Raw genomic sequence first — 72,089 nt, 5'->3', positions numbered from 1 at the left:
TTTGCACCTGTGTAAGGCCAGAAATAGAGGTAAAAAAAACAGTGTTTTTACTTGCAAATTGATTTGTTTTGCATTTTGTTTCTGCTTTTTGGTTTTATGGTACTGATTTTTTGTGCAGCACCTTGGAATTACGCATGGCAAAGACAAGGATGAAACTATTAACAAATTTTTTGTAGATTCGATAGTCAAAGATCACACATATCAAACTTCTAACTTGGTGGTTTTGCAGGTTGCCTTGGATTACAACTAAACTTTGTGTTTGTAATTCATATTTAGGCACCTAGTATGATTTCTAAATAGGATGGAATGAACGTATGTTTGCTTTGATTGTTGAGTTTGACATTGGAGTAGGAGAGTATGCTCTCATCCTTCTTAGGGTGATCAGAAATCCAGATCTTCGATATCATTCTCATATTTTGATTGTGTGTTACCTTTAGAGGGCCTGCCTTCCCAACCATTTGCTTTCTTTTGCAAGCAAGTGACAATCATGAGAAGGGAATGACCCAAAGTGAGCATAGCCAGAGTACCTTGGCATTCTAACTCACTATAAATAAATACCTGATGGGTGAAAGCTTTGAAGGAAGGGTTACGTGGGAATTGCAGTTACTTGGGAAGTGATGACCCTTGAACACTTTCTCATATCAACATCTAAGTAGGACCTCATAGTCTAAATCATGCTTGTGTGACTACATTTTTTTGGTATCTTGGTGGGCTTAATGTCTCAATCATGCTTGCGTGACACCAAGGAGTAACGCTTAACAGAAATCCTTACTAAACACCTTGTATTTAGCGGCCAAAAATCCTTCTAGTTGCTTGAGAAGGACAAGTTCGGATACTTGGAAGAGATACTAAGTTTTCCATGGGGAGATTTCCATGGGGACTGATGCTTGGCTGCCCTAAGAAGTGAGTGCTATGGAGGGGAGCCCATGGGGTCAAGCATCTATGTATTCTCCTTGAATCTCATAATGAGTCTACCTCTCAAGTACCTACTGCCCTTGCCATCCATAAGAAATGTGTGAATGAGCATGATTGTTTTGAGTCTAAGTTGAAATATCTTGTCTTCTTTACTTTTCAAAAGTTGAGTTGTGTCTCATTTCAAAAACAAGACAAATTGATTCAAAACAAGGTTAAACACAAGATTATTTCATTCAACAAAGTTCAAAACACCTTCAAACATGGTTGTCAAACATTTTTCAAAATCTTGTCTCAACATTCATGTCACTTAGATTTAGGTTCATCCTAGGTTTGCATTATGCAAATTCATTGTCAATTACCAAAGTTAAGTTTCACCTAGGCCATACTCCTTTGCATATCAATAAGGGTCATCCATTTGCATGTGTCCTCTTGCATTAGAGTAATACCATTTCATAATTCAACCTTAGGTTTTATCTTAGGTTGACATTGTCATACATTTGCATTTGCATCCTTGTCCTCATAACATTAGGTCACATTTGCATACCTTAGGTCTTTTCATTAAGCTTAGGTCATTATCATATAGTATTAGGGTCATTTGCATAGTAATTGTCCCTTTGCATATAGTGTCAAAACTAGGTTTTGTCATACTTGAGTAATCCAAATCTTTGATAAACCCTAGGTCATTGTTAGGAAGTCTAGACCTTATCAAACTTTTGTCTTTTTGTCATCAATGTCATTTGGTCAAACCTAGCTTAGTATCCAAGCATATAGGGGAGATATTTTCATTTTGTCCTTTTGTCACTTGGTCCTTTTGTCCTTTGAGGTCTAGACACCATTTCAATTTCCTAAGGGTCTCCTTTTTAGAATTGCATTCATGAGTTTGTCAAAATCTTGAAAAAACAACAAAAACATTAAGTTGCATTGTCATCCTTTTAGGTTGCATTTGTCAATCCCATTAGTTGCATTTCATAGTGACATGTTTGTTGAAATGAGGTCTCAACCTTCTTACGAAGCCATGTCATCACAATTCAGAAATCAATCATGTCAATCCAATCTCTACATGTCTCAAAACTTGGATCAAATTTTTTATGATGAAACAAGTCTCCAAATACAAAAACTAGAGGAGAAACTAGCTCAAGAAAAGGAGATATTGGAACAAAAAGTGAAAAATAGTGAGAAGAATAGATCACAAATGTCCAAAATGTTTCAAAAATTTCCAACTCGAAATCCAAATATTGAGCCAATTGATGTAAGATCTCTTATTGAACGATCAGACATACCAACTCTCCTCTCACAAATAGATATGATGAAACAATTTCAAGAAAAGAGACAACAACATTATGTGCCTTCACATCAAGAATAAGAAGGTGTTTACTATCAATCAGATTTTCAACCATTACAACCAATTGTTCAATAGCTCCAACATTTCCAACAGACACAACCAATGGTCCAACATTTCCAACCAACACAACCAATGGTCCAATTTCAACAATATGTCCAACCAACTATACAATGTCCACAAATAGTTCAACCAATGGTGGAGTATCAATAAGTTCAATCAACATATCTGTAGCGTCCTAAAATTGCGACACTTGCAATTTCAACTGCATTTGGGTCTTCATGATGGTGACGCAACACTAAACCTGAATGGAGACCCCGAAACTTGCTCATGACATCAAAAACTGCATTTTTCCAGCACCCTGCCTGATCCCTCCTTGCACCCTGCTGTCCCGGGAGGTGGGACCAGAGCGCCCAGCACCCTGGTCCTTCAGGACCAGGGCGCCCAGCGCCCTTGTCCCCCAGGACCATGGTGCCCAGCGCCCTGGTCCCTGGCCCTATTTTTAGGCCTGGTCTCCTATGGGACTTCGGGTCTTTTTGTTTGCAATTTGGAAAATAACATTTCCTGGTCGGCCTAAGGTCGGGAAAATCAGTCTATCAACCCTAATTGACAAGTATATAAACTACATTTCCTCTCCCATTTTAGGAGGGAGGACATATGTGTACAAGACGCGAAAATGATATTCAAACATTCAAGCATTCAAGCATTCAAGCATTCCTTCAAGCAATTGATCATTCTAAGTCTCCATTCAAGGCTAGGTGTTGCATTCAAGACAAGGATTCAACCATTGAAGAGGAGATCACATACTACAACATACAACATACAACAAACAACAACATCTATACCTTCGCATATAAGGATACAAACATCCTTACAACAAGGTACTAGTACTTGTTTTACATTACAGTCATTTACATTTACAACATTTCTCATTTCTTGGTTAATTCCAAAACCGGGGTTTGACCTAAGGGCAAACCCCTAATCCCTAACCCCCCAATCGTCTTCACTTTTCTGTGTGTAGGTTGCAGGTACGCGGCTGAAATTGAAGATCTGGAATCCTTGTGTAGAGACGAATAGATCCCCCTTCGTTTCGCGGATTTTTCGGAGGACCGTGTGCACGCTGGGCGCCATCATCCTATCAAATTTTGCTCAAATTTGCAGGACAGCGTCGTCTCGACATTTTACTGCTAATTCCAGGTCCGCAGCTTCATATCATATCCCTATCTCTATTTATAAGTGAATCTTTCTTGCTTCTACATGCATTCCTAGTTCAATCTTTCTATCTACATTCTTTACAAAAGAGGGTATCCTTGCTATCACAACCCTTGAAACTCATATAGAATCCAATCTTGCATTGCGTGGGATTGGATCTTGTGGGTTTCAACCCCTCTTTTGAATGTAAAGTCCCTCCTAAGTGAAAACCATCAGCCCTAGTGACTCTCCCTTCTCTCTCCTCGGAGTTGGGGAGGGGAGAACGACTAGGGTTTGATTTTTCTGCTTTACAATATCAATGTCAACAACCACAACCAAACATTCAAAAACAAAACTTGCAACATGCACCAAGCCAAATTTTGAACATGTCAAACCAATTTGATCAACATCTAGTTCGAAATCAAAACATGACATCAAACCAAAACCAAATTCTTTTCAAACAAGTTCAAATTCCAAATACAACTATGTCAAAACCTTGAAAGAAAGGTGGCTTTATTGCAAGGCTCTTAAGGAACCTACCAAGTGAGTTCTTTGAAGAAGATCAAGATAATACACTTATGTCTAGCAATGCCTCATCCCCCCACAAACAAATTAACTCCCCAGTGGCATCTATCCCTACACCTTTAGAAGTTTCACAAGAACCTTCCATATTGTCCTCATCAAACAATACACCCAAGGATGCAATTATCCAAGGGCTATCCATAATTGATTGCTAAGATAATCCAATTCATGATGCACATCCTTGTCATGTTTCAAAAATACAAGACCCAATGCCACCATGCACTTTATTGCCATTACCTGTTTTAGAGGACCCGATTCGAAGTCCCTCTTCCTCATGTTCAAGCATTGATTCCTTGCCAGAATCCATCACAAATGTTCAAAGTACAGTTCCTTCATGCCAAACCATTGATCCCTTGTCAGAATCCCCCATGCATATCCAAAGTCTAACCCCATGTCAAGAGGATAATTTAGAGGATAAAGAAATGCATGTTAAAACAGATCAAGATCAAGATCCTGAAACCTTATCATCCCATCTAATTGTTGACCAGGATCTCATCTTCCCAGAAACTCATGATGATTCCCCTATTCTTGTCCATCCTATCCAAAGTCCTATTGACACTCCATTCCCCGGGAAAGATCAAGATATCCTAGTTCATCCAATCCCAAACGATCCCCTTCTATTTCATGAACACAATGTCCTTTCAAATCCCATTGACATTCCACTTCTTGAGAAAGATCAAGATATCCTTTCCATCCTTTATGATGATCCCATTGAAAGTCAAGAGCAAAGCACCTTTAAAGAGGATTCCAATGATCTTCCTCCTTGTCAAGATCAAATTATTCCTTCAGATCCTCCATAAGATCCACTTGTTCCTCCATCTCCTTGCCCTAATGCTCCATATACACTCCAAGATCGCATTTCTTTTGATGATCCCATTATTTTTCCCATTCCATCTCTTGAAGAGCCTGTCATTGAGCCATGTCCACTACACAATCCTAGTCCCCCTCATGATCCTAATCCCCCTCATGATTCTAACGTGTCAGTGCAAGATGTTCATGAACCCTCGACATGCACAATGGGTTCTTCCACTTTGGTGAAATCCGATCCACTTCAAGATCTCATTATTTCTCTCATATCATATCCACCTCATAATGGACTCGCATCTTCTTCCCAAAGAAAAGAGTATCCTACAAGTCAAGATATTCATAAAGGCAAAGGAGTAGATCTTCATAAGCAAGAATCCCTTCATGTTAAAGAAAATATTAAGGGTCATGGCCTTAGTGAAATTCCTCAAGACGTGGGTACCCCTGCTAAATCCAACATCCCTTCAAAATCCAAGCATACACCTTCCCCATCATACTTTCCATCCATCTTAGGTCCTTATATTCCTTCATTCTCTATGCAAGGTCAGCAAAGGCATACATCCTTGAGTAAATTTCATCCATCCAAAAGAAGTCCATTTCATTCATATCCATCCATGCATTCCTTTCCTCCTCCAAGCAATTTGGATGCCCAGTGTAAACGTCATAAGTCTAGCAATCCACATGTATTCAAGGATCAACATGTCCAATGTAATCGACATGTCAAAACAAAGAACAAATTGATCTATAAAGAAAAAAATATATCCAAAAGGCCACAAAGGCCCACTGAGCAAAATAGAGCAAAGTCAAAATATATATGGGTTCCTAAATCCCTTGTGCAAGCAATGCACTCCAAGGAACCACAAAAGCATGAAAAATCAAAAACCATGTGGTTCCCTAAGCGGCTCCTTGAAGCACAAAAGCCTAAAGAAACATCAAAATTGGCATCCAAAGTTGTTATTCCTCCATCCAAACCTTCCAAGTCTATTCCTCCACCAACTTCTTCATCCGTTTTGGGCCCTTATGTCCCAAAATCCATAGCCTTTCCTTCGTCAAAATCTCAATATCCAAAATACATCTTTCCTCCATCAGTCCATCACCCCTCAAGGTGTGTGCCAATGTTGATCTTGCCTTCATTTCCATCCACTCAAGCCCAGTTCTTCCAATACCCTATCCATTATCCAATGCATATTTTCCATCCTTCAATCCCTTTGATCCCGTCCTTTGCATAAATCCTTGCCTTAATTTCATCTCTTTTTCCATGTCCTTATCCTACCAACATCTTTGAGCATACTTTTAAAGGTCATGGTCCTTTTTTTTCAAGGCTACTATCCAAAAAAAAAAAAGAGATGCTTGAGTCCTTCTTCCATCCCCTATCATGTGTCCATCTTCTATTGAAAAAGTCAAAATAAAAAAAAGAAAGTGAGAAAAAAAAGACAAAAGAAAAAAACGTAACGCAAAAATAATTCGTCCTCTAGTGAAAACCTGGTAAACAAGCACCTTGGGCAAGTGCCGTGATGAAAACCTAGCAAACAGGTGTCATGCATAATCTATGAACTTCTTGCATACCGTACTTGGGGGCAGGTTTCCTCCTTCATATCTTATTGCCCTTCACTATCCTATCGACCCCCTGTCATCACCCTTCATATCCTATTGTCCCTCATGTCCATTTCCTCTTTCCACCTTTGATCTTGACAAGGCTGAGGATCTTCATGAGCATCATGCATCTTGTTTGCAGCTTTTAGTCCATCATAGCTTTTGGTCATTTATCCATTTGCTTATTATAACTTTTCATCCATATTCCCTATCTTATTGCAACTTTCTGCCACTATCCCGTATCATATCCCGACCTTCAGTCCATGTCCCTTATCCATTCTTGGTCTTGCTTATCCTATCCATATCTTATCACTATCCATACACTCTTTTTCATTCCTTGATCTTGATCTGACATAAGGATGCAAAATTTAAACATGGTTTCAAAAACCTCTTGACATGTCCCTCATGCCATGTCACTGCTTTACATTGTCATATCCAGTCTCTTGTCCCATCATGCCATAGCCCTTGAAAATTGCATCTGCATTGTCTCCATGATAAAAGGCCTTTGTCTTCCCTTTATCCACCATCATTTCAGAAAGCCTATTTATTCACCTGTCATATTCCTTGCCTTGCTAGACACTGGAGGCAAAATCCCTAAAAATCAAATAATGTCCTGAAATAATCCAAAAAAGTTGAAAAACGTCCTGAAATAAATCCAAAAAAATTGAAAAATGTCCTGAAATAATCCAAAAAAATTGAAAAATGTCCTTAAAAAAATCCAAAAAGAATCAAATATGATCCTGAAAAAAATGAACAAAAAAAAAAAATTGTAAAAACTCGACAAGCAAAACAAAAAAAAAAAAAATCCCCTTTGTGCATAGACAGATCACTGAGCATACCTCCAACGACACACAATCACACATTGTGGTTTAATGAAATCATGCATTAACAAATGAACTTTTCAATCAAACTAGGCACTCAAACTAATCAAAATTGTCATGTCAATCACTCAACATCAATATCATTTGTCCTTGTCACTATTATAATGGGTCTTATACAGGGTGTGGTATACTCCAAACCAGACTGTGTCCTGTCTTAGACGGGGTACTGCATTCCTTGGAACCAGACAGCATGATCATTCTTGTTTTCCACTTTTGACAATGATGATCAGAATGTTTGTTTGACTTGTTTGAATTTGCGAGTCTTATCTTTTTATTGATTTATTTTTGGCTTCGACCATGTTCCTATGTTGCTCAATGATGTCACTAAGTGATTTAGAGTGGTCAGGATGGCTCATGGTCCTTTATTATTTTTTGTCTTCTATTTGTGGAGTGTTTCATAACATTCTGGGGCAAGTTTGTCTTAGGATTTTTGAACTATTCCTTGTCTATGAACATGTCTGTCTTACGCAAAGGGATTGCATTATCGCTCTGGCCTTCATTGCCATGTTGCACCGCATCCATTTTGCCATATCAAATAAAGGTTCTCACCTACTTATGTGCATATGTGAAAACAAGTTTTCCTTCATCTCTAACTATCCTCTATCTAATTTCTTCTTACTAACATTTCTTCCGTCAGTCTTGGCAGTCCGTTCGAACCTATCATCTTCTGTCATTCTTATCGATCACTTGGCCTCTTTTCTAGATTTTTCCGGCCAATTCCTCGAGGGGGCATGCATATGTCATTATTATTGTCTGGGGCATTTTCATTATCATTCTTTGAAACAATGCTTAAAATCGCATTGTCTCAAAGAGGGGCAAAATGTAGACACCTAAAAATGATCAATGCTTGCGGAGTCATACTTTAACATTGGCGCATTGCCTTATTTTAGGTTTTTGCGTCGCATTAACATTTCTTCTATGTTGTGTACTTGGTCTTTATCATTTGCGAGCATCGAGTCCCTCTTCTGCATTCCTCATTTTTATTGCTTTTGAATTAGGGTTTTGTCCTCTTATCAATCTTGTCGTTTTGACATCGATTTGTCATCGATCCTCGTCCTTGTCAATCTCGTCAATTTTGCGATCGATTTGTCATCGATCCTTGTCCTCTTCAATCATGTCAATTGGCACATATCAATTTGGTCTCTTTATCAATATTGGTCAATTTGTCAACCAATTTCAATTGTTTATCAATCAAATCATTTATCAAGTTAGAATCATGATTAAATCGAATCTACATCAATTATCTTTTGTCAAGACCTAATCTTCTAAGGTTTTATGATTTATTCATTTAATCTTGTTTGTCATTTTCCCTCTAGGTTAAATAATTTATTTATTTATCCTAAGTATTCTTGTCACAATTAAATATTTATTTAATTGACTAATTAATTCCCCCTCTTTTTGTGAATTAATTAATGAATGAAAAATTATTAATTAATTCACCTAATTTTCTAATTTCATCAATTTCTAATTGCCTAATTTCCACATCATTTCTAATTTTCTAATTTCCTAATTTTCTAATTTCTCCTAAATTCCTAAATATCTATTTCTATTTCAAATTCTTGTCATAAATCCTTGCATAGCAATTTCTCATAAATTGTCATAAATCCTTGCATAGCAATTTGTCATACACATGTCATAATTTTGCTATTCTTGATTTGAATTTCCATTCGAATCACTTTCATGCTAATCTAATCTTTTCTCCAATTTGTCTATAAATTGGATGAATTTCTTCAATCAAGGTCCCTGATCCCTGGTCGAATCAATCATGCTTCTAGTATTCTTGTGCTATCGTCTTGTCTACTTGCTTCACATCATGCTTATGCACTAGTAGATGAGATCCACAAACAAAGCTATTTGAAGGAGAAAGAAGGACAATGGAGCCACATGAAGGAGACATTCAAGTTTGGAATGGTTTGTGTTTGAATTGATGTCTTGTTTTCATGTCTTTATTGAGTGTTTTTAGGATTGTTATCACTGCATTTGAGTTTTTGTGATTGAGCTAGGCCAAATTCCCATATTGCTTTGATGATTTCCAGATTCCTATCTACAACACTATTCATTTAGATTGCCCTTTTTTCACAAACATTTACCACATAAGGTTGCACTTATATTTCATTACATGCATCATTTAACCATTTATAATAGATGGCATCAATTCATTCATGTACATTACTCATTCATTTAGATCAAATCATTTGCATACCATTTGTAACTTACATTGCAATAGACGACATTACTTTCATTCCTCATATAGATTGCACCTACGCTAATTACTCATTCATCATAAATCATTTACATCTACATATCTATCATACATTTGCATATGTAGCATATGTACGTAACAAAAAGCATGATCACTCATCCTACATCCATAAACATGTCAGCGACATATCATAGGCATACATATATAAGCATCTACACTACATCACAAATAGGTTAGCACAACATATCCATAATTACCATCCATAACACATCACAAGGAAATAAATAGAATCCACCATAATAAAATACACACATCATCCATCACCACAAAATCATATATATAGCTCAAAAGAGATGAATATGTCTGTAATGGTACAATGATCACCCCAAAGGGTCAAAATATGATACACAAGACAAAATGGAGCTAGCTCTCCCCTCCTATCTCTCCACCCCACTCCTTTGTACCTCCTCCACCTGATCCTCCTGCTCCCCCTCCTCCACCTGCTCCTCCTACTCCCCCTCCTCCGGGTGGCCTAAAACCCACCAATCCACCTATCTATTGGCTCTATGTGGGCCGCTGACTCTATGTCCTATGAGATCACACACTCTTAGTGTACAAGGCTGCTCACTGTACCATAGGTACTACTCCATGATATAACCCCCTGTAGTACCCTACCTCCCGAACTGTCCTCTCCGCCCTATCCCCATGCTGCATCATATCAAAGTACATCTGCCCAAGCCTTGCAAGAACTAACATCTAATGGGCTGCCTCCCTCTCCCCCCACAATCGTGTCACATTCGCCTCTACACTCTACACTCTGCACTCTGGCCTGTAGCCCCTCTAGCTCAACATCCTCCTAATGGATAACATCCTAAAAGGCCTTTGTAGTTGTCCCTATTTGTGCCTCCTCTATCATCCACTCAGACTCCTCCCTCTCCTACCTAAGGGCATCCACCTTTGTCCTTGTTGTATGGAGGCTCTCTGTCAAGTCAGCTCTCTCTATCTGTAGCTCATCCTCAAGGGAATGGACCCTCGCCCGGGTCATATCCCTCTCCTACTACACTCTGTCAAGGTCAGCCTGTGATACTCCTACCCTCTCCTCCACCTATGCCTCGGGTACATCCATAGGTATAACATCCTCTCCCCCTCCACCCATTGCCTCTACGACCCCTTCTACTGGTTCTCCCTCTCCCTCTCCCTCTCCCTCCTCTGGATCCCTCCTCCATACAACCCCGACTATCCTCTACTTTCCACCAGCACCACGCCTTGCACCAACTAAAACTCTCTCCCCTGGCCCATCATCCTCCCCATCGACTACCTGGTCTACGGCCGGCTGTAGCTCATCATCCTCCAAAACCCTAGAAATGGTAAGACGTACTGGCAAGTGTCCCTCCCACTAGCTCATGTATCCCCCTGTTTCCCTGGATCCTCACCTTCCCCTATCTGCTCATCCCAGACCAAATGAGACACTCTCTGAAAACTGGTCCTCCTCTCCAATGGACTCGGTGTCAGGCCCCAAAATCTCACCTCCCGTGTAATCCGAGGATATAATGGGATGTCCCCCACTATGTCCTGAACCTGTCCAAGCTATCTTGTCACTCTGTAGGGTGCATAATACTCCATAATATACACTAATCTGCCAAATATCCACATCTCCACCCCAACCCAGTGTAGTTGTCAGTCCCCCCTCCATCTCTCAGATTCAAAAAATGGCCACCATGTAAACTACATAAGCTCATCAAGAATCCGATGCCAAAACCATATGAACCATATCTGAGTATAGTGCAGCAACTCCTTGTACCTATCCACATATGGTTGACGATCATGCCTATCCCGTACACCTAGTGGTCAAGTAACCGCAATGTTCTCCTAAGTCTAGATGTGGAGAAGTGTCATTCTTGTGAAGAAACTAGCATACTCCCTATACACCACCAGATGCATATCATGATATAACTGAGCCAACATCGTGGCTCCCCATGCATACTGCAAGCCATCATGAACCATGAAATAAAGGCACCTGCTCCATCCAACTGGAAATCCATGCCTACCTAGATCAGGTATAATCCATCCACTCAAGAATCCACATATCACCAGTACCACACGAGGAATATGATGAATACCCATCAACCTACCGAAGTGCATCCTACTCCTATCAAGCATCGATGGGGTCTCATACTCACAAACCTCTTGAAGATAAAAATCTGTTGCATCCAAATGGTACTCTGGGATGACACCATGAATGGGGATCTTCAAGATCCTCCATACATCCAGAAGAGTCACTGTCGCCTTGCTAGTAGGAAGATGAAAGGTGTTATACCTGTTGTCCCACCTCTCAACTAATATCGTCATCATCGTAGTATGAGCTCGTATGCTTGGCCATCTGCCCACATAATGCAACCCTAGAGAAGCTAGCACCTCCAACTCTTCACACCCCAACTCTTGATATAAAGTCATAGTAGCGGGCCAATGCTCCCTCGAAGCCAACGGTGCCAACTCAGCCTGCATCCAGGAAAATCCAATTTATTATTTTCGTGTCTTAAAATCCTATTCTACCCACTGGGACTAGCCATACCCTCAACCCATCCCTAAAATTCTAAACCTACCCCTAACCTCCTCTCCCCCCAATACATGCATTGATTTACCCTGCGCTCGTGCCAAAACTGCAATGCACACACCATTCTGTAGGCGCACGCGTTAGCAGAGACCACCCCTCCCTCTGCCTGCAACCCCCTTCAACATAAGTACCTACGCAACAGTGCGAGTGCTCGCATAATACCTTGAAAGCCCATGCAGATGCGCGAGCACCCACGTTGATGCGCGAGCACCCACGCTAGACAACACCTCTCCCCCAAAAATCTTGTTCTACCCGCTTATTCCCTGCAAACGCTCACGCTGTTCATTAACGCTTGCACTATCCCATAGGTGCGCATGCTGAAAAGGTGATCAGCGCGTGCGCCTCGCCAATTATAGGCCCTAAACTAAGCCCTAATTCTACCCCTACCCTAAAAAATCAAAAGGGGGGATAGTCCTAGATACCAATGGTCCATAACTGGTGGGTCTGTTGTACCATCGGATCCTCTCGGCACGATGATTACGCATAGGAATGTGATCCATCTCTCCTTCGCTCCTTCTAGGCTCTGCTTGTCTCCAAGACTTGTGTGTAACAATGACTCCTCATTGGGCCCTTTGTGACTTATATAGGCCCCCTCGAGGGCCCATTCCTTTCACAGTCTCTCTTCTTCTACTTTCTCTTCTAGTTTCTCTATATCTGCTTCCTCTTTCTCCTTCACTTATCTCCTCCACTCAAATTCTTTCTCCTTCATTTCGAGAATATTTCATCAATTTTTTTTTCAAAAAAATTCTTGAGGGGGCAACACCTCCTATGCTTTACGCTGGGACATCTATTTCTCTTTTCTTCTATCTTTTACCCACCACCAAATTTGTCACTGCATAAAATAGGGGCAAAATGTAGACACTCAAAAATAATTATTTTAATTATTTTAAGTTCCTGACATAATTAATTTATTAATTATGCCATTTTCTAATTCTTCCTCAATATTAATTAATTATAATTAATATTGTCACTATAGTCTGTTAATTGATTTATTTAATAAATCAATCCCCTTTTATTCTTCTAAAAATCCTCAATATTAAATCTCCTCAAATTCCTCCTCTTAACTAATTAATTTCAGTTAATTAGTTAACCTAAGTGATTCATACAAATCACCTTTTTCCCAATCTTTCATTAACCTAATAAATTCTTCTAGAAACTCCCTAAGCTCACTTAGCATTATTCTTCTAATTTTTAATTCCCTCAACTCATTCTCTCTCCTAGTCAAATCTCATCTACCCTAATCCCACCTAATCTTTCCTTTAGTCCCTCTCCTAATGAGTTGTTAGTGGCTAATCATCATGATTAGCCACAAAGTCAACTTCTTGTCCCTTCCATCCAACCACTCCCCTTTAATGCTCTTTTCCTAGGTGAAAATCTCACATTCCTCTAAGCATCTCATCTTCCAAGGAATTTTTAATTCCTCCTTATTCCTCCAATCCCCATGAGCACCCCTTTTGGAGAATTTTAATTCTTCATTCCCTTTCTTCAAGGAATATCTTATCACTTGTTCTTCTCAAGGCACATTGGGAAGTCTTCCCAATGAACCTTGAGGAGTGTGGAGACAAGAAATGCCTTTAAGGCATATCTCTTGGTCTCCACACCTCCTCTTGGGCCTTGTGTGGGCTCAGAAGGAATCCTGACCCTCCATCTTGGGTCAATCCTAGCCTTCCATTCCTCCTCGTCTCTCCCTATAAATTGAGGACTTCATCCCCTCATATCCCATCTCCAAATCTTGTAAGTGCATGCTGCTAATTTTTTTAGTGAAATCCATCTAGATACCCAAACTCTAGCCAAATCATCCCCACTTGCATACTTAGCCACTTTGATCCTCATCCACAACTTCACTCTTCCATCCATCTATCCATCTCTATCCTCATTTATGCACACTTTGGAGAGCCAACCACATATCTACATTGGACCAATCCAATCCAACTAAGGAGAGGCGCATTCTTGGCTCCATCAAGAGTCCAAATAAGAGGAACAAGAGAACTCTCTTGTCAAGGTATCATAGATTGTTGTTTTATGTCTTGTTTCCATGTTTTGTGGTTTGATTTAAACTAACAATCTAACCTTGTGCATGAGATATTTTTCCCTTGGTTCAATAATTATTTGAAGCAGTGTACAAATATATACAGAGTATGTTGTAAGATAGATGCTCTTACATTTAATTTGGATAAGAAGATTAAGGAATTTCAGGAGAAAATTGCAAGTATAACTAATTATTTTGATGGATTGAATTCATTGACTACATCCATTGATGATCAAATTTTGGTTTTGGAAGCTCAAATTTCTGCTCTTGAGAAAGAAAACGATAAAATCATAAGAAGAGCTAGAAGTATGAGAGGTTTGGTGAGTCCCCGATTGGATTCACTCGGTGTACATAAGGAGTGTATAGATCTGGTTAGAAATCCCACACCGACAAAGCTAAAAGAGAAAGAGTTCTTTTCCCATATGCTAAATGGACTTACATATGTTTCAGACACTTTCAAATCTGGTTCGAATACTTACCTTGAGCTTTTGGAGAAGGCATACCCAGATATTTTTAAATATATTAAGCTTCAGTAAGATATTTTTGGGATACTCATTGTACAGTTTGGATCTTTGGCATTCTTTTCAGAAATTTTGATGGCATTGATGTCAAAGGGGGAGTGATATAGATGTGAAAAAGAAAAAGAGGGAGTTGTATACATTAGGGGGAGTATATAGATGGAAAACTATCATAGTATGAAATATTTTATAATGATGAATATTCTGCTCAAGGGGAGCAGGTTCAAGATGAAACCAACAGATGAAACCATGATTATTTTTCACATGAGTGTTGCCATCAATGCCAAATGGAGATATTGTTGGCAATTGACACTTAATTGGTTGGTTTCACTATGTTGTCATTGATGGCAACATGGTATCTTGTTCCTGCTTAATGTTTTGGTTTAGTTGTGTACTGACAAACACTTCACAGACACTACACCGACACCGATAGGATGAAAGAATTTCTTTGGTTACCGGTAATGCAGGCCAACATGGTTTAAAATAAGGTTATCCATATTGGAGGGCAACATCTATTGGATTCGACATTAGCAATTATCTTTGATATTCATGTATTTATGTTATCTAGCCGACATGTATATTGATATTATATTTATCTTAGTAAGCTAACATAAGACATGATAAGTTGTATAGGGTATATAGGTTAGTTGGATTAGATCATTTTGATATATGTGATATGATGCGAATATGTATTAGGAAGGAAATAATAAAGGAGATGCAAAATATATCTGAGAGATCATGTATGTGAGGATATTTGTGTAAAGGGGTATTCTGGTAAAGGGTTTAGGGTTTCAGACCGGAACAGACAGAGCTTAACTAGAACTGTATTCAGGCATACGAGATGTTATTTTTTGCAGTTCAATACTTCTCCGGATTGTAGTCTAGATTTGTATGTAGTCAGTGAGGCTCCATTTGTGATTGAGCAGTGTGATCTAGGCTGTAAGCCTTCCTGCAAGTGCAGGCCCCTATATTTTGTAATATCTCTTCATATAGCCAGTGAATTGATATTGTGGGTCACAAATCCCACCGTGGTTTTTCCTCTTTGAGGTTTTCCACGTATAATTTTGTGTGTTATGGTGTTCATTTATGTGATTGTTTTATTGGTTTCTTTACTTCTTTCAATTCTTTATGTATCGGTATACCGGTTGGTGTATGCATGTTTTAATAAGGCTAAAATTGATAATTCCAATATCACTGATTCACCCCCCCTCTTAGTGTTATTGGATTCCAACAACTAAGAGGGGGGGTGATTCAGTTGTCAACTTAAATCTTTTCTTCAATACATTAATATATCCAAAATAACCAACACAAATAATAAAAACATGAAAACACAAACAAAAAAGATCACACAATGAACACCAGATATGACATGAAAACCCCAAGAAGGAAAAAAAGCTCACTGCAGGTTGGCTCACTGCCTATTGGGACCTCAAAAATTTTGTCAACTTTTGAAGGCCCAAGTTCAAAAGTTTGTTTTTTGCACTCAGAATGCACCCTGTTGAATAGGATTGAGTTGCTCATTTTGGAAGCCTGCATTTTTGCACCTATGAATTGTCATGAAAAATCCTCTCAGGAGATTGTCAGGCTCCTTTCCGAGATGCCATATATGTCCATTTGCAGCCTCCTTGGATGAGTTTTGATGTGTTTTTGAAGCCCTTGTTTGGAGGTCTAGAGATAGGGTGTTGATTTGCAGCAATTCAACCTTTTGAGGAAGCCCTCTTTGAGGCATTATATTTTTGTGTCAGAAGAAGGTTAAGTGTAACTGACAGATTCACATGATTCTTTGCAATTTTTTGAAGTCCCATGCCAAGTGGCACAACCCCATGAACCCATCTGCTAAGTTTTCAAAGTTAAATCCATTTGCAAAAAGTTCAGCTTTGCAAACTGAATTGTGTCAAACAGTAGTTTGTGGGCCCCTTTGTGATTTTTTATTTAACGCCTAGTTGACCTACAATTCAAAATGATTATACCCCATGATTTTCCAAAAACTTATCCACCATTTTCCTAGTTTGTAGCCCCCCAGCTCCTCATTTGATCAGTTTTCAAGACCCATTCCAAATGAACTTTTTAAGGGTTTCTTAAGCAGCATGTTCAGTGTTTTTAGAGGAGGCAACTTTGAAGGTGAATATTTTGCACATGTGACCTAATCAGGTCAAACCCTCTTGCACACCTATTTGAGATATCTAGATGTGCCAGTGTGCCAAGTGGTAACTCATGAGATAGAGGTTTGATATTTTTTTCAAACCAGGTTTTGAGTGGCTCTTAGGGTGATTTAACAAGTTCAAATTTATATAAGCTTGAGTAGGCGACTTTGTAGATTAAAATATTTTGCCTCGGAGATCATAGTGAAGACACATCAGATGCCCTGGATTCTCCGTATAACATTTTATTAGTATGCTAGGTTTCAGGACTTGATCAGGTGTCTGAGACAGGGTTTGAAGCCTAGGTGTTTTTGTCCAAAATTCGAAGTTCCAAAATGTCAAATTTAATAATTTCTCAGTGAATTTCCCGCACCCAAAATACATCCAGTTGGTGTTCCAAAGCTTTCTTGTCAGGCCAGTTGATCAGAAACAAAAAAAAAATAGTCAGGCCCACTTTGGGGCTGATTAAGGCTGAGGCCTAGTATGACCAGTTGGCATCCATTACAGAGAATATATATATTATTTAAATCAATGTGATTTAAATAATTTTATAGTGACCAATATTTTAAATCATTGGAAAAATGATTTAAATTTATACAAAGAGCCCGACAATAGCAAAGCCCAGCAAGACCAATCAATGTTTATTAAATTTGAGACATTGTTTAAATTATTTTAATCTAAATAGTATTTCATCCAAATTTGCTTGGATAATAAAAGGATGAAAGTATTATAATTATTAAATTAATCCAAATACTATAGTTGCCCAAAGGGGCTATCATAATAATATTTCAAGGTCTGGTAGTTCAATTAATGAAAATGGGGGGCCATACAACTATTTAAAGAGCGTAAATTAATTTACCAACATAAAATACAAGGGCGGGTGATTTTGTTCATACGAATAAATATATGAAATGAGCAAGCATAAGATGGGCCCGCTAAGAAGGAAAAAAATTGAAGAGCATGGTCTTTTATTTTTTACCCCGCACGATACAAAGCCAAGCCCATGACACCGTGTGGGATAATTGGTAGGCAAGAAGGAGGAAATTTCCTTCTTACCCCACGCCATAAGGCGAAGTGCGTGTGTTGTCATGCGTGATAAGATGGAGGGGGAGGAACTCCTTCCCCCCTTACCCCATGTGGGTAAGTCAAAGCCCGAAACAAGTCTACGGGGTAACAAGTTAGCAAGGAGGGAGGCGATATCCTTATCCCGCGTGCGATCAAGGAATGACATAGCAACTATGCGGGATAATAGATTTACGACTAGACAAAAGAAATTGTCCCGCCCGAAGTCAAAAAGCAAGAAGTATGGTGCGAGAGGAGCAAAGTGGTTTAGGGCAGCGCCGAAAATAAAAGACAGGGCAAAATGCAAGTCGTGATGGAAGACGCCTGTGATGGAGCTAGAAGTCGGGGCAGATTCGGTAGGGGATCCTTATGTTCGCAGGCTAAGTTACATCGGTCCACATCAAAAGAGGGACTGTGAACATGCAACCACCACCATAATGGAGTAGAAAGTAATGCAAATGCAGATCGATGTTGTTCGTGTAGAGGATGTGCCTCATATTTATATGCAGGGATGAGTGGAGACCAATATATAAATGCTGAGGGCGTGTCATGCTATTACCTCGACCCCTCCATCTTTGTTCCTACCTGTGTATCGTGGGAGGGTTTCGGTTGGTTATGGACATCCATGAAAGCGATGGAAAGAGGCACAGGCGTGATGAACCCAGGCTAGGGCAACAACAAAGATAGATGAGCCATACGTTGTGCGAGATGCCATTGCCTGTGAAATGTGTAATGGGAGTGCATAAATGGAAGATCGAGGTTGATCTTCTCTTTACTTTGATGCACTTAGAGATTGATGGAAGCAAAACGGTAAGGGCATGAGAGAGTTGGATCATGGTAATCTGCAGGTCGATGTGGTTTGCGCTCAAACACACATTGCAGATATTAATCAGGTAGTGGCGTAGCAGTGCAAATAGTGGTTCCAGCATGGAACAAAGTACAGACTTCAAAGGGAGAGGCCGACATATGTGTAATTTACTATTGTGCAAGGGTAGGTTTTAATGGATTTTTACATTAATGAAATCGCTTCTCTGCGTAAAGTCTCAACTCAAAAGGATGAAGGGACACAAACATCCATCAAAGCATGATAAAGGGTGCAAATTCAATGCCAACAAAGATGGAGCGCCAAATAACAATAAATTATGCAGAGGATGGGCTCGATGAAAATGGGTATTGAAGACTGTTATGAAAAATGCAAGAGCAGATTTAAAATCCACTAGGCACAGTATGATTTATTAAAATCTATTGGTTTGTAGACATTCAGCAGTTCATTGGGGGAAGTAATGTACAGATGTATAAGGCGCAAAGAATAAATATTTTTGATGCAGATAAGCGGCCAACGTGTTAATTATTTTATGTTGAAAGGGAAAGTATAAAATTATGAATAAAGGGAATTAGAAATTTGACCTACAGGATGAAATTTTGTTAATAGGATGAATGTATATTCTCAATGTGCTTGGTAAAAATGCATTATCTCTGCAGGGTAAAATATGGTGCACAGAGCTAAAATGTGGTGAGCATGGGTAAAGTTTTAAGAGGCAAGATATTTGGCACAGAGGGATAAGTGTAAAAGTAAAAAAAATTGCCCAAAGGAGGAATTCATCTCAGGTGGAGGGGAGTACGAAAATATTCACAGGAGAAAAGAATGGAGTCCTTATTTTCAGACAAATCATGAGAGTGAAATATGTACATGAAAATGGCAGGGGAGGATAAGTCACTTCCCTTAAGTTTATTTTGCACATGAGAGTGAAATATGTACATGGAAATGGCAGGGCAGGATAAGTCACTTCCAACCAAGGGGGATTTTTTTAAATTTATCAATAGAGAGGAAAAGTGGACAAGCTATTGAAGAGAGATTTTTTTATATATTCAAGGATCTTCAGCAGACTCAAGGTGAAATGAGAGGACAGAGAATAGGGAAAGGTACAAATTTTTTAAATTTTTCAAATCGAATGGTACGAAGGTGCAAATCTTGAGGAAGAAATTTTAAATTCCTGAAAAATGTGCAGATCAATGAGATACATTCTAGGGTTTTGTTATGCATCTTTTGGTTCTATTTTATTGTTATTATCAATGGAGTGTAGAAGTTAGTTTTAGGAGTAAGTTTAGGAGTTAGTTTGTGCTAAAGAGTTCCCAGAACTTCTCTAGATTTTTAGCTCCAAGAGAGAGCTATGTACAGTGCAGGGTTGAATGTCAGCTAGAGATATCTTTTCAGTTTGTAAATACTTTATACTTTAAGTAGTTGTAAGCAACAGTGCAAGTAAAGAGTATTGGATTTTATTGTTATTGTCTCCAACTTGTGACAACATTATTTATGAAATGAATGATCAAGAATTGTTTGTTTTGTCCCAGCAAGTTCTGGTGTTCATTCTATTTTTGCTTCTCTTCAAGGAAGCAATTAAAATGCTTGAGTAGGATGATGAGTAATGTCTTTTTCAAGTAGGATCATTAAGTATGATTATAAGAAGAACTAAGCTAATCGGTGTTGATGTAATTATGATTCCACCTACTTCTCTGGTGCACTTCTAGCTCATCCAGCTCCAGATGATGAAAAAGATGATGATTAAATACTTTTCCTAGATGTCTCCTTTTTACTATTCTCAAAAATAGGCCTAAGATCCATTTTGATATATGCATTATAAATATTTCAAGCTATAATTAAAATAATCCTTCAGTTTGCACTATAAGGCTCTTGTATGTTGTACTGTATGATTTCTTTTCATTTGGTGTTTTATGGCTTCGGACTTTTACAAAATTGCACGCTTTTATAAAAAATGTACATATTTATAGAAATTACATAACCATAGCATCATAAAATTGCGACCCTTGCAATTTTTTACTGCATTTAGGTCTTTGCATTAGCGAATGAATCCCTAAGCTTGATCGGAGACCCGAAACATGCTCAAGGCATTAATAACTTGCATTTTTCATCATTCAACACTACCTTCTTGTTGTTGTCTATCCTAAATTAGAACAGGATAGGGGCGTGGTGCCCCTATCCCCGTAGGACAGGGGCGTGGCACCCATGTCCTCTCAGGACAAGGGAGTGGCACCCTTGTCCTGGCCCTATTTTGGGCCCCCTTTGATTCCCCCTTGCATTGGGCTTGTCAATTGTTGAGCAAGAAAAGTTTTCCTATGTCGGCCTAAGACGAGAAATTGTCTAAACACCCCTAATTGGCAAGTATATAAGGAGAACTTCCTCTCCTATTTGCATAAGTGAAAAGAAGCGAAGATAAGTGGATCATTAGGTGAAATTACAAGGCGACATTATCATCAAGCATCAAGCATTCAAGTATTCATTCAAGCATTGAGCATTTTAGGTCTCCTTTCAAGGCTAGGTGTTGCATTCAAGACAAGGATTCAACCATTGAAGAGGAGGTTTCTATCAACATTCAAAACATCCTATTTCACATATTCTATTGGCATATGGACACTCCAATGAGACATTGTGTGTGATTGAAGGTTTTGTCATTGATGGCAACCTTGCAATCCTATGGCACCGGCAAGACATTATACCGGTAAAGCATTACACAGGCAACCTTGCAATCCTATGGCATCGGTAAGACATTATAGCGGCAAAGCATTATTCAAGAAAGACAGTGCACCGGCATCAACAAGACCACTCTACACTGGCATAGAAGAAAAGATGTACACCGGCACAGAAGAAAAGATGTACACCGGCACAGAAGAAAAGATGTATACCAACACAAAGGCCGACAGGATTTTTGATATGTAATATTTTGTTTATTATTGTAAGCCGACTTGGCAAATTGTAAAATGACTCTTGTAAATAAAAGAGATCATTGTAGACATTTGTAAGATATATAGGAAGTATAAAGAAATTTATTAGGCAGACCTAATGTGTGAATTATAGGTCAAGGGTATATGTAAAGAATAGAGCAAGAACCGGTATTGAATCTGGCATTGAAGATGCTATTGTAAAGCAGTACAAAATATTGGATTTGTATAATCCTCATTGTAAGTCAGTGTGACTTCTTATTGAGCAGTGTGCTCTAGGCAGTTGGCCTTCCTGCATGTGCAGGCCCCTATTGTAAGTAATATTCTCTTATTGGCCAGTAAGTGAATATTGTGGATCACAAATCCCACCGAGGTTTTTCCCACACCAGGTTTCCTCATTAAACATCTTGTGTTATGGTGTTCTTTTCATGTGGATGCTTTTGATTCTATTAATTACATTAATTCTTGCATACCGGTATACTGTTACTTTATGTTCTGCATGTTTTGTATTAAGAAAATTACATTACCAGTTAGATACTGATTCACCCCCCCCCCCCTCTTAGTATCTGTGGGAACCCTAACATATTCATTCAAGCAAATTCATCTACAAAGGTATCAACATTTCAATTACATCCCCTTCTTGAGGTAGATTTTACTTCAGACATGGGTAAGTGCACCAAGTTGTGGTACCAAAAAGGTGCCACTTCTTACTTTTTCATAAAAATGCGTCATTGGAATGAAAAGGTCGTCCAAACCTACGGGTTGGATGCCCAAGGCAAATCAAACCCAAAGGGTTGGTATTCTCCCAAGCAAACCATTTGGCGAGCGCTAAATATGGCGCTCGCCCTATTTGATGCTTGCCAAATGAAAATTTTGAATTTTCACATTTGGCGCTCGCCAAATGCAAAATTTGAATTTTTACATTTGGCGCACGCCACATTTGGCACTCGCCAAATGTGAAAAGTCAATTTTTTGTATTTGGAGAGCGCCAAATTTGGTGTGCGCCAAATGTTCTGCATTGTCCAATGTGAAGGTTGTGTGAGTGTAAACTTTTCGATCTTGGCACAAGTTAAATCCACCCCCGAAGGAGAATATATACATGAAATATAAAATTTAAGTATATCTCTATAGGACTTATAATGTAGATTCTAGTTTTTAGAGGATCATATAAATTTTTCAGACCTAGTCAAATTTCAATAATCGACATGTCAAATTTAGTAATCAACATGATCCCATTAGCATTCTTTAGCTATGTATCTCACTCTCTTTATCTTCCCCAAACTCTAGACCTATCTTTCTCCCTCTCTTGTCTCTCTCACTTCTTTATCCTTGACTCTCTCCCTCTCTCTTCTCTCTCACTCCCTTATTCTTTCTCTTCCCTCTCACTCCTTTCTCTTGGTCACTACCTATCCCTTTTATCCTCTCTCTCTCTCTCTCTCCCCATATCTAGGGTTGTCCCTCCCTCACTATTCACCTCACTATCTCTCCCTCCCTATATTATTACCCACCTTTCTCTCCCCCTCTAGGTTTCTCACTTATCTAATTGTCCACCCTCTAGTTCTCTCCCTCCCTCGCCACCTTTCTCTCCTTTCTCCTTACCTCTATCTATTTATGAAATCTCTCCCTCTCTTCTCTCTCTCTCTCTCCAAACCTCTTTATCTCCTCATTCTCTAGGTCTCACAGTCCCTCCATGTCTACCTCTCTATCCATCTCCTCTTACTCATCTCTTTGTTCTTATATCTCTTCTATTCTCCCTCCCTCCCCTATCCAGGTCTCTACCTTCCTTTCTTCCTCTCTCCCTCTCTATCTCCCTCTCCCACTCTCTCGTCTTCTGTCTTCCTCTCTTATTCTCTATCTTCATTGTCTAGGTCATTACCTCTCCATCCCACCCTATCTCCCCTCTCTATGTTTCTCCCTCCCTTCCTCTCCACCTATCTACCTTTTCATATAGGTCTCGTTACCCACCTCTCTTTGTCCCCCTCTATCTATCTGACTCCTCTCTGTCCATCTAGGTCTCTCACCTATCTATATACCCCCTCTATAGTTCTCTATGTCCCTCTCTACCTCTCTCTCCCTCCTCCTTAACACTATCCCTTTATGAACTCCCTCCTCCTTAACCCTATCCCTTTATGAACTCCCTCTTTTTCTCTTCCTCCCCTAAACTCTTTATCTCCTCCTTCCATAGGTCTCTCACTCCCTCCATGTCTACCTCTCCATCCATCCCCTCTTACTCCTCTCTTTGTTCTTCTATCTCTTCTCTTCTCCCTCCCTCCCTTCTCTAGGTCTCTCCCTTCATTTCTTCCCCTCTCCCTCTCTACCTCCCCATCCATACATACCCCCATATATATCTCACTCCCACACTTTTTTATTCTCTCTTCCTCTTTTATTCTCTCTCTACATTCTAGGTCATCAACTCTCTCTCACCTCTCTAGGTTTACCACTTCCTTCTTCTCCACCTATCTACCTCTGCATCATGTCTCATTACTCACCTCTCTCTCCCCCCCTCTATCTATCTCATTCCTCTTTCTTTTCATCTAGGTCTCTCATCTCTCTTTCCCAATATAGTTCTCTCACCTATCTATTTGTCCCATCTCTATTTATCTCCCTCTCTCTTCCCCTATATCTCCCTCCCCCTTTACCCCTATTTATTTTTTAACTCTCTCCTCCTCTTCTCTCTTTCCCCCCACCTCTGCATCATCTCCTTCCCTAGGTCTTGTAGTCCCTCCATGTCTACCTCTCCCTCAATCCCCTCATACTCTTCTCTCTCTTTATTCTTTCATCTCTCCTCTTATCCCTCCCTCCCATTTATAGGCATCTCCATTATTTTCTTCCTCTCTCCCTCTCCCTCTCTATCTCCCTCCTTATCCCCATCTCTCTCTCCCTTCCCTAATAATTCTTATTCTCTCTTTACCATCTGCATCATCATCTTTCCATCACACCCTCTCTAAAAGGTCATATGGTGTCCTAAAGGGTCATATGGTGTCCTGAGGGGTCATATGGTGTTCTATCATGCCCTAGGACACTATATAACCCATTTTAACATCCTAGTACATGACATGACCACTTGTGACACCATATGACCCCTCAAGACATAATATGGTGTTGTTGGGGGTCATATGGTGTCCTAAGGGGTCATATGGTGTCGATAGGAATCATATGGTGTCCTAAGGGGTCATATGATATTCTATTACCCATTAGGATACCATATCATCCCTTATGACACCATATGATCCCTAACGACACCATATGGTGTCATTAGGGGTCATATAGTTTCCTAAGGGGTCATATGGTGTTATATGACCCCTTAGGACACCATATGGTGTCATGAGGGGTCATATGGTTTCGTATGGGGTCATATGGTGTCCTAAGGGGACATAGAACACCATATGACCCCTTAGGACACAATATGACCCCTAATGACACCATATGACCCCTAACGACACCATATGACCCCTTAGGACACCATATGGTGGTATTAGGGGACATATGGTATCCTAAGGGGTCATAGAACACCATATGACCCCTTAAGACACCATATGACCCCATAAGACACCATATGACCCCTAACGACACCATATGTCGTTAGGGGTCATATGGTGTCCTAAGGGGTCATATGGCATCCTAATGGGTCATAGAATACCATATGACCGCTTAGGACACTATATGACCCCTAATGACACCATATGACCCCTTAGGACACCATATGACACCTAACGACACCATATGGTGTCCTAAAGGGTCATATGGTGTCCTGAGGGGTCATATGGTGTTCTATCATTCCCTAGGACCATATATAACCCATTTTAACATCCTAGTACATGACATGACCACTTGTGACACCATATGACCCCTAACAACACCATATGGTGTCATTAGGGTTCATATGGTGTCCTAAGGGGTCACATGGTGTTGTTAGGGGTCATATGGTGCTATATGACCCCTTAGGACACCATATGGTGTCCTAAGGGGTCATCTGATGTCGTTAGGGATCATATGGTGTTCTACGACCCCTTAGGACACCATATGACCCCTTAGGACACCATTTCGTGTCGTGAGAGGTCATATGCTTTCTTATGGGGTGATATGGTGTCCTAAGGAGACATAGAACACCATATGACCCCTTAGGATACCATATGGTGTTTTTAGGGGTCATATGGGGTCTTGAGGGTTCATATAGTGTCCCAAGGGGTCATAGAACACCATATGACCCCTTAGGACACCATATGTTGTCATTAGGGGTCATATGGTGTCCTAATGGGTCATAGAACATCATATTACCCCTTGGGACACCATATATTGTTGTTAGGGATTATATGGTGTTGTATAGGGTCATATGGTGTCCTAAGGGGTCATAGAACACCATATGACCCCTTAGGAAACCATATGACCCCTTAGGACACCATATGGTGACGTTAGGGGTCATATGGTGTCTTAAGGGGTCATATAACACCATATGACCCTATAGGACACCATCTGACCCCTTAGGACACCATTTGGTGTTGTTAGGGGTCATATGGTGTCCTAAGGGGTTATAGAACATCATATGACCCCATGGGACACCATATAACCTCTAACAACACCATATGACCCCTTAGGACACCATATGGTGTCATGTGGGGTCATGTGGTGTCCTAAGGGGTCATAGAACACCATATGACTCCTTAGGGCATCATATGACCCCTTAGCAAACCATATGACCCCTTTGGACACCTTATGGTGTTGTTAGGGGTCATATGGTGTTCTAAGGGGCCATAAAACACCATATGACTCTCTCATATATATTCCTTACTCTCTTATTGTCTCTCTCTATTCTCGAGGTCACCATCTCTCTCTCTCTCTCTATTCTTAAGGCCATATGACCCCTTAGGACAAGATATGACCCCTTAGGACACCATATGACCCCTTAGGTGTCGTTAGGGGTCATATTGTGTCCTAAGGGGTTATATGGTGTCCTATGAATCCATAGGACACCATATGACCCCTTAGGTGTTGTTAGGGATCATATTGTGTCCTAAGGGGTCATAGGGTGTCCTATGACCCCTTAGGACACCATATGATCCCATAGGACAACATATGGTGTCTTTATGGGTCATATGGTGTCCTAAGGAGTTAAATGGTGTTAGATGAAGGATACCATATGGTATCCTTTATGGGTTGTATGGTGTACTAAGGGGTCATATGGTGTTGTATGACCCCTTAGGACACCATATTGTGTTGTTATGGGCTATATAATGACACCATATGGTGTCCTAAGGGGAAATATGGTGTCCTATCACCCCATAAGGGGTCTTTAGAGGTCATATTATGTCCTATGACCCTTTAGGACACCATATGGCCCCTTAGGATATAATATGGTGTCGTTATGAGTCGTATGTTGTCTTGAGGGGTCATATGGTGTCTGATGACCCCTTAGGGCACCATATGATCCCTTAGGATACAATATGGTGTCGTTATGGGTTATATGGTGTCCTAAGGGGTCATATGGTGTAGGATACCATATGAGCCCTCATATGGTGTTTTTATGGGTCGTATGGTGTCCTAAAGGGTCATATGGTGTTCTATTACCCCTAAGGACACCATATGGTGTCATTATGGGTCTTATGGTGTGCTAAGGGGTCATATGGTGTTATATGACCCATTAGGACACCATATGACCCCTTAGGACACCATATGGTGTCATTATAGGTCGTATAGTTTGCTAAGGGGTCATATGGTGTCATATAACCCCCTAAGGGGTTGTTAGGGGTCATATTGTGTCCTGAGGAGTCATATTGTGTCCTATGACCTCTTAGGATGCCATATGACCCCTTACGACACAATATGGTGTTGTTATGCATCGTATTGTGTCCTAAGGGGTCATATGGTGCCTTATGACACCATAGGACACCATATGACCCCTTAGGTGTCACTAGGGATCATATTGTGTAATAATGGGTCATATGGTATCCTATGACCCCTTAGGACACCATATGGTGTCGTAATGGGTTGTATGGCATCCTAAGGGGTAATATGGTTTCCTATGATCCCTTAGGACACCATATAGTGTCATTTTGGGTTATATGGTGTCCTAAGGGGTCATATAGTGTTCTATGACCCCTTAGGACACCATATAACCCCTTATGTGTTGTTAGGGTTCATATTGTGTCTTAAGGGGTCATATGGTGTCCTATGACCCCTTAGGACACCATATGACCCCTTAGGTGTCGTTAGGGGTCATATTGTGTTCTAAAGGGTAATATGGTGTGTTATGACCCCTTAGGACACCATATGACACCTTAGCACACCATATAGTGTCAATATGGGTCATATGGTGTCCTCAGGGGTCATCAGGTGTCTTGTGACCCCTTAGGACACCATATGGTGTTGTAATGGGTCGTATGGTATCCTAAGGGGTCATGTGGAGTCCTATGACACCTTAGGACACCATATGGTATCGTTATGGGTTGTATGGTATCCTAAGAGGTCATATGGTGTCCTATGACCCCTTAGGACATCATATGACCTCTTAGATGACGTTAAGGGTCATATTATGTCCTAAGGGGTCATATGGTGTCACATGAACCCTTAGGACACCATATGACCCATTAGGTGTCAATAGGGGTCATATTGTATCCTAAGGGGTCATATGGTGTCCTATGACCATTTAGGACACCATATGATCCCTGAGGACACCATATGACCCATTAGGTGTCATTAGGGGTCATATTGTATCCTAAGGGGTCATATGGTGTCGTTATGGGTTGTATTGTGTCCTAAGGTGTCATATGGTGTGCCCTTAGAGCACCATATGACTCCTTGGGTGTTGTTAGGGGTCATATCATGTCCTAAGGGGTCATATGGTATCTTGTGACCCCTTAGGACACCACTTGGTGTTGTTGTGGGTTGTATGTTAAGGAGGAGGGGGAAAGAGATAGAGAGGGAGAGAGAGAACTATAGAGGGGACATATAGATAGGCAAGAGATCTAGATTTCAAGAGAGGAGTGAGAAAGATAGAGAAGGGTAAAGAGAGGTGGGTAATGAGACCTATATGCAAAGGTAGATAGGTGGAGAGGAAGGGAGGGAGAAACCTAGAGAGGGGAGAGAGGGTGGGTTGGAGAGTTAATGAACTAGACAATGAAGAGAGAGAATAAGAGAGGAAGAAAGATAATGAGAGAGTGGGGGAAGGATATATAAATGGAGAGGGGAAGAAAGGAAGGGAGAGATCTAGAGAGGGAAGGGAGAGAGAAGAGAAGAGATAGAAGAACAAAGAGATGAGTAAGAGGGGATGGATGGAGAGGTAGAAATGGAGGGAGCGAGAGACCTAGAGAATAAAGAGATGGATCTAGGTTTGGAGAGAGAGAAGAGAGGGAGAGTGTTCATAAATAGATAGGGGCAAGGGAAAGGAAGAGAAAGGTGGAGAGGGAGGGAGATAACTAGAGGGTGGACAATTAGATAAGTGAGAAACCTAGAGGGGGAGAGAGAGGTGGGTAATAATATAGGGAGGGATAGGTAGTGAGGTGAATAGGGAGGGAAGGAGAGCCCTAGATATGGGAAGAGAGAGGATAGAAGGGATCGGTAGTGAACAAGAGAAACGAGTGGGAGGGGAGAGAAAAAATAAGAGAGTGAGAGAGAAGAGAGAGGAAGGGAGTCAAGGATATAAATTAGGGTGCAAGGAAGGGATGAAAGGTAGAGAGGGTGGGATATAGCTAGAGAGGGGAGAGAGAAGTGAGAGAGACACAAGATGGAGAAAGATAGGTGTAGAGTTTAGGGAAGATAAAGATAGTGAGATACGGATCTAAAGAATGCTAATAGGAGAATGTTGATTACTGAAATTTGACTAAGTATGAAAGTCAATATGATCCTCTAAAAATAAGAATCTACATTATAACTCCTCTAGAGTTGAAACCACTCTAAAAAATCCTACCAATATATACATCAAATATAACTTAAAGTGACTTATACTTAAATATTATATTTCATGTATATATTCTCCTCTCATGATGGGTATAACTTGTGCCCAAGTTGAAAAATTTGCATCGTAAAACCTTAAAATTGGACAATGCAGGACATTTGGCGCGTGCCAAATTTGGTGCTCACCAAATGAAAAAAGTTGACTTTTCTCATTTGGCGCAAGCCAAATTTGGTGTGCGCCAGATCGGAAAAGTCAATTTTTTTGATTTGGTGAGTGCCAAATAGGGCGCTCGCCAAATGGTCTGCATTGGGAATTACCAACCCTTTGGGTTGGATTGTACTTGGGCATCCAACCCAAAGGGTTGGATGACCATTTTAGGCCCGAGACGTGTTTTTAACAGAGGATTAGAAAATTTACACATATTTTTGGCCGTGCTCTCCATCAGGTTTGCATGTGTTTCAATAAAATTAAAAAAAAATACCATAGAGACCTTGATCTATCTCTTAGCTATCCAAGCATGTAATTCTTTTCACATTTTGATTTTGTTAAGGCTTTCATCTATAATTTCTTTTGCTAGTGTGTTCGTTTTTGATCAAAAACCAACATGAACTATTTTGGGTATAATTTTTTACACATTCATTGGATTTTGAAGAAACTTACATTTTTAAAAACTAGACTCCATTATACGCAATTTATTTTTATTTTTTATTTATTTTTGATTAGTTATCAATGATTTTAGAGGGGAGCATAATCAAATTTCTGTTTTTCAGGATGTGTCCACTTCAAAAATTAGTAAAAAATCATATACTCATTAAAAAATTAGCAAAAGAATCAGGCATAAACTACAAGGTGTTAGCTAATTTCTCACTGAAGCGATTTTAAAAATTCAAAAAAAAAGTTAACATTTTAGGGGGGCCACAACAGATGCTATGTTATGTTTTTTGCATAAAAATAGGACCACTTTTTGTGGCCCCCCTTTTTGAAGCCCTTAATCTCCACCATTTTCAAAAAAAATTAGTAGTTTAGAAAGTAGACTCAAAGCACTCTGACTCTTGTTCTTGTTGCATCTTCAAATTTGGAGTCTAACTATCTTCAATTTGTCGTTGAAGTTCGAACTTTGTTGATTTCAGAAAAAAGTGGCATCTTAAGACCCCCTTTTGGTACAACAACTTGGTGCACATACCCACATTTCCTTTCATTTACTTGCAACATTTTACAACTACTTGGTTAATTCAAAAATGGGGTTTGACCAGAAGGCAAACTCCCAATCCTAACAACATTTCCCTCTCTTTTATGTGTGTAGGTTGCAGGTGCGTGACTGTACTTGCAGGTTTAGGCTTCATTTTTAGAGACAAAAAAACCCTTTTTGGTGCACGGATTTTTTCAGAGCACCATGCATAACTTATGCATGGTCCTTACAAATTTTTCTTAGATTTGTAGAGAAGCTTCGTCTCGACATTCTACTACTAATTCTAGGTGCACAACTTCATCCTACATCCCTATCTCAAGATATAATGATTTCTTTGTCATTTATGCACTTAGTCTGGGTAAGTGCAAGGTAATGGGTCACAAATTGGCAGAAGTCCACGCGTTGGAAAACACGCTGCTCTAATAAATTGGGGCCCATTTTTAGAAAATAGGGGCCGGTTTTTGCTTCAGGCCACCAAGGCAAAAAGTAATGAGGGCTCGAGGTGAAACTAAATGGGCCCCCTTTTTGTTCTCAAACGGGGTCCCATTTTTTAAATCCGATTTTACCCATTTTTTCGGGCGCATTTTGTCATTTTTACCTGCAATTGTAGTGAGAAGAGGAGATCAAAAATGGGCCCCCATGCTGTGAACTCCATTTCAAGCCTCCACCGCTATCCCAGGTACACACTTGATCATCCATTTTCACATTTTTAAAATTTTCTTGTATATTTTTCCTATTTAAGTTTTTTTGGTATTATTTAAGTTTTTTTAAAAATAGCCTATATGTAATTTTTTTTTTACATTTGTAAATTCTTAATTTTGATTTGAAATATTCTTCAATAGTTAACCCTAAACTAAAATCAACAAATTTACAAATGAAACCCAAATCTAGATAGTTAACAAAACAAAATATCAAATTTACAAGATACAAAATATCTCACAAACATCGAAACCAAAACCAAATCGAAACAAAACCAAAAATAAATGGAAATCAAAACCAAAACCAAATCAAAACAAAACTGAAACTAAATGGAAATCAAAACCAAAACCAAATCGAAACCAAACTGAAACTAAATGGATGTATCAAAACCAAAACCAAAATGAAATATCATGGCATGTGTTATGGCATAATAGGTCCTGGCATAATAGGACCTATTATGCCATAACATGGCATAATAGGACCAATTATGGACCTATTATGGCATGTCATGACATAATAGGACATATCATGTCATCATGGCATAATATGTCCTATTATACCATGATATGGCATAATAAAGTCAAACTATGACCTCTCAAATGTGTCAAAAAAAGAAAATGAACTATATGCTATTGAGCATAGATAATTTTAACTAGCGTATGCATAATCATGTCTATTAAATATTATGAAAGAGATGCTAGTGTATGAGTTATCATAAAGTTTCTATCTTAGTCTCAGTAGTTTTTTTTCCTTTTTTTCTTTCACTTTATAATGATTATCAACTTGTTTGACCAAGTGCTCTTCCTCTATGTTAAAAGTTGTAACATTGTAACTGCATTCACCCTAATGGTTTGAACTCAACATTAACACATGTATTCTTACACATGGAAGTGGTGGGCTACCAAGGTCAAGGTCATCCATAGCTCTAAATGTAAACCTCAAGGGTCCTCATTCATGATGACCCTACTTAGATATTCCATTTGGTAAATCAAAGGCTTCATAGTTTATACACCAATATTAGATGGATTTAATTCTCTCCTCCTGTATAATATCTCTAATTTCTTAATGAGACCTTCAAAACATGAATATTCATTAAGAATTAGCCATTGACATAGTCAAATTATTATAGATTTGATAACTATTTTCCTATTATTCCATGATAATAGGACACATTATGTCATGATGGCATAATATGTCCTATTATGCCATGACATTGCATAATAGGTCCATAGTTGGTCTTGCCATACCATGACATGGCATAATAGGTACTATTTTTGCCATGTCATGGCATAAAGGTCCTATTATGGTCCTATTATGCCATGTCATGGTATGATAGGACCAATTATGGACCTATTATGCCATTATCAAAAATGTTGCATGTTGCACCATGTTGTCTCAAAAATGTAATCCTAACATCAAAAACCATACTAGAACTATCAAGATCTTTCCATTAAGATATGTTAGTTTTCCCACCAATCACATCACCATCTACATGCAAGATAGTCAATGAATTCATGAAATCCATAGTGTAAACTACTGAGACATCAAGAGACTTTACTTGTAGTAAGATTTGATCCACTATAGTAAATTTCAAATGGACTTTGAATCTTTCAATATTTAATTTGTGAGACTTGGGTTAAATGTTTCTAGGAGTTATTTTTTTAGGTATTGGGCCTTTCAACCAATAAACAAAAAAATCTAGCCACTTCTAGCAAGCCACCATTCCAATTCCTTAATCACATATGTACCAAAATTGTTCTTAATCCTCATTAGGCAATACAAAAGTTACCACTATTAGTTATTGGTACCTTTCTAGTGCCTTGGATCATTTTCAGGTGACCTTGTGGCCTTTTGGGCTATTCTAGTGGGTTATGGGAAGTCAAAAAAATAGGCGAGATGTTTTAAATTTCATGGATTAGACAAAATCCATAATTAAAACCACAATTTGAGCTACAGGACATTGGGGTAACTAAAAATTCATTTTAGAAGAGGAAAATTCAAATGTATAACCTTAAGTAATTAACATTACTCTTCAAATTTTAGATATCAAAGTTTAGGCTTGATTCATACCTAGTACCATTTTGAAGGAAATTCTAATTCTCAAACTTTGATGGGAAATATTTAGCAAGTTATCAGGTGAAAATATTTAGAAGGAAGCAAGGAAAGAGAAATAATGTGGGAGGATGGATGAAAGTTTGACTTAAAAAAATAATGAAAGAATCAATAGAGCTAGAGAATTAAGCATAACTTGAATACGTGTTAGATGAAGATAAGTTTGACAACTCAAAAAAGAAGCAAGGATGACAATTTTTAGAAGGTGGGTTATTGAAATGACAAGGATGACAAGGATGATAAGGAACAAGTAGCTAGGTTAAAGGATGATTATGGCATAATAGGTCCTATTATGCCATGGCATACCATAATAGGTCCTATTATGCCATGAAATGGCACAATAGAACCGTTTATGCCATGTCATGGCATAAAGGTCCTATTATGCCATGTCATGGTATGATAGGACCAATTATGGACCTATTATGCCACGAAATTGCATAATAGGTCCATAGTTGGTCCTATTATATCATGTCATGGCATAATAGGACCTATTATGCCATCATGGCATAATAGGTCCTATTCTGCCATGACATGCCATAATAGGTCCTATTATTCCATGAAATGGCACAATGGGACCATTTATGCCATGTCATGGCATAAAGGTCCTATTATGGTCTATTATGCCATGTCATGGTATGATAGGACCAATTATGGACCTATTAAGCCATGACATGACATGATTTTCTCAAATTGCCAAATTCATCATCTAATTCATCTCCAACACTGAAGTACTAACTCAACATGTTTACTTAGTAAATGACCACTTAGAGAGGTTATCATCTAATATATTAGTACTATTCCAACACAAAGTACTAATTCAACATGTTTACCAGAATTGTGACTAATTATTTATTACATATTACTTTATATATGCTGATCTTATTTTACTTTTTTTATAGGTTCATGTATGGAATATTTTATATTGATTTTAATAGTTGATGCATTTTACAAGAAATGATTGCATTAAATTGAATATATAATAAATTTATGAAGTTTAAATGAAGGTTTTTATTAAGTTTTATGCACAAATTTTATATTTAAAGATTCAATAATGTGTAAATGTATATTTTTTTAAGTTCAATATTATATAATATTTCATGTGTATCTCATTCAATAACATAGAAATGTTACTATTTATAAATTATTTTTTTAAAACTAAAATAGATTCTTTTTTGACATAGAGTTGTATATAATTCATGTATATATTTATATATGCAGGAGCTCTTTGTTATGATGGATGTATTTGACATAGATGAATTGTTAGGTGAAAATCCCCCACCGCAACCCCCTCCTCCTCCACCTCCACCTCCACCTCTACCACCACCTCCACCACCACCACCTCCACCACCACCACCACCACCTCCACCTCCACCTCCACCCCTAGACTAGATGAAATTCATTTAAGAGAAATAATTAATGAAAACCTACAAGTTATTGAACAAAATATTTCTTCAATCCAAAATGAGCCAATTGGTCCCCCATCTTCTGGAGTTTGCAAAATCAATGCAAACTATTGTCGAGTCAGTTAGATCAGTTGATTCTCAATTATATCAATTTCATAGACGGTGACAAGAGTTGCGTAAGTTTTTTGCTGATGGATTAACTTATAGGAAGATCATTGATCTTAGGATAACCAAAGCCCATTTATGTCTATATTTTATTAACACAAAAACAAAAGAACCAATGCAACCCACTCAGAAAAGAATTTCAATTAGGCAGTGTGATCATCCTGAAATGGCTAGATACTTCTAAGATAGATGGTGGATGGTTTTTGGTTATCCACCACATCGTAATTATGAGGTCCCTTTATATTTTTTGAATAAATTATACTGTGAGTTTGTATTGCACAAAAAACCAAATTATTTTGATATTAAGTCATTCCAGGGTGTTGGTGGTGGAATGCCACATCATAGATTAGGGGCACACACTAATAATCCCCTACTAGATCCACCCATGGTTCCGCCTGTTGCTCCATCGATTCCTACAGATGTGAAAAATACATCATTCATTTCAACGTTAGATGCTTTGACTTCCCTCACAGGTAACCTAAGTGAGCAAGTTGTACACATGGCATCCGCTCCTCGGTCGATGCCACATATGTGTACGAGTTGTCATCGGATGTGTGTAGGCCATACTGCTGATCCAGGATCCACTTTAGTTGCAACTAAGCATGATGTAGAAAATGATACTATGATGACATCATATATTGATTTTCTTTTCTCTAATGATCATCTTAAGAAGGTATAGATATATATGCATGTACATGTCAATATATAAATTAAGTGCATGTCTTTTTTTTATACAATCTAATAATTCATTAAATAATTTTGGTTTATGTAGATAAGGACTACACCACATGTTCGAGTCAATATTGCATCTACTCCTACACAGCTTGACACACCTTTTGGGGTATAGTATCAATTTCTATCTAGACATTGTACTAGTTTTTTAAGTTAATATGTTATCATCATATACTATATAGATTTCCATGTTGATACATTGAATGCTTCTTTCTCTAGGCTTCAGGTCATGAGGGACCATTTACATCACATCGAGAAGAGGGTGTGACAATTATGACACCATCTATTGTATATATCTTAGAATTCATAAATTAAATATGTTCTTACAACATTGTAAGTTAACTTGAAATTATTTAATACACATATAAATGTTCAATAAATATGATTTCATTAAATGCATATTTGCAGGTGGACACTACTATCAGGATAGGTTATCCCCATCACTTTTATCAGAGCCAAATTGAACATCCATCGACATCCTTTGAGGTCTTAATATGTAATACTTAATTTGACCTTATTTTGACTCTTAATTTGACATTTAATTGGACACTTTGAATTTGACCTTGTACATGACTTAGCTAGCACTACATTTGGCATTGATTTCAATGTACATACACGTCAAGGTGCACAAGATACTGCTAGAGGAGATGAGAAACCTTATGTACGATATTTTATTATATGATTATTTAATCAAATTATAAATGTTCATTTTTATTTAATAAAGAAATAAACACGTGTATGTGCTCATGTTCGTTATATCATGTTTTGTATCTTGTATATGGGATGGCACAACTCCTGAGCATATAGTACATGCAGAACAAGTTACTAGAGTTGATGTGCACACGCATATGGTAAGTTTGTAACTTAATTTATGAATTCCAACTATATTTGATAAATGATTATATTTTAATAGTTAATCAAGTATTTTAATATTATTTATTCCTTGTACAGCATGAGACGGGTCGATCTAGTCCACGTCCCAGGGAGAAGAGACCACAAGATGTTATTGGTGATATCACTTAGAATTTATTGTTTATTTGGCTCTGATATGTACTTTTTTATGGACTTTGCACTTTTTTTTACACATGTACTTATTTGTTAACATTGTATATATTGTCTTGGATGTGCACATACTTTATATATATGGATAGTTGCATAATAGGATTAGATCATATATATTTTTTGGACTACACATATATATGCACATTATATATTATGTAGAGTTAATCATGTTACCATCCATATATATATGGATTATGTGGACTTGAAATTTTATTTATGGAACTTGTGCTTAAATAACTTTATATGGATTATGTGGACTTGAAATTTTATTTAAATAACTTGTGATTAGATAAAATAAAGGTTTACATCATGAACTGACAATGACGATAAGACCAAAGTATCAAAACATATCTTATAATTATAACATATTTTAAACTAAATTAAAAAGTATTAATCATCATAGATATGCAAAATATATAATCAAATATATAATTACCATTACAATAATAATGATGATAAGAGAAAAGTATCAAAACATAGGTTTAAATATATAATTACCATTTCAATAACAATGATGATAAAAGCAAAGTGTACGGAACAAAGTAGGTGGTATGGTGGGGTCCAACAAATAGAACCAGTGTGCTATGTATGAAATTAAATTTACCCCATAGAATATATAATATATTGAATAGAACTTGATTAAAACATAATTATCTCATTCATAAATTTGACCAATAGTCTCTCATTTATGTATATTACACAAAGTGTAATAAAGCAGACCTATCTAAAATCTTTGACTTCATCTCCTAAGGAACCTACAAAAAAAAAATATCATATAAAATACACAATCATAATTCAACATTCAAGTGCAAGAATATTACTTTACTCAAGTAAAGTTTAAAGATTTAACCTTGAACATATTTGTAAATGCACAAATAATAGTATTCATTGATGCCATGTACATGTAGAAGACTTGAAATAAAATTAAAAATTGTTTATTTAAATTATAATAATAAGGATATATCTCTCAAAATACAACATAAAGTATGCACAAACAATAGTAGTCATTGAGGCCAAGTCTACTCTGAGAGACTTGGAAAAAAAATATACATATGATTAGTTTTTATAATGAGGATGCATTCAATTTAAAATACAACATAAAGCATACATCACGACTCTTAAAATGGAGTTTCCTTAAGGGTACAAAACTTTAACTTACTTGTAATTATTCAAAATGAAACATAAAGTATGCACAAATAGCTTGGTTTCCATTGATGCCTTCTGCTTGTGGTAGACCTGAAACAAAATTACTAGATTAGATTTTATAATTAGGATGCATGATTTAAAATGCTATATAAAATATACATCATGAATTTTAAAAGAGAGGTGGATTAAGGGTTCAAATTATAACTTACTTGTATATATTCATTATGTTATACCATCTGCCTCTCTCTTTTGCAAAGCATCTATAATTCTCTCGTTCTCTTCCATAGAGAGAGTCCATAATTGTTTATTAGCAGGTCTGTCATGATATCTATCCAATTTTATATTAGTTGCCACTACCAAATGTGATTAATGTATAATCTTCTTCTCTAATTCATAATCTTCAAATGCGGGCAATCCATTCTTTCTTGTTAGATATTTGCATATCCAGGTGCCAACAACCATAGATCTTGTTGGATAGTCATAACCATCATCATCTACTTGAGGAGTGGTTAGCTTATGTTTTGGCTCTACACATTGAGCCAACCAATACTCTATCCCCTCTTCATTTTCCTTTGGTGCAACAACAACATAGACATGTCTTGTGCACAAACCAATTTTATTTTAATATTTAATGAGATATAAAAACAAAAATATACAATGTAAGATTTCATATATGTACTATTTAATAAATCAAAACAAATTTCAAAAACAATTTTACCTTGTTGTATAAGATCTGAAATGCGATCATAGTCATTTGATGCAAACATCTGATCCATATCTTCATCAGTTCTTTCATGTAGATCATTTGCATCTATGGGTGTCAATGATCTTTAGTTCCATTCTTCAACCCATTCTTTATTCTCACAAAATTCCCAATCTCCGGAAACACAAAACTGACAAAAGCAAGCAAGCTCCCTTATGAATATAGTCCATGTGTTTGAATTAGAACTCTTAAACAAATATCATTTAGCTAATCCAATGATGGTATTACAATCATGCCGAATAGGAATACTATCTTCCTCTACCAACCAGAAGAAACACTGAATTGCAGAGTTCTCAGTTGATCCTTTTGACAACTTTGAATGACACCAATCTACAACTGCATGAGCATCTCTAAATTGCACCACATCCTCGAATTTCAATTTCTCTCTAGCAAGATCTCTTTTTACATAGGCACCATCTCCATCATGTTTCCCCTTACCATGTCCTGCTTGAAAAAAAGTCCATAAATGTTGGACATTGGTTTTCTTGTGAACTCTGCATAGCCAATAAAACAATCTTGCATTTTTGAATTATCCAGTGTAGTTATTTGACCATATGATATGTTGTTTCATGTCAATTTCTCTTTCCTTAAGATTGTCATGAAATACCTCAAAGCAATTCTGAACAAACTCTGATGAGTGTAATTGATTATCAGTAACATAGAAATGACACTCCCTCAAAAAATTTATGTTATCTTTTGTACTATCATGGTCATGTCTATATATAATGTGCACAAATATGGCCAGTTGCACTGAGTTGTAGTATTGTGATTGAGTTTCGTCTTGTGGTTTTAGAGTATAATTTTCTGCAAAATCCACAACTAATACTATTGTTCCAACTGGAAATGTGTTCTTACATATGCGAAATTGTCCATCAAGCCATCGGGCATGTTGGGAATGTTTCACATATTTTGGAACAATATGTCTTTTAAACTCACTGATAAATGCATTCACACTATTATGTTCTGTAATCAATTCTAAATGTTTCCCCTTCTTTCCATCCTTTAGAGGGTATTCTATATTTTTAAATCTCCTAACGTCAACCATTTTTTGTCCAAACTCAGATGAAACATGTTCATGCAAACTTTCACCTATCAAAGAATAGTTCCCACATAAATTGCAAAGGCCATAAATGCATGAACTAGAAAGAAATAATTGCTCATTAGGTGGTTTACAAAATAAACTTGCAATAAAATATTTTATAGTTTCAGGTGGAACATAAACACCACAATCCTATAGAAGATCATTGCCATGCAACATACAATGTATATATCAAAAAACATCATAATAGTAATGAAATTGAACATGAGTTTTACAACAACAAGATATTCTTTGTTTATTGATTTTAACATACCAGGCTTTACATTTTTCAAATGATCTTTGACTAATTTGTAAATTCATTAACACAGACTCGTCACTAATTTTTTTAAAGAATTCAGTTTGAGTCATGTCAAGATGATGTTTTGGATGAGGATCACAAATTTTAGATCCCACCCTTAACTTTAAAACATCTATAGCATTTGATGAAACTCTAGTGTTATTATGTCAAAATTTTGTGATTAATAGTTTAGTTTCATGATTTAATTTCATGTTTGACCTTTGAAGTCTACCACTAAAACTCTAACAATGGTTTAGTGGATCAATTTCAATTGTGTCTCTTATTTTGGCCGCTCTTGACAAGGTTCTACGATGTAAGTTTAAGTAGCCACTTATATCACTTAACATTCTTTTACTTACAATTGTTTTGTCAACTATAGCAGTTGTTATAACTCTATGTGCTACATTCTTATCTTTAGATTGACTTGTTTTTTTGATAGAATCGATGGCACTGGCAACAGTAGATACAACTTGCTTATATGATTCATCTTTTCTTTTTGGTTTTGCATAAATACCTATTTTTTCATGACTTTACGCATTTTCAACATTTTTATTAATTTTAACATTAATTGACATTGGAATCCTAACTTTTTATTATAGAAAAATTATTTATATAATTTGTTTGCATGTGTTCTAATTTGTCTCCAAGAAACTAACCCATTAAGATTATGTAGCACATTGCTATCAATAGTAAACAAATTACACTCATTTTCTTTCAGAGAGGGTGTGTAATATTTTCAATGTTTATTTCTTTTCGTATTGGTGTATTAAATTTATATGATCCAACTTCATTTAAATTAGCAATTTGATTGGCATCATAGTCTTAGGGATTTAAAAACATACTAGGATTCACATCCACATGAACATTTGCATCAACATTCATACCCGTGTTTGGTTCTACATTTCTTATGTCCATCATGATCTCTTCAATGGTCTCATCTACAATGGGCACTGAACTAGATGCTTTAGTGTTCTTCAATTGTCGTTGTTGTAATCTTTGATCTCTTTGGCATTTTGCCTCCTCTCTTTGTGCTTGAATTTCATTTGTTGTCATTGTATTCCTTTGTTTCTTTTTATGTTGCTTTGAACCCATCTTTACAAACTCTTCAAAAAATAATATTTCTTTTTACTGAGTTCTTCTGAAATTTGTGTAAAAAAGATTAAAAAGTAGTGCCAAATGATATAAAAAATGTTTGTCAGTACGGATTCCAATGATAATCTAGTAAATTGATGCAATCTGTCCTTTTTTTGGATAGTAACGATAATTTTAGGAATGGAAACAGGGGCCCATTCTGAAAACCAATAGTTAAGAAAGGAATGGGCCCCTGTTCTGTGGAAGTTGATTCCACAACCTACCACTTGCCTCGGGATTAGGTCCACAATAGGCTTGGGATGGCCACACCTGAGACATGGACCTGCAAATTCAAATCTCCATGAACGAAAGCACAAATATGAACTTCTAAAATAGTTTATGTACCTCTAATTAGAGAATTTTTATACGAAATTAAAACCCATTTCAGATTATACTGTCTAGATTATAAATATGTTTTTTTTTTTTAAATTCATTATTTTAACTATATTTCATTTAATTTATACTAAATCAGGTCAATAAACTTGAAATATTAACTAATTTTGTTAATTTAATTACTTTTTTTATTTTAATGAATTTTGAAAAAAAAATTATATGTCATCAATCTACACAAAATTCTTTTCTATTTAAAAATAAATAAATAAATGTTAAGTTTACGTCAAATTATGTGGGCCATACATGTCAAAGTTTTAAAAAGATAATTACGATCATTAAAATTTTTTAAAAATACAAAAAAAATATGCTCATGAATCTTTAGTGTGTTACAAACCATTTCCCAAAACGGTTTGAAAAAATAATTTTAATTGTGTCAAAAAGTGTGGGTCGTACACATGCATGGTATGGTCTTGCAACAGACATTTTTAAAACATAGTTTTTAGAACTCCATTCTAAAAGTTATTTTTTATTATGTGGGTATTAAAATAAATTACATATTCAGAAAGTAGACTCAGAGGGATATATTTTATATTCCTAACATTTTCCAAGATTCAATCTCCAAGTATTTCAAAATTTAAGCTCAAATGAGACAAAACCTGAAAATCAAGGAAAACACTTCCACTTTTTGGCCAAAAAGTGGACTCAACTTCTTGCACTGACCCGTCTCAATTTTCTTAATTCAACTAGTCTACTACAAATGAGGGTTAATTTACTTTCCTAACACTTTCCAAATTTACTACAATTCACTTAGTATTCAATCTCTTACCATTGGGGATTGGATCTAGTGAATTCAACCCCTCTTTTGAATATAATGTATGAAAAATTGAAGGGAATCCTTTGTGAAACTTTCATTCCTCTTTTGAGGGGAGTAAAGATTTCCACTTGATCTCCCCTCATCATTTTTCACCATATTACATTCTGGTGAACCCGACGTCTTACATGTTTTACATTGAAAATTATTGCATACTTTCATTTACAAATTTATTTTTCTTGCAATTTACACAAACTTAGTGGTCAATTCATTCAAAACCCTAGTTGCTAAAATTGAAATTAAACTTGTATTTTACTAAAAAATGATATCTATTATTTTAGATCTGAAAATTACATTGCTTGTTAAATTCAATTCTTTCATTGTCTTGTTCAATTAGCAAATCAAATTTACAAAATTAAGTGGTTAATTGTAAAAACCCTAATTTTCAAACATCAACTTGAACTTGTGCAAAAAATTGGATTTACATTTAATTTTCAAATTTGTGACTATTTTCAAACTTGTCTTCTTGCCTAAAATTCAAAATTTCAATTTCCCTCCTTTTTCCAAAATTCAAAATTTAAAAATTCAGTGGTTAGGTCCTAAAACCCTAATTTTCAAATTTTATTGAATTTTGTACCAATTTCAATCAATTTCAACCAATTTAGTTTTTCTAAATATTATTTAAGGTAGTGATGAATACTAAGGAGGGGGGGGGGGGGGTGAATTAGTATACCAAAAAATCTTGCACTTAAACACTTAAACAGTCTAAAGATAAATAGGTAAAACAATTTAACAGACAGACCGGTTATCACACATGCAAATCAAAATGCAAATAACGCATTCACCCACAAAAGCAATACAACCATAACACAAGATATTTGACATGGAAACCCAAATGGGAAAAACCACGGTGAGATGGAACTCACAAATCAGTATCTGCAGAATAGAAACCAGATCTATTAAGGTCAGACCGGTTAAGGTCTTACAATGTTCTTCACCAGAACAGATCCTATTAGGAATCTCAATCTTTGTTAGGAGATAAGTCTGATCAAGGACTACCTTGCTAGAGGATTTTAGATTCACAGAGGTGAACCACCTTGTTAGAGGATTTTACAAAAGGCTTTTGGGCCTACCTGGTTAAGGGCTACAGACTTGTCAAAGATGTTAGTAATCAACAAGTGTTTGATCTATCTAATAGCACAGACTGCTCAGTTAGATCCTTGATAGCTCATTCTTAATGTACTCCTGCATTACTTTAGTCTTCTACACATTCATATTCTTTTCAACTCCTCAACCACCTTAAACCCTAGTCACAACATAAACCCTTTCAGCAACAACCTAAAACCCTAGACATGATGTCCTTTTAAAGGAATCTAATTTCATGTCAATCCAATAGGATTACATTTCAATTTCCTAGGTTCAATGAATCTAGACATACTCAGTAACATGACACAAGAAGCACCACCAGTGTGTCGGCACCATCAAACAATCGGTGGATTGATAGCTTATCACAAAATGCTGATTGGTAACTCATCATAGAGTATTACTGGTTCATGCAAAATACCGGTTGTCGGTTTGACAAAAATGAAGACTGGTCGAAATGTGTTATGCCGCTTTAATCCCTCATACCACTTGAGGTCAACATGCCGCTTTAGACCGGTAAACATATTCTGCAAAACATCAATAGTCTAATGACTATAATCAACATACTTGCAACATACCGGTTGAAACAAATACCGGTTGTGCTCTAACTCATACATATAAAGAGGATCTTAAAGCAAGTGTGTGTCCATCAATGACAATCACAACATAAACATAAAAAATGCCAACAATCTCCCCCTTTGGCATTGATGGCAACACTTAGGAAATAAAATTTTGACATCTAAGTGTTTTACAACAAAATCATGCCATTAGCAAAATTGCTCCCCCTAAGCATATACACTATCCCTTTAACAATACAATGAATAGCAATTTTGCATATAGAGCATAAACATTGAGATATCAGAGCATATATCAAAGCATATAGAAAAATTTTAAAACCAGATACTTCTCCCCTATACTTCTCCAAAATAGAGTACTTCTCCCCCTTTGCCAGCAATGACAAAGTACCGCTGAACAACCCTATTTCCATTTTATATTAAAACAATAAAAGTTTATGACAATAAGGAGTAGTACTTGTCAAAAAAAAATTTATAGTCCTGCAAGAATTGCTTCATTGATAGAGATCGAGACTCAAGTAGGGAGGTGGCCACTTCTTTCTCTGTTTGCATCTGGGAGACCTGTTCTTCCATGGCATCAACTGTGCTCATCTCCTGTGTAACTGTCAAGGCATCGAGGTTCAGATAACACTTCTGAAGAATTTGCAGATGTGGAAGTAAAACCAATTGAATTTCCTGCAAATCTCTAGATTGTGTGTTGATTTCTTGCTCCATTTTGGCTGACTAGATATGAAATTGGTGAATGGTTTGCCCATAAGTTGTGAAGGAATCATAGGGCAACTTGAATGTGCTCAAGTAGAACTGCAAGTCCTATTCAAGTTTTTGCTTCTGAGCTAGCACATCATCATAGAACATATGGGGTTGATAGATTTTGCTGAGTAGCATATTCTCATCATCTAGAGCATCCCTTATATCCTTTTGTTCTTTCTTCAGTTCAGACCGGAGCTCATTCAACTTTTACACTAGAGCTATATTAAGAGCCTTTTGATGCTCCTTCTTGACATTAGCCTCTGCTACCTCTTCAAGACTCTGTACTTGATAATCTACTACTGTGCATAGGAGCTTTAGTCTAGCTAATGAAGAATCGGTGTTTGGAAGATTTGTACCAGGTATCAAATCGGTAAGTGTATCCACAACAGCTTGGATTACATCCTACTCCTTCTTCTGTCGAATGTTTTCAAGGTACTCTTGAGTTACCTTGATGCTCTGCATTAGCTCCGATTCACTTGCAGACTGGAGATTGATAGGACTGGTGATATCAACCAGTTTGTCTTGAATCTCGGTTGCCTTCGGAGTCTCCATCTGTGTGCTCTTCTCTGCTTCTCCTGTCTTGTCCTTTTCCACTTTCTTTTTCTCTGCTTCTCTCCTTTTCTCCATTTCCTTATCTTCTTCTTCCTTCTTCTTTTTCTCTGCTTCCTTCTTCTTTTCCTATTCCTTGTCTTCCTCTTCCTTCTTCTTCCTCTCAGCTTCCTTCCTCTTCTCCTCTTCTTTCTCTTCCTCTTCCTTCTTCTTCTTTTCTTATTCCTTCCACTTTTCCTCTTCTTTATCTTCCTCTTCCTTCTTCTTCTTTTCCTCTTCCTTCTGCTTCTTCTCTTCTTTATCCTCTTCTTCTCTTCTTTCTCTTCCTCTTCCTTCTTCTTCTTTTCTTCTTCCTTCCGCTCTTCCTCTTCTTTATCTTCATCTTCCTCTTTCTTTTTCCTCTCATCTTCTTGCCTCTTCTTCTCTTCACCTTTTATTTTCTCCTCTTCCTCTTTTCTCTTCTCTTCCTCTTTCTGCTTTTCCTCGTCTTCATCCCTCTTCTTCTTCTCTACCTGTTCCCTAGCCACTTCCTGTCTGTCCTCGACTTGCTCATTGTCCTGTTCGGCCTGATGCTCCTGTCCTATTCCCTCAGAAGGTATGTCCTGAGTGACATCTTCTACGTTCAGGGCATCGACATCAATAGTGTTGATTGGTTTTACAACTAGATTTCCTTCATCATCAAATGCTTCATCCGGTTTGGATATAAATGGTTCTTCTTCTTTTGCTTGCCGGTTGGCCAAACGTGCTTTGTGAGTCTGGACAACAATGTGCATAAGCAAATGGGTGTCCTTTTCGACATTAGCAACTCTACCTTCTAACAGCCAGAGTCTTCTTTTTCTAGTGAAGAAGAGTCCTTTATTTAGATCAATAACATCATATAATTCAGAATTTGAGAGGTTGGGAAAGTATTGTGCAAAAACCTTCTCTCTAATTTCTTGTTCTTTCTCTATGGCAATGCGCCATCTATTATCTAATGACATATATAAAGAATCCGGTGTCTGAGACTTAATCTCTGAGGGTGACCGGTCATTACTACACAGATACTAAATTATTTCCTTTTCAATTGCTTCCTTTTCATCCTCATTGAAGTCATCGAAACACTCAGGTAAATCATTTAACACTTTTCTCCTAATATTCTTTATTGTTTTTTGACAATGTGTCAAAGGTTTATAGGAGGAGATATCTATATTTACCGGTGCTGAAGATGCCAGTTCACTCCATGTCTTCTTTCTTGTCTGTCTCGCCTTTTTGGGCTGCTCCTTAGACATAGTTTCTTTTGAGTCCGGAGAGTTGCTTCTTGTCTTCCTCTTTCTCTGGAACAATTTAGCCGGTGCAGCTTCCGGTTTCTTCTTAGCTGGTGACCGCTTGGTCACTTTTGGAGTTGCAGTAGTAACCGGTGCTGATGCTGCAGGGACTGCCTTTGCCTTCTTCATTGTCGGTCCTTTCTCTTTCACTGCTGGTGGTTCCTCAGCCGGTGCTATCCTCTCCAGGTAGGTGTCAGTTCTCTTCACCTTAGGATCAAGTGGTGAGGCAATAAGGGTAGAGGCATACCCTTCTAGCATGTCGTACATCACCTCATAGCCCATTGGCTCCACTTCTTCCATTCTAGGCTCAATAGCCTCTATTATACATTTGTCTACTTGGATGGTGAAGCAGATATCGTCTTCATATTTCTTGACGATGTCTCCTAATATCCTCACTCTTTGGCTCATCTTCTTTCTGAACTCATCAAAATACTTGTTCAGAATATCAGGGTAACTGGTTCCAAGTGCTTCAATGCTTTCCTTGATTTGCTTGGTTACCGGTTGGTCACCAGACCACTGAACATCTCCTACTCCTAGGAAGTATCCTTGAAAGTAAAAGAACAACCCAACCAATAGTTGTCCAAACTTGAACCTCAATGCATTATCTTGTTTGATTTATTTCAGGTTCAATAGGAATTGCCTCTGCATACTGGTGCATAGGTCAAATGATGCATCCTCCTTTATCATTCGGTAAGTGGCATTTACTGCTGCAGTAGATACAGAGTTGATTCTACTGGCTGAGAATGTCCGGTAGCCTATCACCATGTGGGCATACTTAACCAGATCATCCTTGATTGAATTTACAGTCATGCCCTGTGAGTCACTCATTGAACTGGTGAGCTTGGACATCTCATTTTTGCTAACTGTCCTTAGGGCTGGTACTTCCCCTGTATTGCAGAAACTGGTGACTACATGAATTACCTGTGGCATGATATCATGCATCCTCTCCAAGTGCATTTTGTCACCATGGACCCTGCTCAGAATAATCCTTATATGATCTTCTGTGAAATCCTCTAGGAAGTAAACAACATTGTGGAGTTTCTTCTTCTCCAGAATACTATACTCTAGTTTGATCATCTTGTCTTGTCCACAAAACAAACCTAGTTGGGTATGGATAGCTAGAGACCCTAGGTCTTCAAGTTTACAATCAATATAATCTAAGATTCCCTCTTCTACTATCACTCCAGCCAGAACTTGTGATAAGGCATTATACTTTGACTTCCGTTGAATAAAAATTTCACACTTAATAGATGCACTAGAACTGGTATAAGATGCGGAAGCCATTGTAGAAATTTTAAGAACTCAAGAAATACCTTTCAAAACACGTGAATTTAGGGCTTTCTGATTCTCCTTTACTCCTCTCTTTGTCGGTAGCTGAATCACCGCTTTGTGTTCTCCACTTGACCATTTTCTATTTGAATTTGAATCTCCTTCGTGGTTTCTCAATTTCTCCAAATCTCTGCTCAAATCGCCTTTTCGTCGCTCTGCTCTTTGAAAAACTTTTCTTCGCTCAAAAACTGATAGTGAGAAATGATTTCAAAAATGGTTTTAAACATAGTCCTCACCTACCATCATTAATGCTCATCCATTAGGGCATAAACCCTAATTTGCCTTTTTACCATTTCTGATCTTCTGCCAAGCGACAGGTATCATATACCGGTTAAGGTCTTTTGCTAGTTTAAACTGGGGGTTCGAAAACATTTTGTCATTTTCTCCCCCTAAGCCTTTGAAGCTTAGTTTGCCGATTCCGATATTTCCACACTAGGTGTAGAAACTGGTTCCTCTTCCAACATTACTGGTTTCCTCTTCCAGGTTTTGGTCATGTCCGCTTGAACTGTTTCAACATTAATTCCTCCTTCCTGAGTGACCGGTATATCATCAAACATACTCTTTCTGCTTCTGCAGAATCTTGCAATGTGACTCGATTTGTTGTAGTGATAGCAAACCAATCCAGGTGCTCTCCAAGGTCCATTGTTCATGTTTCCATTCTTCCTTCTGCATGTTGCAACAGTGTGACCATGACCATTACAGATCATACAATTTTCTCTCCATTCTGTTGCTGCTTGATAGTCACCACTTCTTGGCTGATGATTGAAGACATTAAACTGGTTGTGATTCCGGTTCACAAAAGGTTCAGGACCAACTCCTTGGGTCCTCTAAGGATATCTTCTAGTGTCATTCATGATAGACTTGCATTCAAATGCTCTATGCCCATACTTGTTGCATGCATAACAATGACCATTGAACTTATTGGATCTAGGTACATTGTTAATAAAGTAAGGAAAATTATTGTAGGCTTTGCTCCTACATACATTGGCAGTGTGTCCTTCTTTAAGACAGTTAAAGAAAACAGGTTTGAATTTTTGCTTACCTTTACCTTTGAATGTTGGTTGCTTCTTTGATGCTTCAACATTTGTTCCTGAGGATTCTCCTTCCTCATGTCTAGAGAAACTAAGTCCATTGGTATTCTTTACCAGTCTAGCCGACTCAAGCTTTTGCTCTAGCTTGACAGTACTTTTTCTTAACTTAGCAAGTATTTCCTTTGACTCAAAGAGTTCTTTGGAAATAGCATCATTTGTTTCCAACAAATTTTCATTCTCAGAGATGGCAGTGTTCAGTACTCCTTGCATGTCTTCCTTTTCCACTTTGCTTGCATGGAGTTGAGCATTTAGGGCACTCATCTCTTGTTTCAACTTGGAGATCTTATAATCTCTTTCTTTGACTAGGTCTTCAGTTTTTCTCCGGTTCTCAAGCTCTTGACACATCCGGATAGTCAGTCCTTCCAACTCCTTTTTCAAGTTGGAGTTTGATTCATTCAACTTATTTACTTCTGTAATTATGGCTTCCATGTCTACTTCATCTGCAGAACTATTTTCAGATAGCTCCATCAACTTTTCTACATGTTCTCTCCTTTTTGCTTGAGATGCCTTGTATTTGACCATAAGACCATCATAGGCTTGCTCAAACTGAGTGAGACATTGAGTAAATTCCCTCAAGGTGTATTCCCCCATATCTCTTTCCAAGTGGTTAAACTTATAGAAAGGTAGGCTCTGATACCAATTGATGAATACTAAGAGGGCGGGGGGGGGGGGGGGTGACTTAGTATACCAAAAAATCTTGCACTTAAACACTTAAACAATCTAAAGATAAACCGGAAAATAGTTTAACAAACAGACCGGTTATCAAACATGCAAACCAAAATGCAAATAACGCATTCACCCACAAAAGCAATACAACCATAACACAAGATATTTGGCATGGAAACCCAAATGGGAAAAACCACGATGAGATGGAACTCACAAGTCACTATCTACAGAATAGAAACCAGACCGGTTAAGGTCTTACAATGTTCTTCACCAGAATAGATCTTGTTAGGAATCTCAATCTCTGTTAGGAGATAAGTCCGATCAAGGAATACCTTGCTAGAGGATTTTAGATTCACAGAGGTGAACCACCTTGTTAGAGGATTTTACAAAAGGCTTTTGGTCCTACCCGGTTAAGGACTATAGACTTGTCAAAGATGTGAGTAATCAACAAGTGTTTGATCTATCTAATAGCACAGACTGCTCAGTTAAATCCTTGATAGCTCATTCTTAATGCACTTCTGCATTACTTCAGTCTTCTACACATTCATATTCTTTTCAACTCCTCAACCACCTTAAACCCTAGTCACAACATAAACCCTTTCAGCAACAACCTAAAACCCTAGACATGATGTCCTTTTAAAGGAATTTGATTTCACGTTGGTCCAATAGGATTACATTTCAATTTCCTAGGTTTAATGAATCTAGACATACTCAGTACATGACACAAGAAGCACCGCTAGTGTGTCGGTACCGTCAAACAATCGGTGGATTGATAGCTTATCACAAATTGCCGGTTGGTAACTCATCACAGAGTATTACCGGTTTATGCAAAATACCAGTTGCCAGTTTGACAAAAATGAAGACTGGTCGAAATGTGTTATGCCACTTTAATCCCTCATACTGCTTGAGGTCAACATGTCGCTTTAGACTGGTAAACACATTCTGCAAAACATCAATAGCCTAATGACTATAATACAACATACTTGCAACATACCGGTTGAAACAAATACCGATTGTGCTCTAACTCATACATATAAAGAGGATCTTAATGCAAGTGTGTGTCCATCAATGACAATCACAACATAAACATACAAATGCCAATAGGTAGCCCTATCCATTAGGTTTGACCTTTTTCAAAATTGTAATTCAATTTCTTATCTTTTTCAAAACCCTAGTAGGGTCCTATTTCGACATTCAAACCTTAATTTAACCTATCTAGAGATCGTAAAATCAATCAGTTTTTTGGGGTTAGCTCTCAAATTATCATAGCTTTCATCCTTGAAAATTTCCAAAAAAGTTGGGAGGATTGTGCATAACTTACGCACAGTCCTTGACTTTTTTCCCAAAATTTTGGGAGACTGTTATGACTGTATTTAATTGCTTAAATCCATAGAATTAGCTAATTTTGTCAAATTTTGATCCCTCTAAAATCTAAAACACTTCCCAATTTCAACATTGCAACTTTCAAGGAAACATTTAAAATTAAGTGGTTAATTATAATTTGCCCTAATTTTAAGATCTTTGTGTCAATTTGAAATTTGAAATTAAGTAGTAGCCCATTGGCCCTAATTTTCAATTTCAATCTCTTTTTATTAATTATAAATCATTCTTGGAGATTGTGTCATTTCTTCTTTCCACAAAGTTCAAATTGTATAATCATCATTTTCTTGAATTTTGCATTATTCAATTTTGCAAACTTTGTTCCCAAAATTCAAAATTCAAATTCAAATTTTAAAATTTTCCCTCTAATGCATGAGTTTTACAACTATTATAGTCCTACCTATACTATCCCCATTAGACGAAGCATTAGAATTAAGGCTTTCCAAGGTTTAATTCCTGAAGAGATGGAGCCTAATTTGGGTGACTTCTACAATGAGAATATTGCTAATTCTTCCCATCCTAATAATATCTCTACCTACCCAATTGATAATTCTCATGATGAAGAAGAAGCTTTAACTAGAGTTTCTATAGATCAACTTTCAAAATTGGACAATCAATTTGACAATTTTCAACAATGGATGTCCCAAGAATATCCTAATAGTGAAGCTCTTCCATTAATTGAAGGTCTAAAATGCACAATTCAAAGTGTAAGAATGGAATTGATGTATTGTGTGATATTGCTCACATTGTTGATTCTAATATTATGCCTATGAAGAGTTGTGATGGGAACTTAGGTTATTCACAACATCCTACACACATCAATCATTCTATTCATTTGACCACTTCTATGGCTATTATTCCTACTTTCACTTCAAACATCATGGCTACTTCAACTCAAAATGTAATACCTACAACCATTAGTCATGGGGGCAATCCCTCTTCTTCATTCAATCCTCCATCTTTATCTATGCCTTCAATGAGTATTCCTATTGTCTCTCAACCAATCAATGTGACACAAGGACGCAATTCATTCAATCATTTTACTCCTCCTTTTAGTGTCCCATTCCCTACTCAATCATCACCTATGCCTAATTACCATAGTGTCCCACCACCTTATTCTCAATCAATGCCTTCTTTTGATAACATCACACCACCTTCTCAATCAAACATGTCTAACATAAATTCTTCAATCGAAGCAACCATTAATAACCTTGCTCAAACAGTGTCTTCATTGCAACAACAAATTGCTTCAATGAGTCAATCCAAGTTTAGTGTGCCCACATTTAATGTTGCAAGCCCACTTTATCTTGATAATGTTAGAGTTGTCTCTCCTAAACATGTTGAAGTCCCTCAATTGGAACTCTATAATGGAAAAGGTGATCCTTTAACATATGTCAAAACATTCCAAACTTTGTGTATTGACTTTGCTCATGATCAAAGATTGCTTGCCAAATTGTTTACTAGAACATTAAGAGATAAGTTTTTACAATGGTATTGTTCTTTGCCTTCTTATTCTATTACTTCTTTTCAACAATTAGCAATGCTTTTATTCAACAATTTCAAAACAACATAGGTCTGAAAATCACTTTGATTGATTTAATGCATTGTAAACACGGTGTTAAAGAAAAAGTGATTGATTTTATTGGTAGATACTGTGAGAGTTGAAAAATACAATAAAAAAGATGAGAGCTCAATATTCACAAAATGTGTAATGTGATAATCCTTACAATACAATGAAAAAAATAAACCTCTAATAGGTCAAGAAACCCTAAAAAGGAAAACCTAGGCTTGCACATAATAATTAATAAAAGAATTAATTATTATGCACCTAAAGGTAGCTTAAGTGTAAAAAAGATAAAGGGAACTTAAATAATTAAACAAATATTATTTAATTAATCAAGTAAATACCCAAATACTCTAACACCCCCCTTAAGCTAGACTTAGGGAGAAGCTAAAATCTAGAATAGCTACTGAAAGCAAGAAAGATGGGTCCCGACAATAAGGCCTGATCAGGTACCCAAATACAACCAAATCTTTATGAACCGGAGAAATAGAGAAAACCATGTGGGAACAAAACTCTACTCCAAACAGAGATGGAAAAAGTAAGGACTTAAAAAAGCCTCCAAACAAGAATGTTCCAAAAAGATAGGAACAAGAGAAGATCAAAAGAATCACTGAAGCATGAAGAACCTGCAAAGACCGTCGAAGAATAACTACTGATCTAAAGAACCTCCACTAAAATAGAACATGACTAGGTAGAGAAGACTATGATCTGTATGAGTGCCCTCAAATGACACTACTTGAATCAGAAGGCAAACAAAGGCAAACAACTGAACTCAAAGATACAGATGGTATGAGAAACCAAAGCCCGAAGAGCTGATTGATCGAACCACGAAAGCATTAGAACCAATAGGACAAACCTCCCCATAATGGTGAAAAAAGGGAGAGGGACATGTACACTAAAAAGAACGACCAACAAGAATTGCATGACGCAGAATCAGGAATATCGAAGGCACAAAGAAAGTACATAGTGTCATGGAAGGAACACTCACTTGACACACAACATGAGGCGAATGTCATGGAAGGAACACTCACTGGACAAAGGTAGATGACAAACAAAAGACAAACATCAACCCCCTCATGGCACTTTAAAAGTAGTGCATGTACAATAAGACACAAGATGTGCAAGATCCCAAGTAAACAATGCATGATGGCACTTTATCTCAGTGCATTTACATAAAAGAAGCTATAATGATAATAAAACTGGAAACAGAAAGAAGAACCAAAACCAAGACATCCTACTCAGAGAAGAGATCCTAGGACCTGAAACAACCAAGATATCCACCAGAGTGTTGAAAAACAAAAAATTGAATAAAATATTCCTGGAGCAGAATCTGGAAAGAAAACCCATATGGCTCGAAAGTATACAGAACAAACTTTCCAACAATATAAAGTTTTCAAAAAATGGAGTTCAGATGGATGCTCAAGTGATGTCTCCCGGAGTGCAAAAATGAACCTCTAATTTTGATAGAAAAAACACTATCAAAAAAAGCAAAATAAAAAGTTCAAACCTCTAGATCTGGATAGATCTCAGAAAGAGCTTTCTGACGATATAAGATTTGTCAAAAACTGCCTCCGTATGACCAAGTTACGGCCAAAATAAAAAACCCCTTTTAGGGCATAAAAAGGGTAAAAAAAATAATTAAAAAAAAAAAAAAAAAAATTTTGACGAAAATGTTCTGACGCATTTGCAGGTACAACCATATGGTTTTTTGTGCCTCAAAAAAATGTGCCAATAAAAAAATCATGCCCCAAATACCCCTATCATCGAAAATAGGCAAATTATATATCAAAATTCATGGAATCAGCCTTCTAAATCCAACTATGAGATTCTTTTGGCACCAAAATGTACCAAAAAATCAGCTCCCCTAGAAATGAAAAAAAAAACAACTGCACAAACCCTTGAATATATAGATCTTAAAAAAAATTCCAAAATCACCCAGAGGCTCAGGAGTAAAAAATGGTCAAGTTTTATATGACCATAGGGGTTTTTGGGCCTTCTAAGCATGATGATGAGGTCCATTTAGGCCCAAAGTGCTCAGAAAAAAGGCCTTTCCCTAGGTGCATAAAAAAACTTCTAAAAAACCTTAAGATCTGCTTCCAAGGCAAAAAATCTCAAAACAAGAACAGATAGTTGTAGATCTGAAGCTCTGATACCATGTTGGAGTTGAGAAAATACAACGCCATAGGAGCCCAAATGATCTCTGCAAGCTGAATAACTTGTTACAAGGAGAAGCAAGGAAGCAAATAACAGATAAAACAAATACATAGAAAATATGCCCAAAAAGATGAGAGCTCAATATTCACAAAATGTGTAATGTGATCATCCTTACAATACAATGAAAATAATAAACCTCTAATAGGTCAAGAAACCCTAAAAATAAAAGCCTAGGTTTGCACATAATAATTAATAAAAGAATTTATTATTATGAACCTAAAGTTAGCTTAAGTGTAAAAGAGATAAAGGGAACTTAAATAATTAAACAAATATTGTTTAATTAATCAAGTAAATACCCAAATACTCTAACAGATACAAGCATTTGTGTTCTCAAATCTCTTTTCTAGTGCCTAATAATGATATTCAAAGAATTTTCATTTCTAATTTACAAAAAGATATTAGGGAAAAACTTCTATTTTCTGAGTTTACTTCCTTTCTACAGTTGTGCGCAACACTTCACAATTATCAATTGATTGTGAGTCAAATGGAGCAATCTACTCCTATGGCTCTAAGTGATAAGGGTGAGAGTGATCAACAACCGTTTGTGAAGTTCAAACCGAACAAAGGCTTCATCAAATTCAATGACACCATCAACAACAACAATGTGAATGCTACAACAGGTGTTCCTCCTATTTCTAAATTTTTCAAAAGAGAAATAATTTACTCCTTTGAATGAATATTTGTATAGCATCATGTCTTAGTTGTTACAAACAAATGTTATCAAACTTTCTTGAATAAAACTAGTTGATCCTTCTAAAGCAACTTCACTTAAATTTGATAATAATTCTTTTTGTCAATTTCATCGTCAACCTGGTCATGATATTGAAAAATGTTTTGCATTAAAATGTAAGATTCAAGACTTGATTGATAATAATAATATATCTGTGGTAGCTATGAATGATAAGGGAAACAAATCAGTAGCTCCTCCTAATCAAAATCTTAAGATTTTCACTGATCCTTTACCCTCTCATACCTCTAGCGTGACTGAAATAGAACACACTTCTTTCTCTCCCTTTGATTTCACTTTTATAGCTCAAAATATGGTTAATTTGGTAGAGAAACAAGAAATGCCTAAGGATCCATGTATCACATTTGATCCTAGTGAGACCATTAGGGCACGTGATGGCCCTTTATACATAGTTGCAATGATCCAAGGCAAATATTTTTCATGGTGTGCTTATTGATCCCTCTTTCATGGTTAATGTCATCACAGAAGAATATCTTTATACTTTACATTTGCATCAACTGATCTATGATGATACTAATGTGGTCGTTAAGTTATTTGATGGATTTTCTTGTCCTACTACTGGTTCTATCACACTTCCTATTAAGGTTCATACTAAATCTATAGATGCCAACTTTGTTATCATTTCTTCATCTGAATAATTTTATATGAAGTTAGGCTACCCTTGGCTATCTTCCATGAAGGCTATTGCTTCTCCAATCTATACGTGTTTGAAATTTCCCCATAATAGAGAAATTATAACTCTCAACCATAGCTTATTTCGACCAACCAAAAGAAGCCTAGGTGTTCCTATTGATTACTTTTAGCCTCAAAAATTTGAATCTCTTCCACCAAGAAGTGATGCTCTCTTTCAATCTTATCAAAAATGGAAGAAAGATATGATTTTATCTTTAAGTAAACCTAGAACTCCAACACTTGATATTCCCATCATTATTGAAGATGAAGTTCTTCCCCTAACGAACAGAACTAATCTTCCTCCTAAGGAATATTCCCAACCTATTCCTATAGATGACACTATGCTTTCTCCTAAGAACAATAATATTCATCCTAATTTTAGACCTTGTAGTGTCATAAAATTGTGACCCTTATAATTTGTGACCACATTAGGGTCTTCACATTAGCGATTTGAATCCCCAAGCTCGATCGGAGACCCGAGACTTTCTCATCCCCCAAAACTGCACTTTTTCTACTCTTTGCACTGCCTAAACCTGCTTCCTATCCTGAGATAAGGGAAGGATAGGAGCGTGGCACCCCTATCACCCCTAGGATAGGGACATGGTGCCCTTGTCCTTGCCCTATTTTGGGGCCCCCTCTATCCTATCTTTGCATTGGGCTTTTTATAAAGCAGGGAAACTTTCCCTGTGTTGGCTTGTGATGAAAAATTAGTCACTTAACCCTAATTGACAAGTATATAAGTCGCATTCGCCCTCCCATTTGCATAAGTTGGATAAATGATAAGGTGGACATAAGCTCAAGAATTCCTTTCCAACATTGAACATTCTCAAGTCTCCCTTCAAGGCTAGGTGTTGCATTCAATTCAAGGACTCAACCATTAAAGAAAATATCCCTTTCAACATTCAATTCAATACAAGAAAATCTACCTACATTCTCTCTACAACCTCCCTTTAGGTGAATTACATTTTATTCTTTCATTTACATTTACTTCCAAGTACTTTCTTTCATCATCTGGTTAATTCCAAAACTAGGGTTTGACATGAAGGCAAACCCCCAAAACTGTGTTTCCAGATTCAAACTCCATTTACAGAGGTAGAAAAACCATTTTCATTTCGTGGATTTTTCGGAGGACCATGTGCACTTTCAACATGGTCCCGACAACATTTCCTCAAATTCGTAGGGAAGCTTTGTCTTGACATATTATAGCTTGATCCAAGTGCACAACTTCATCTGACACTTCTATCTCTAGTTATAATCAGTTCTTTTCTACTTTTACACTTAATGTCACAACACATAATTCAATCATTTTTCATTCTAAAAGAGGGGTTAGCGTGTCCTTTATATCTCATTATCAGTTCATTTAGTATTTAATCTCTTCCCTAAGATATTGGATCTATTGAATTTCCCCCCTCTTTTAATGTAAAGTGGATAAAGTGTTTGAAGGGAAATCTGCAATGAAACTTTCATTTCTCCTCGGAGGGAAGAAAATATTTCCTCTCGATCTCTCCATCATTCACCTTTTTCACCATTACAGACCTATACCTCCTCCTCATGATGGACCTAGTCTCCTTCCTAAACCAAGCATTCCTCCTTCCTCTTATAAAGAGAAGAGATCTGGCTCTCCTCTTGTCCACCCTAAAAGACCTAAACCTAAACATCCAACTGCCAAAGATGATAACATTCCTCCTTCAACAAATATACCCCAGTCTTCTCAGCCTTCTGCTAAGACTAGACTAAATTGTTGTGTGAGAGAATGCCGATGAAAACGTCGTGCTAGAGCTCGTGAAGTTGTTTCTCAAAATATTCAATCTCCCAAAATACCAACAGTTGATGTAATTCCATTTTCTCCTAAGCAAGATGTTGAACCTAAGTCTCCAAATCTTAAGCTGCAGAAAACATGTGATGGTTTTACTTCTCTTCATGTTAGAGCTCATCTTTTTATAAATCTTGATGAATAAATGGGTGAAAATGTTATTCATGATGGCAATACAACTCCTAATGCTTCTGATAGTGAATATGAATATGTTGACATTGAAAATCATTTATCTACAAAATTTTCAAAATCCTTAATCCTAGCTCCTAGAAATGAACAAAGTGACTTAGTACATGAGCATAGTCCTTGTTTGGATCTTGTGATAGCTCCATCTATTATGCCTGATGTTGCTCCTCTGGCCTGTTTCCTACCTTCCCAAAATAATGATCAACAAGATTGGGAGGTGGATGTCATGCTAGACTAGTTGCATTAGTACCGTAGATCATCTACCTCTCTCCTTTCTTGATCTTTTGTGACCATTCTTCTATGTGTATCCCTATTCTTCTATTTGTTGTCCCTAGTGATATCTACTTGAGGACGATGTTAAACATTGAGATCTCTTTTGGTCTCTTTCATGTTGACTCAAAAGACATATGTGTTCCCTTTCTTCCAAGGTGGTTTCCTTTGTTTGGGGAATGAGGACTATTCTATGCATATATATACATGATATACATGAGTTATCATACATCATACTGACCCCGAGGAAATCAAATCTACCTCATGCTTTATGTTTTGAGTTCATTATCCTTGGGTTTATTCCTCGATCGGGGGCTAAATCCTTGTGATAACTTTCTCCCTCTCTTTCTCCCTCTTAGGTGTATCCTACCTTAAATCAATCACTCCCGATAAGGCATGCACAATCGCTTTAACGTGGGGGCATACACTCCACTCATATTTTCCTTCTTGATACTTGGAGTTACTTAGCAGACTTTAGCTTTGCTTTGTAATTTTTGGTATCCTTTCTTTTTATGACTCATAGTGAGGGGAACTTTACTACTTGTAGTCATGGTTGTCTCTCTCTTGATCTTCCCTTTTACTTTGTCAATAAAAGTCATAAGATCCTTAGTCCACTAGGGGCTTGGTGCATCTTGCCTCCTTGATGTGGTGAAAGTCTTTCAATCTTGTCTCCTTATACTTTACTGGTAGTATTGGCATACGCTTATACTCTTGCTAAAGTAGGGGCTAAATGTAGTGTCATAAAATTTCTACCCTTACAATTTTTTACTGCATTTGGGTCTTTGCATTACCGAATGAATCCCTAAGCTTGATCAGAGACTCGAAATATGCTTAAGACATCAATAACTTGCATTTTTCATCATTCTACACTACCTATCCTAAATTAGGGTAGGACAAGGGCTTGGTGCCCCTATCTTTGGCGCCCTTGTCATGGCCTTATTTTGGGCCCCCTTTGATTCCCCATTGCATTGGGCTTGTCAATTGTTGAGTGGGAAAAGTTTTCCTATGTCGGCCTAAGACGGGAAATTGTCTAAACACCCCTAATTGGCAAGTATATAAGGAGCACTTCCCCTCCTATTTGCATAAGTGAAAAGAAGCAAAAATAATTGGATCATAAGGCGAAATTACAAGGTGGCATTATCATCAAGCATCAATCATTCAAGCATTCATTCAAGCATTGAGCATTTCAAGTCTCCTTTCAAGGCTAGGTGCTACATTCAAGACAATGATTCAACCATTGAAGAGGAGGTTTCTATCAACATTCAAGACATTCTATTTCACATATCCATTCAAGAAAATTCATCTACAAAGGTATCAACATTTCAATTACATCCCCTTCTTGAGGTAGATTTTACTTCAGACATTTCCTTTGATTTACTTGCAGCATTTTACAACTACTTGGTTAATTCCAAAATGGGGTTTGACCTAAAGGGAAACCCCCAATTCCGACAACATTTACCTCTATTTTATGTGTGTAGGTTGCAAGTGCACGACTGTAATTGCAGGTTTAGGCTTCATTTTCAGAGACAAAAAAACACTTTTCGGCACGTGGATTTTTTGGAGGACCGTGCATAACTTACACACGATCCCTGCAACTTTTTCTCAAATTTGCAGGGAAGCTTTCTCTTGGAATTCTACTGCTAATTCCAAGTGCACAACTTCATCCCACATCCCTATCTCAAGATATAATCATTTCTTTGTCATTTCCGCACTTACTCTCAATTTTCTTAATTCAACTAGTCTACTACAAAAGATGGTTAATTTACTGCAATTCACTTAGTATTCAATCTCTTACCATTGGGGATTGGATCTAGTGAATTCAACCCCTCTTTTGAATATAATGTGTGAAAAATTGAAGGGAATCCTTTGTGAAACTTTCATTCATCTTTTGAGGGGAGTAAAGCTTTCCACTTGATCTCCCTTCATCATTTTTCACCATATTACAATAACCTAAGCAAATAAAGTAAAACTAATAAAAATTCTTAAGGTGAATTACATTAACAATAATTCCCAATGCTTCACCTTCTAGACTTTCTATTTCAAAGGTATTGTGCTCCTTACAATAAGAAATATGGAATGGTTCCTCCCAAAGGGTATCAAATTTGGCATGTTGACCAGTTATTATATCATGTTCATTGTATTTTAAGACTAATCATCTTGTTTGAAACCTGGGTCAGAGGTTTTCTTATCAAACCATCTTTTAATTATTTGTTGACGACTATTCATGGTGATAAATCCCTTTTCTCTTTATTCTTGTACATCAAGAAGCTCTGCTACTCTAACTTCCATAGCTCCATTTTATTCAACTTCTAGGGATTTAAGTAACTATAGTTCAATAATTTTCATAGAGATGGCAATAAAACATACTTACTGTAGACTAGTTCGTACAGTGCTTTTTTCAATACTTGCTTTGGAGTTATTCTGTCCATCCAAAATGCTATTTTCAGGTGCTTGTGTCACTCCCCTTTGTGCTTTGACCCTATTCTTTTGATGAGCTTCATTAGATTTTTATTTGTTGACTCTACTAGACCATTCGTCTATGGATAATAATTTGAAGTGTTAAGGAAGATCCCATGGTCTAGTCCAAATTGGCATATCTTAGAACCTAGGAAGGTTCTTGCATTATTGGAGATAACGGTCTTTTGTGGGCCGAAACTTGTTACTAATTCCTCCAAGAAACTGATAATCTCTATCTCTGTTGTATTTTTTAGTGGGATAGATTCAATCCATATGGTAAAATAATCAGTCATCATGAGCATCCATTTAAGCCCGACACTTGAAATTAGGTTGATCATGCCAACAAAATCCAAACCCCTCTATGGAAACAATTCATCTAATACTGTAGGGTTCAAAGGAAAAGCATAATTCTTCCAATTTCCTACAAAAAAATGACATTCCTTGTAGGAATTGACCAATATGTGAAAATTATTGAACATGGTAAGCCAAAAATAGCTAGCACACATAATTTTAATGGCGATCTAATAGAGAAAATATGATATTTATTACATGGGGGAGGCGTCTAATAGAGAAAACATTTCAAAATATCATAATAGATGGATTTTCTTGATATAAACATTTCAAAATATCATACTAGAGAAAACATTTCAAAATATCATAATAGATGGTTATATCAAGAAAAGCCATCTAATAGAGAAAATTTTTCAAAATTAGCTACTATTTGTATAATTTTCTCCATAGAGGGTGTAGCATCCTAAAATTGCACTCTTTGCACTTTTGACCTCATTTGAGGCTCTCACCTTGGTTTTCTCATCTTCATGCTTGATCAGGACCTATTTATGCCTCCCCCATGTAATAAATATCATATTTTCACACTTTACCTTGTTGGGACCCTTGTCCTTGCCCTAAATTGGGATAGGACCAAGGCATGGCACCTTGGTCCTCACCAGGATCATGGTGTGGCTGCCATGGTCCTCTTAAATTGGGCCCTAGTTTGAACCCTTGGACCTATCTCCAATTTGAGCGGGAAAATTTTCCCCATGTCAGTCTATGTCAGAAAATTAATATGTTTGACAATAGGCAAGTATATAAGGAAGTATTCCCCTCTCATTTGGGCATAAGACAATAAGGTGGAGATGATCATAAGGCAAGGAGACTACATTCAAGCATTCAAGAATTCATCATCAAGTACTCTTCAAGGTTGCATATTCTTCATCTAACCATTGGAGCAATACTACATCATTCATTCGCAAGCATGTGTGTGTGATTAAGGTTTTGTCATGTTCATGTCATTTCATTCAACATATGTGATTATATTCAAGAAGAAAAGAATCATTATCAGTCATTGTAGATCTAAGGTATACCTTTCCATTATTTACTTTAGTATTTGCAATATTTTATTCAAGGTTGATTCCTCAACTGGGGTTTGACTTAGGCAAACCCTTATTCCTAACACATTTCCCTTTCTTTCTGTGTGTAGAAAATAGGTGTACAATGGTAACTCTTGGGATAAGCTTCAGACACAGAGATGGAAAAATGCTTTTTGACAATCAGAAATTTCAAAGGACCAAGAGGGGGTGCCCTAGTCCTTGCACACGGTCCCTACTATTTTTGGTAGTTTTCATAGAGAATCTCTGAATCATCTCATACTTCTCAGTTTGAGGTGCATGACAAAATCTTGAACCTATAACTCATTGTTTCTACATATTTTGTCTCCAATTCCAACATTATACTTATCTTAACAATTCAAATTATAAAAGAGGAAAATTCAAATCAATCCAATCCACTCAGTATTCAATCCTTGTCTCATTTAGGATTGGATATAGAGGATTCATTTTCTCTTTTGAATGTAAATTCCTCCAAGTGAAAACTGCCTTACTAATTTCTCCCTTCCATGTGGTGAATTTGCTAAGCTAAAATTTTCCACTTTACATTTTGGTGAACCTGACTTATCCTATGCCTTTGATTTTTGTTTTTAGATCTGAGTGTGTATGCAATTTAAAATCAAAATTTTCATTTACAAGTTTGATTTCCTTGCAAATTTGAAAAATTTATAGGTTAATTTCATTAAAACCCTAATTTTCATTTTCAAAATTAAACTTGTGAATTGCATAATTTGGGTTAATTGTTTCAGATTTGAGTGTTATTCAATTTTAAAATTCAAATTTTCACTTGCAAGTCAAATTTCATTAAAACCCCTAATTTTTTAAAATTTTAAAATTGAGCTTGTCGGTTGTTTAAATTTTGAATTTGTCTCTTCAAATTTGTGTTAATTTCAATTCAAATTCAAAATTGCAATCTTGTATCTAATTTGAAATTTAAATTTTAAAATTAAGTGGTCAATTAAAATTACCGTAATTTTTGAATTTAAATTAATTTTACAGTTTTTTATTAATTACTCTAATTTATAATATTTCAACATTCGATCTAATTGTAATTTCACATTTCAAAATTAGGAGGCTCTTTATGTAAGAACCTAATTTTAAATTTAATTTATTGTCGGCATTTCAAATTTGACAATTAAAATTAAGTGGTTAATTACAAGAGCCCTAATATTTAAATTCAACATGTCATCTAATATTAAAATTAAGTGGTTCCATTATACATGGCCCTAATTTTAAATTTTCCTTTAGATCACTTTCCATTCAATTTTTTAAAAATTGAGAGGTTATTTTTAGCCCTAATTTTAAATTTGAATTTTTATCTCCTAGTGGGTAATTTTAAATTTAAATTAAGAGCTTAATTTTTGCATAATCCTAATTTAAAATTTTTTACAAGGTTAAATTATTGATCATTATTTCTTTCAACTAATTTGCTTATTTAATTGAATAATTATATTTCTAAAAATTTTCATTATTCAATTATTTTGCAAGTTCCAAATTTTAAATTTCAACTTTCAACTTTGAAATTTCAAATTTCGAATTTCATTTCATATTTTTCAAAAAAAAAAAAGAGTAATAATACGAAAAAAAAAAAAAAAAAAGAAGAAAAGTACGAAAAAAAAAAATCTTGTTATATGCATTTTGTGTGTTTGCATACTATAGTTAGTATTTCTTTTCAAAATGTTGAAATACTCTTTGCAATGCATTTTCTTATAATGACTATCCTTTTGAAGAAGTATATAGTAGAGAGGAACTTGAGGAGGCCCTTGATAGTTTCCTTTATCCTAAGCCTTCTAAACCATAATTTTGCCAAAGGTTAATCAACATGATGCATAATCCATTTAGTAGTGATGTGATGGATGAAACTCTTGATGACTTAATCCTTCCCTTTAAATCATCCTCTAAATCTCTAACAATTCACAAGGATATTGTCATGTATGGCAGTCCGCTTTATGAACCTTTACCTTCTATCAATACTATTTATGAAGAAGCTTTTGATGTGGCAGACAATCCTCTTTATCAAGCTTTACCTTTTAGAGATGATACCCTAATGAACCATGGTAACTCCTCTCCTAAATCTTCTCTTGTTCATGAGGATACTTTGGTGAAAGAAAATATTATTTTAACACTCCTTTTACAACTCTTCCTCTTAAGGATGAAGTTTTGGAAATTGATGTTGATCTTTTTCCTACAAAGTGGCTTTCCTGTAAGAATACCTTAGAGCAAGAGGATGATATCATAAACACCTTCCTTGATCATATCTCTCCTAGAGAGGAAGTGTTAATGGACATTGATTTACCCTCTCCCAAATTTGGTCCTTCCAATGAGGGCACATTAGTGCAAGAAGAGGCTATGAGCACTTCTTTCTAAGATCTCCCTCCTAAAGATGAATCTGTGAAGAATGATGTTTATCGTAAAATGTACCTCCCCCATGAGGATAATTTGTCATAAGAGGATAAAAGCATTAGCAATTTCCTTAATTCTCTCCCTTCTAGAGATGTATCCTTGGAGAACAAAGAGATCAATCAAGTCAATACCATTCATGTTTATAGTTCTAAGAAGCCTAAGCCCAAGGAACCTCCCAATATCCTAAAAGTTTCAAAATACATATGTGAAAGAGATGTTATGGAAATACAACTAGAAAAAAAATATGGCTTTGAAATACATCAAACATTTAATGCTTGTGTCAATATGAAACATCCTAATATTCTTCTCACTTCTCTTTCTTCCCCCTCTCACTGTAAGAAGGACATTGATAAGGATCTTGTTGAGAAACTACATGGTATCTTAGAAAAGATCTCCCTTTGGGGCTTGATTCAAACTTCCCCTTCATACCATAGCTTAATCCAAGAAGTCTTTTATAAAGTGGTTCCTCATCCTTCTTCTAAACCAAATGATATCACATTTTCACAAGATGAATTGCCTTTTATAGAGGTTATAAATAGAGATGAGCCCTTTATGATTACTCCTCATATTTATAATCAAAACATAAAATGTACCTTAATTGATAATGGGTCAGCACTTAAAATTTGTTGTTTTGACTTATTAGATAAGATAAATTGGGATCATTCTTATATTCAACCCAATCCTCTTTATGTTTGTGGCTTTGATAATGTTCCTAGAGAGACACTTGGTATAGTCATATTACCTATCAAAGTGGGACCTGTGACTTTGCCTACTCCTATTCATGTCATTCCCAGCCATCTTAATTATAACCTTCTTCTAGGTAAATTGTGGATTCATGTTATGAAAGTATTTCCTTCTACTCTTAATCGCACAATCAAATTCATACATAACAATGAAATTCACACAATCAAGGCTGATCCTAATCCTTATGATTTTGTTCATGATGAAGTAGGATGCATCTCTCCCTTTAATATTATGATTCCTTCAATAACATAATCTCCTATCAATGATGCTTCCTTAGCAAAGAATTGAGGTACAATATACTTTTTGCCTTCCATGAACAGGTATAAAATCCCTCAATATAAGGAGAAAGCCTTGAAGGAGCCTTGTGTGTCATTTATCCAAACTTCTTCTAAATAAAATCTCACCTCTCCTTCCAACACATGTCTTGATGATGTTGAGGGATCTCTAGATTTTGATACTAGGAATGAACCCTCTCCTCTAGACATTTCAACGTTTATGCATGGACACAATGGATATGGTTTAGGATGTATGCAACAAAGTTTTGATGGTCATGAGAAATCTACATCACAATTTTCCCAAGAAGGTTTAGGTTTCCAAATTCCTCCTTTGTTGACATCCCCTTCCCCATTGTCTAATACATCTATGTATTCTTACAACTTCTCATCACAACAAAAGAGTATCTTGTATGAGCTTCTTAAATCCAACTTGATTACTCTCCCTTTAAAGAATCAAAGAAATAATCATAAGAAAAATCAACACAATTCTTCTTTTTGCAACTATCATTAAATCCATGTCCACTCCACTAATGAATGTCATAATTTAGAGGATAAAATTCAACAAATTATTGTAACTGGTACCATTCTAATACTAGATGGCAATAATTTGGACTCTCATATTTTTCCCTTTACATAACATTTAAGTTCCTATTATGTTGCTCCTCATTATGTGACATTGGTAGCTTACCTATTGGGGGCTCATTGTCATTCATGATGGTACAATTTCAAGTACACTCATAATTTGGTAGAAACATAATAGTATTTTTATTCTTGTCTCCATGCTTGGGGGCCAAGAATAGCATTTCAATCATCCTTTCTCACTTTCCCTTTGTGAAGTAGGACCTTTATTAAGGATCTCTTATCGATTGTGGAGGTATATATCCCTATTGAGGATTTCCTTCCTCTTATTTGAACAAGTATGCCTAATAAGGATCTTATCCTTGCCTTATAAGTGAATATCCTTAATTGGACATATTTCTTAGTGTTGAAATTCTATAATCATCCATTAAATTTTTCTCTTTATTGAGTATTATTTTTTATAATGAACCCTTCTATATTGTGATATGCATCCCTGTTGAGGATCTTTTTCTTATTTTAGAAGAGTGTTCCTTTTATTGATGACTGCTCTTTGGTTTCCTTGTCTCCATGCTTGGGGGGCAAGAATAATGTTTCTCTCTCCCTCTCTCTCTCCCTCTCTCTCTCTATATATATATATTGCCTTCTTCCTTTATTGAGTTTCATCTTTCATATTTTATGTCATTTCTTATGAGTGTGTGTGCATTCATTGTTTGAAATGGTGCATCTTTTATGAATAATCTCTCCTTAGTGAAAGGGTGATATCCGAAGAATCCACTTTGGAAAAAGTGTGTATTCTTAGTGTTGTATGTAAAATTCATCTATCAAATATCAATTAGAAATAGAGGGAAATCATGAATCCCTATCTAATTAAAGAATTCTAAATAAACCAATGAAATAATGCAACAATCAAATGAGAATCTAAAATAAATCAATTCAAAATCCCTATTCCATGAACGCATATAGCTTCCATTGTTATTCTCTTCTTCGTGGTATGATGGCTTTTAGATATTGCACTGGCAACCTACAATTGACACAAAGATTCAAAGTTCGTGATTGTTGAAAATGGAGATTGAATGCTCAATTTATAGATAATTGGAGAAGATTGATTGAGAGGTGGAACAAATTGATCAAGAGGTGGAACTTGGGTGAGCTCACATGCTGATTGATAGTTGAACTACTGATTTGGAGGTGGATCAAAATAGATTGAATAGATTAATTGAGTTAACTGTTTGAGAAAAAAACTAATTGAAGGATGAAAAAGAATGTTTGGAGGAAATAAAGAGGAGGAAATAGTTAACTGTTTGAAAGACTTTTGAGATTGGAGAGATAATGATTTAATTAATTAATTTAGCATGTGCTTGCAATTGACTTAGATTTTCAATTTAATCTTTGCATGAGATTTAATTCAAATATTGAATTTATTTTAAAATCAATTTAGTATTTGAATATATTTAGAACTTGACTTTGATTTTCAATTTGATTTTTAAAATCATGCACATGTATTTGAAATTAGGAGAAAATAGAAGAATAGAATTTGAATTTGAATTAGAAGAATATGATTAATTAACTTAATTAAATAATTAAAGAATTAATGAAATTAGAATTTGGGGATTTGGAATTAGAATTAGAAGAATAAATTAGTTAATTAAATAATTTAAATAAACTATTTAATTATTTAGAAATGGATTTTAATTAAATAATAAAGATTATTTGAATTAAAGGAATTAAATCATAATTAATTAAATAATAATATTTAATTAATATTTAGAAAAGGGTTAATGATTAGATGATTAGAGATAGAAATTGAAAATGAATTTATTTAAATAATAAAGATTATTTAAATTGCAAAATTAATCAGAATTAATTAAATAATAAATATTTATTTAACATTAAAAAATGGTTAAAATGATTAAATGATGATAGAATAGGAAAATGAATAATTAGTAAGATGAAGAGGAAATATGAATTAGAAGAATATGATTAATTAACTTAATTAAATAATCAAAGAATTATTGAATCAATTAGACGAATAATTAGTACATGATCAATGAGACATTTTTAGTTGTCTACATTTGCCCCTCTTTGAGACAATGTCAAAACGACTTTGTTTCAAAGACAATGAAAAATCTTTCCCCAGTATGCCTTGATATCACCCTATAGTGTAAATATGCCCTCTCAGAAAAGGTGGTCCAAAAATTCAAAAATTGAGACCATATTTTTGATATCAGTATAATGAGCAATCGTGTGAAGTTTCATTCAATTTCGAGATCATTTGAGTATCCTACAAGTTGTTTGAAGTTGGCGGGGACCATAGGCGTCGGAGTGGTAAAAAACCCTAATTTGAGCTATAAATAGTGATTTTAGCTTTTCATTTGTTCATTTGCATTGTGGTGAGTTCTTGGAAATCCTTGCGAGTTTTGTGCTTTCCTGTGAGTATTTGATCATCATGGATAGCTATAGGGCTTGAATGCACTTGTTTGATTGAGTATGTTCTTATCACAGACCTTCAGGGACTGGCGGCATGGTATTTTTCTAAATTTTTGCTTTATTTTTTGCCTGCTTTATGCTATTTCTCCAAAACATTCTAGAGACCTAATTGTCAATCATCACGCATTCGCATGTCAGTTTTAATGCATTAGCAATAAGTGTTACACATTCACCTTAAATGTACTGCAAGAGCTTAAGTGTACCGCATAGGTGTTTAACGTTATGCATTAATTTTTTTGTTTACGCATTGGTTGTCAATGCTACACATATGCTATGATTGTTATGCATATGCATTAATTGTATTGCAATAGTCTCAAATATCACATATAAGTGTTGAATATTATGCATTCGTTGTATATTGAAGGTTTTTGTCATGCGTTTGATAATCTCTTGTAATTGTGTTATCCAATATCTGACATTTTCAATATTTTCTCTGTGCAGGAGAATATTGGAGTGTTATACTGTTGATAGAGCAGACCCAATGAACTCGATCTTTGTGCTAATTTACTGGAGGAGGAGATTGCACATATTCGACATCTTGGACTATATTATGTTTTACATTTTCCAGAGGTTACGGCCAACAGGGCCTTGATTACAGCATTGGTAGAGAGATGGCATTTTGAGATGTGTTCCTTCCATCTTCCTACTGGTGAGGCATCCATTACCTTAGAGGATGTATGGTGTATAATGCACATTCATATTCATGGTGAGAGGGTTGTCTATGATCATGATGATGGCATTGCTGGACTAGGTGCCCTTTTTGAGTGTGAGGTGCAGGACTTATAGATCAGTGGAGCTTATGATATCCCTTGGGTTCGATTGGACTATGATGATCTGACTATCATTTTATGCAATATCGTAGGTGGTTTGTTGATTCTTGATAGATGAGGTCATGGATTTCTAGTTGGATGGGGCAAAGTGCTCCATTATATGATTGTTAATCATCAAGTATATGCTTGGGGTCCATGTCTTTTAGCCATGGTTTATTATCAGATGCATGACATTGTATACCTAGGATACCGATCTATTAGTTGTGGTGTGACATTGCTCCAGACTTGTGTGTGGGAGCACATTTCTATCTCTAGACCTCTTATTCATGTTGACTTGCAGCCTGGGGAGCCTTATGCGTATAGATACACAACTAGTATTAGACACAAGGGTTCGGGTAACACCTTGCACTAGTGACATCAGCTTGATATTTGGTAGCATTTTATTTTAAGACCATATTTAGATTGCTTTGGTTGGGCAGATGATGCACAACACTTGCCTTTCTATAGATAGTAGAGATATCTTATTGGGAGGACCATTGAGACAAAGGATTATTAAGATGTCTCTTCTAGGATGTGTACTCAGATAGTTTGGAGAGATACAGGTGACACCTGTTGTTACATCATACTTTTCTCATGTTTCTCGTGAGGCTTTTGATTGGGGTGTATGAATATGCCACATGTTGTTGCTATCGATTTTGATGCTCTTCAGGCATTACCTTGGGGTTGGAGTGCAGGTGTAGTAGATCCAGGGACTACTCTAGATTATGATGCATGGTGGGCCAGACATAGGCCTATTCTACTGACTAATTCGACTATTCTGATCATAGCACAACAGATACGACATCCCAGACAACAACTCAGGATTGACATGGGGAAGAGGAGGGGAGTTGACAAGGGAGAGGAGGGAGGAGATGAGGACGTAGACATTGGTGGAGACACTGAGTCTATGAGAAATAGAGATGACGATGATTCTTTAGTCATCGAACAGTGAGGACGGGGATGATGATGATATGCCAGAGTTAGAGTATGTGCCTTCTACAGAGGGGGGAGGAGGACAGGGTGGTGATAGGGATGATGATGATCCCCAGATCCTCAGAGCACAGATCCAGAGTCTAGAGGATCAGGTTTCCAGACTTAGGCAATGACAAGATACTGAGCAGGAGGCATTCTGCATAGACTATGGTGCATTAGAGACTGAGAGAGATGGGGCAGTGAGATGGTCACAGATGATTTAGGCTGCCTATGATTAGCATTTTTCTCCAGGTACTAATGCACGTAGACAGTCTGACATAGTTTATTACGCTGCACAGGAGGATTTTTATTATTGACAGTTCTACTATGACAATGTACCTGAGGGAAAGAGAGCTCCTAGCTTTAGTGTGGTTAGAGGTCATTCCGATTCTAGTAGGACTTCTACATGGAGGACCACTAGTGGTGGCGTTATGGGTCCACCTTGACATCCTAGGGAAGAATTTAGCAGGTAGGATCCACCTGTTGATAAAGGCAGTGTTGGTTTAGATATTTAGATCATGTTATTTGAGCCTTCAGGCTTATTTATGATTATTGTATTTGGACACATTATTATTTTTGAGTTATGTATATGATATGAAGTTCTATATGATTTATGAATGATGTTATGAATGCAATAGGTTAATGATTTTTATATGATTCTATATGATTTATGAATGATGCTTATGAATGAAATGGTTTAATGCAACTTAAAACTATATGGATGTCATTTGAACTATATGGATGCACTTGTAACTATATGGATGCATTTTTGTTTTTGTATGATAATGCTAGAATAATCTTTTAACTCATATACACCTTGAAGAAACATTAGTAAGATGAAAGAAAGAAGAGATTAATGAAATAATAATGTTAGAAAATAATGTGATTTAGAAAGAAGATGAGAAATCAACAAACTATCAATAAATAGATGAGATGAGAATGAGAATGATTGAATCACGAACCTGTATCATTTATTATTTTTTGTGCAATATATATTCATCACTGAGCCTTATTTTTGAACAATGGAGCTTAGTACATTAGGGTATAAGGAACCAAGATGTAAAGATATCTCATTGAGGAAACAAACACGTAGCAGACAAGGAATGAACCCCTCCATTTTGGGAAATACACTAGGGGTCGAGGTATGTGTGGCATTCAATAGCTGAATGCTCCTATCACAGACACCCACTAGAGCAATTTACATAGAACTTCATCGGTACACACCACAAACAACAAACAAAGAAAAAGATAATGCCCATCATGGCTCTTCTAGTCACTTGTGGACATCCTTGAGTAGCATA

The sequence above is a fragment of the Cryptomeria japonica genome, chromosome 7 (assembly GCF_030272615.1).
Source record: "Cryptomeria japonica chromosome 7, Sugi_1.0, whole genome shotgun sequence".
In the NCBI taxonomy this organism is placed as follows: Eukaryota; Viridiplantae; Streptophyta; class Pinopsida; order Cupressales; family Cupressaceae; genus Cryptomeria; species Cryptomeria japonica.
The sequence above is the reverse complement of the archived record's forward strand: the minus strand, read 5'-3'. Positions refer to the sequence as shown.